At 37.8% G+C, this 72,089-nt stretch overlaps 1 protein-coding gene across 4 annotated transcripts; it reads left to right on the top strand.

Moving 5' to 3' along the window:
* Positions 1-22,754: 22,754 nt before the first annotated feature.
* Positions 22,755-53,852, top strand: LOC145994939 (uncharacterized). Of its 4 annotated transcripts, none has more exons than XR_014442404.1 (3): positions 22,755-22,942; positions 38,585-38,769; positions 51,807-52,307. XR_014442404.1 is itself a non-coding variant. In XM_083131448.1 (3 exons), exon 3 carries the CDS (start codon positions 52,091-52,093, stop codon positions 53,825-53,827), a length of 1,737 nt encoding a protein of 578 aa, XP_082987574.1. In that variant the 5' UTR covers positions 22,755-22,942; positions 38,585-38,769; positions 51,807-52,090; the 3' UTR covers positions 53,828-53,852. The 4 variants fall into 4 exon arrangements, 2 of the variants coding, with proteins under 2 accessions (XP_082987574.1, XP_082987576.1); XR_014442405.1 differs by lacking the exon at positions 51,807-52,307 and adding an exon at positions 40,977-41,105; XM_083131448.1 differs by having other exon boundaries at positions 51,807-53,852.
* Positions 53,853-72,089: the final 18,237 nt, after the last annotated feature.

The raw sequence follows: 72,089 nt of genomic DNA, 5'->3' as shown, positions 1-72,089 counted from the left end.
TTGATCTGACAATTCCTGATGATTTGCACAAGAAATTTTCTGATCTGCCCCCAATTTCCGAGGTTCAGTGCTCGCCTGGCTCTAAACAGAAGAAGCTCATGATGACTCTGGAGCCAAAACAGGGATATGTCATATATTACAAAAACCTCCAGTTCCTGATGAAACATGGTGTTCAAGTGACCAAAATTGGAAAAGTCTTAAGGTTCAGGCACTCAAGATGGTTGAAACCATACATTGATACAAACACGGAGCTTCGAACATCTGCAAAGAGCCAATTTGATAAGGGCTTGTTTAAATTGATGGTGAATTCAGTGTATGGCAAAACAATTGAAAATGTCAGAAAACATACCGATGTTAAAATAATTACTGACCCCAGCCGGAGCAAAAAATTGGTTGCAAAGCCCAACTTCAATTACAGAAGAATTTATGATGAGCACATGGCACTTTTCAACATGATGAAAACAAAGATCAAATTTGATAAACCTATTTATGTAGGGGCTGTGATATTGGAATTGTCCAAATTACATATGTTAACATTGTATTATGATGTGTTGAAACCTTTTTATGGTGATCGTGTAAAATTATTGTACATGGACACGGATAGTTTTATTCTTGATATTCAAACAGAAGATGTTTATCAAGATATTGCACAGCCTGAATTGTTTCCATACTTTGATACCAGTGAACATACAAGAATTCAACCCCACAACAAAAAGGTGCCTGGCAAGTTAAAAGATGAGACATGTGGTGATGCTATTGTGGAATTTGCTGGGTTAAGTGCCAAGGTGTACAGTTTTGAGACATGTAGTGGTGCTGTTGCCAAAAAGGCCAAGGGCGTTGGCAGAGTTACTGTGGAAAAAGATCTTGTGTTTGAAGATTATAAAAATTGCATCAAATCACAGAGTTCAATCAGAACATCGGAAAATAGAATCCAGAGTGAGGATCACTTGCTGACTTCAAATGTTGTAAGAAAAGTGGCCCTGGACCCACATGATGATAAGAGATGCATTTTATCATGTGACATACATACTTTACCTTGGGGGCATTGTGATTTGAAAAATGGCAAACAATGCCCAATTACAGAGCATGATTTGAAATAAATAAACATGCCTATGAACTTATTTGGGTTCAAAAAACAGGCTATTATGGACCTGCCAACACCACAACCCTCTTCTGATATGCTGTCTAAACTGAGTGGCTTGTTAATTATTCATCTGAACAGCATACTTACAGATAATGATGATGAAACAGGCAAAACATTGTACATATTTAACAATAATTTAAATCATTACCAATTACCTGTAGGTGGTCAATTGCAATTTATTACAACCCCCGAGGGTGATGTCAAGATTTCAGTAGGGAGAAATATTTATAGAATTAAGCACTCAAACATGATTTCTGGCACTGTATATACTGTTTCTGCTGGTGACTGCTTATATATTGAGGTCCCTGGATCCTATGACAAGCTTATACCCTTTTTTATAGAATTAAGAATCAGATACTCTATAATAAATAACCAATAAAACAAAAATGCCTAATGATATATTTGGCCATACAAGACATGAAGATCACAGTGATGAGATTCTGATGCTTGATGTCAGAGTCAAGAAATTAAGAAGTGATTTACAAGCTTTACAAACCACACTCAATGCCAGTCTTCAATTAGAAATTACAAATTTACAATCACAATGCATGGACCCTCTTCTTAAAATTGATTCTGAACTCAAAGTGCTGCTTCAGAAATATACTGACCTGGCAACATTAGATAATTTTCAAAGTTTAGAAGAAGCTGTAGCAGCTCTTCAAGCCAAATTTAAGACCCAGGCCACCAACTCCGAGCAATTGAAACAGCAATTGGAAGAGCAGATAAATAATGTCCAGACACAGCTCCAAACAATTGTCAAAAGCATAAAATCACAAGAAGATTTTGATCTAGTCATTTCCACTCTAAAAGAACAGATTCAATCACTCCAAATACCTAATCTGGATCCTCTGCACAATGCCATAGCTGAGGTTAAAGAAAAAATTGAGACGCTTGAAAATTTTATGAACAATTTGCCATCTTCTGATGCTTTGAATGCAATAACTCGGAGTGTTGCAAACATCAAGCTGCAACTTGAAACATATGAAGATTTTGGAAAAATTCAAAGTTCCATAACCCATCTTGAAGGTACAATAGCAGCAGTGCAAAGTGATTTGGCAAATGTACTAGAATCCAGATTGCCTGGGATTGTAGATACCCTTGTCAGTGTCCAGCAACAGATCACAAAGCTTGAAAACCTCAACACTGAATCTGAGCTATCTCATTTTCATCACTTGATCGATGATATCCAAACAAAGCTTGAAATTTTACAACAATCCACACCCTCTCAGGCAGATATAGCCCTGCTCCAAAATGCTATGCAAAATGTGGCTGATGCTACTGAATTAAACAATGTAAAATTGGCACTTGAATTTTTGCAAAATACAGTATCAAATCTTCCCACATCACAGGAACTTAAAAATATTAAGAGGGCAGTGAATAGGATATTGAAATCAGAAGATATCAAGAATATCCAGGCAGAGATCAAACAACTCACTCAGACAGTGGCCACTCTTCCAACCAATCAACATATTAATGAACTGCATGCCCTGTTTGAGGATATCAGAAGACAGGTCCATGATCTTACTGCTCAAAATTCAAAATTGGCAGTTGTTGAAAATTTGCAGCAAATTGTAGCTAATATCAAGCAACAGCTAGGGGCCATGGAATCCAATCAAGCAAATGCTCTGTCTGTTTTTGCCACCCAGCTACAAGAGATTGTGCAACAATACAAGAGACTTGCTGTGGACGTAAAAATCAAGCCAGGCCACGATGATGTTGTTAGGACCATCAATGAGCACCTTGAATCTGTAACAAGCAGATTGCTTACAGCAGAAAAGGAAATAACGGGCATAATCGAGAATCCAAAACATACAGTAATTCTTGAATTGTACAGCATCCCCAACAAAGAATATGATTCTCCATTTACACCAGGTGGTAAAATATATATGCTGTCCCCCGCACAATTTTATTATCAGTTTTTTGTTGGAGGCACACTGAGACCAATCAAGATCAAATATTGGCTACAACCACAGGCACACCACTACCCTACCTTATCAATAACAAATGCTGATAACAAACCAAAAATCACCAGTGTAGAGTTAGAGGATTTTACAGATCCCAACACATTAGAAACAGCCTATACTGAAGATGATGGCACTCTGGAATTTAAAATACAAATAGGGGACAAATTATATTTAGAAAATCCTGCAGTATCAGCTGCTGAACACCCTATAGTTGCAATATTCTTGTTTACATACTATGTCTAGACAAATTATTGTTGATGAATTACACAGACAGGCCAGACATAATTTTAAGAGACTGCCAGTAGTCACAAAGGGCATAGATGATTTATGGCAGAGCGACTTGATTGAGTTGGCAACTGGACAGTTGAAAAACTTGGACAAAATCAACAAGGGCTACAAGTATCTACTCACTGTGATAGACACATTTTCAAAATTTGCCTGGGCTGTGCCACTCAAATCCAAGACTGGAAAATGTGTTACAGAAGCCTTCAGGACAATCATCAATCATTCAGGAAGATCACCGCACTATTTGCAAACAGATAATGGCAAAGAATTTTATAATTCTGTGTTTCAACAATTTATTAAAAGCCAGGCAATAAAACATTACTCGAGTTACAGTGATCTCAAGGCCTCAATTGTAGAGAGATTCAACAGAACCTTAAAAAATCTTATGTATAAACAATTCACACTGCAAGGTAATTATAAATGGCTTAATATTCTTCCAGAACTTCTACATAAATATAACAACTCTGTCCATTCCACAATCAACATGAAACCCTCTGAAGTAACTCCATCTGATGAGCAAAAATTGATCAGCACTGTTTATTATCCTAGATACCAGCCAACAACAAGAAGGGCCAAATACAGGGTGGGCGACCAAGTAAGAATCAGCAAATATAAGCACTTATTCAAGAGAGGCTTTACGAGAAACTGGAGCACCGAATTATTTACAGTGGTTCAAGTTAAACCCGGGACCCTTAACACATATATAATAAAAGATCACCGAGGAGAAATTCTCAAAGGCAGGTTCTATGAACAAGAGCTCAGCAAAACTAAACAGCCCGACACATATCTCATAGAAAAAATCATCCGCAGAAAAGGCAACAAGTTATTTGTCAAATGGCTGGGTCATCCGGAAAACAGCTGGATCGATGCAGACAAAGTGATAATATGAGCACCTGGGATGTTATAAAAAGGCTGCCAGAACCTGAACAACAGAATAAGAGAAATGGCAACTTGCTGCCTGATAATATTAGGTGTCTTATTGTTGGGCCATCTGCTTGTGGTAAAACTACACTAATGGTTGATAATTTTTTATTGGCACCCAACTGGTTAGACTGGAAAAACAGGCACTTGTATGTTTTCTCTAAGAGCTTGGAACAATTAAAATATCAGCAGCTGATGAAGCTATATGATGGATTGGATATTGCCACTTTTGAACCAGATGTTAAGCCACTTCATGAATGTCTCGATAATTCTGTTGTTGTGTTTGATGACGTTATACTGGATAATCAAAACAAGGTTAGGAATTTCTTTACACAGGGCCGGCACAAAAACATTGACTGCTTCTACCTGGCACAGACTTTTTCTAAAATTCCGAAGCAACTGATCCGAGACAACAGCAATTTTATATGTGTGTTTCATCAAGACCATACCAACCTCAAACACATACATGATGAATATGTAGGTGGGGACTTGAGCTACAATGATTTTTCCAAATTTTGCAGCAGGTGCTGGAACCAGGACAGTTATGGGTTTGTCACTATTGATATGACAAGAACACCTAATACTGGCAAATACAGAAATAAAATCAACGATTTTCTAGACGTTGAGACGTATATAAATAACCATGAAAAGGCCAATCATTGATGATCTTAAGTTAAGAGATTATCTTGTAAAAAGATTTAAGGGATGGAAATCAGAGAACCGTGGAATTTATGAAAAACACAAACAAACAGAACAGCCTGTCATTGATGCTATTAATAATTTAGGTAAGAATATCAAAACTGTTACAGAGCAGAATCAAGATTTGATCACGGAGCTTGTGCCTGTAGCTGCAAGGAACATATTAGATTATCCATTCACCCCACTTTCCAGTATTCATACACCTAGTCCTGTTGCTCCTCGAAGAATTGAAGCTAGTCAAGATCCTATTGAATTGGGTCTTCTTGCTCAAAAATATTTAACCACACCTAAAGACAACAAAGATGAGGTCTTTGGCTTATATGCCGACACAGAGCTTGATGGCAGTATCATACATAGAATCGGTAATTTCAGAGTAACTTTTATGGGAGATGATATAATTGTTTATTCAGAATCTCGTCTCGGAGAAAAAGGTGCTTTTGTTAAGTACCCCGGCACACCTGGGTTGTGGGAACTGATGACTAGGAAGAGGCCTGGAAGCTATACAGATCAAGATTATGAACATTACAAAGAAATATTAATAAAATCAGATGCTCTATACCAGAACAATGATCCCACACAAAAAAGAGTCAAGTCTAGCAGTGGGGCAAAATACAATAATTTAATCAAACCCATATGGTCACAGATCAAGACTGGCAGTGGAATCAAACAATACAACACCCTGCCTAAAGAATTTGTGTGGGTTGATGATGTCAGGAAACTTGTAGATAGGTTATTGGTGATAGCTGGGGAGGAAAATGCTGGCAACCACAATTTTTACAATGAAAAGGTTGGAATTATGGACATGATCAGCACAAAATTGTCTAATTTTATAGTGAATGACCCTAAGGGGATTGGGTATCTCATAAAAATTATTAATACTCTACCACCTAAATTTTGGAATATTTCTGAGGGTCGGGGGTTGGTTAATGACATTATAAACAAGCTGCCATTTGAACTACATATTCCAGGCTATCAGTATTGTGGTCCCGGTACAAAATTGGAGCATAGATTAAGCAGAGGTGATCCTGGTGTAAATCCCCTAGATGCTGCTTGTAGAGACCATGACATAGCATACAACACACATTCCGATCTTGACAAGAGACATGTTGCAGACAAGAAATTAGAAGAGGCTGCATTTGGCAGATTTGTAAGCAAAGATGCTTCTTTGAGTGAAAAAATAGCAGCATTGGGAACCACCATAGCTATGAGCACCAAACAAAAACTGGGGTGGGGGTTGTGAATATGTATATAATAAACCTACAATGAAGGCCAAGGGTGTTATGTATCAAATACCTTATGCAGGTCTCAAATCTCTTAAAACTATTGACAGTCTCTTGACCAAAAAGCAGCGCAAGAAAAAAAATTCTTGTATTGCAAAGGGGCATGGTATGAAATTGTTGCTTAGCACCCCCCAATTAAAAAAATTACAGCAATCCAGGAAAAAATTGCATACAGGGGGTTTCATATTCACCATCCCGGCCATCTTAGCTGCTCTCGGGGCTGTTGGGAGCTTGGCCGGGGGATCAGCTGCCATAGCAAAAACAGTAATAGATGCCAAGAAGAATAGGGCAGAATTAGATGAGCAGAGGCGCCATAACCTGGCCATGGAGAAAAAAGGCAAAGGTGTTAAGAGAGCCATGAATAAGTTTAAAAAAAACAAGAGCCGCTTACAAACCAAGATATTGAAGCTTTAATCAAGCCATTGGGTATCAAAAATTTTAGGGGTGTGTACATGTCTGATTCTTTGCCAGAACAACCACTCAACAAAGAGTGTGGCATTGTTAATTTGGATGAGTTCAAAAATCAGGGCACTCACTGGATTTGCTATCTTAAATATTTAAAAGATGAGGCATTTGTGTTTGATTCATTTGGAGGTGTTCCACCTGAAAATTTAATAAAATATTTAAAATCAGCTAATCTTTATTACAATAATGCCCGTGTTCAAAACTTCAAAGATGTTAATTGCGGACATTTGTGTTTATCCGTTCTCAGATACATGTCTCAAATAAATAAACCATCAATTGAAGATTTTCAAAAGGCCTTGTGGTATCTGAAACATCATGGGGGTATTCCATCTCACCAGCCAAAATTCAATATTGAAACTCAAATTGCATGATGACATAGTGTATCCCAAAACAATAGCTCTCAGAGCATTTTACGGCATGTACTTGATACCTAATATTACACACCACAACAATACAATTGCAGTAGGGGATCAAAAAATTGTCATTACTCCAGGGCAATATAATCTGTCCACTCTAAATGCACAATTACCCAGAGGTGTAGTGTTAAGTCAAAATTCTGTCACTCACAGAGTAGAGATTGTATCTGCTACGGAGACAGTACATCTGGGTACTATAGGAGAGCTGTTGGGATTTGAGAACAACACAAAACTTGAACCGGCCATCAAACACACTGCTATGAATATACCCAAATTCTTAGCCATAGAGACTCTGAATATTCACTGTAATGTGGCCGAGGGTATGATCACCAAATCAAATGGCATAGGCACTCACAAACAAACTGGCATCATTGCGACATTCAAACCTAATTCCGAATTCATGGAGCCGATCATCTACAATCCATCCCCAACATTATATTTTCCCGTGTGTCACAACAGAATAGATTACATTGAATTGATGGTCACTAATGAAAAAGAAGAATTAGTTGATTTTGCTGGAGCCACAACAACTGCAATCATAGAGATTAATATTTAAATAAAAATACATACAATGGAAAATATTGAAAGTTATGAGCTACAATCATTCCCCCCAAACAGGAGGACATTTGCAAATTTAAATCAACCCAACACGGAGGTTGAGGTTGATCTTGATGTAGGGGACGGCTTTATACACCCCCACAGAGCAGATCTATACATCAAATTTGATGTTGTAAAGCTCGATGGAACAGATTACCCGGCAAATACAAATATAAGACTGGTGGACAATTTTGTACCGCATCTGTTCTCTGAAATTGAGATCAGAAAGCATGGCGTTGTTATAAACAGAATAGATTATCCCGGCATTACCTCCACAGCTTTGGCCACTCTAAAATTATCCAAAACCGAGGCTTCTTACTACAAAATAGGCGGATTTGAAGCTGGTGATAAAATATTATCTAAAAATCATACTGTTTTGTTCCCCATGCGCCTGTTGCCAGGATTCTTCTCGGATTACAAAGATATCATGTGGAAGGGTGGTTTAAGAATTACATTTAGAAGAGCTGCAAATGATAATAATGCATTGATGAGGTACAGTACATTAAACCCTACAGGGGAAGCTTTGCCTAATACCTTACCAGATGCAGGCAAATGCATTATTCAGACTATGGAGTTAAGAATCCCCGTTGTTGAATATGAGGCCGGCTATGCTCTTAAATACAAAGCTGATATCCTAAAAAATCCGCAAATTCCTCTGCAATTTTACACATATCAATGCGTACAGAAGGTTGCCACTGGTTCTTATTATGAATTTGATGCTACAAATTCATTCTCCAGTATTCAATTTGACATGCCCGATTTTGTAGTGGTACTGTTTCAGACTGGAAGACACAACAATCAGGAAAAAAATTCAAGTAGATTTGATAACTGCAACATCAAAAACATATATCTTAAAAATGGCAGAAATGAGGTATTCCCTAGGGAAAATTATAATTTAGACATGTCCAAGGATGATTTTCTTAAATTATATGAGGCTTTTTCTTCCTTCAAGCGCGTCACTACTGGCAATACTGACCTGTACTACGCACCAGATGAATTCAAGGAACGGAGACCCATGTTTGTAATTAACACTTCGAAAAGAAAACAGGTTGTGGTTAATGACAGAACAAACATTAAAATTATCTGTGAATTCCACGAGGCTTTACCAGATGACACCATATGTAGCGTTATTCTCATAGGTGAAAAATCATATATTTATGATGTGAGAAATGAGCGGGTCACAGAGCAATTCTAGAAGCACGATTCAGGGCTTCCCCCATGGCGCAGTGGTAGCGTCATTGCCTTGTAATCAAGAGGTCCCGGGTTCGATACCCGGTGGAGGCACAAGTAGTTCGGATCCCACTTTAAAACTGTAGGGCCAGTCCCGATTAGCCTTACTGTGCATAAAATAGACTTAAAACAGCAACTCGAACTAGAAACACGATTCAAACACCGAAACCCTTTGGATATAAAACAATACTTTACCGTCAGAAAATATATTACCTACCCATTTTATGCACCTATGCTTACGAGCAGAAAAGCTTTTACCTACTAACACAGCACATTTGCCATTGCAATTATTCTGTTGCGACAAGATCAACCCTTTGCATGACAATATCCGAAAAGGCAATTCCTCAATATGATGGATGGTCCCTGAAAGAGTGCATAGTGTAGATAAGAATTTCTCTTTGAGTTCCATGACAAATGACATGTAATTTCCCTCGGAAAAGGCACAGTGTAGGTAATATCAACAGATATAATCACTCATGCATTTACTAATGTCTCTTTGATGATGAATAACTCTCTGAAAAGACACAATAAAGATTATATCTATTGGCATACAACTCCCGGGCAAGCATGATTAATAGTTGGCAGAAACATGGGACTGATCAAAAGATTGGAAAGAACATGGAATGTTTACTTGACCTCCATTCTATTGTATTGATTATGCAGTTTTGCTCGTATTGTTGTTACCCAGATAACAAAACTCTGGTGATTCTTAATAGAGAATAATTTTGCTCTGTTATACAACATTTTTACTAAATTTAAGATCTGGGGGCTATCAACAAAACAAAATTATTCTCAAAATCTCACGTATGGAATGCCACATCTCTCAGGACTCGAACCCAAAGCCCCTTTGTTTACAAAACAACAATATTAACATTTTGCCATCAGATTTCATGAGGACTCAAACCCGAACCTTTTGATTACAAGACAATGCACCACACTTTACTTGGTCTTAGAACCTAATAGATATTAATTTAAGATTCTTGGGATTTTGAGAGTATAAGCTTAATTTCTGGTGTAGCCAAAAATTGACAAGCTTATGTACAAAAATCTGGCTGATGCAACTTTTGTAAGTATACACAAATCAATCTGAGGGGTTCGTACTTTCTGAAAAATTCCCGAGGGCATTTTTTACAAAAATCTTGAATTATAAGAGCTCCACGCTTGAACAAAAAGCTCATGTAACCATGTTGAGCAAGTTTTAAGTGTAGCAAAGCTGCTGGAGAGGGGTTCGTACTTTCTCGTCCTGTCCCCACCACAAACCCCACTACTACCTTGAAAGATATGTAACTCCTGCAGACTAGTTTCTAAAGAAAAGTCGCTCGTCACTATTCCGTGAACTTTAGCGCCCACTGGAATTTAAAATCCGCCAGGTTTAGCGACTTCACACTAAAGTTTGCAACTATGTAGTGCAGCCCGTCTCGAGTCCCCCTAGGCATGCCTTGTATATGCTGCACTCTGGTGCCGAATGCAAGAAGTATTGCCGCTTGAAAATCCGGGCTCCCAGCACCATATGTTCGCACAGACCAGTGAACACTTCAGCGGTATAGTGGCCAACAGCCCGTTAGCTGCCAGTTCACAACACACAACACAGCAATTGTGTTCATCGCAACCGTGCAACACAGGAGTCAGTGTTACCAACTATCTAAAAAAAGTTATCAGACGTGAAAGACGTCAACTCCGAGTAAATTGTGTGTGTATATTCGAACATCAAAAAAGTATTTTTTTCAATTAAATATATGTGTGTGTGTGTGCATTTAATATGTACGTAATTTAAAACATATACATGAGTGTTCACGTGCTCATGCGAACATTATCAAGCGACGCGCCTGGAGGCAACTGTAAAATCTCAAATGGGAACCCCCATTTTTTATTGCAGATTCGGATTCTCCAGACAAAAATACGTAGGTTTTGTCTGAAACTGTTTTTTTTTATTTGTGATAGCTGACGCTGTAATCGCAAAAAGTAAGATTAGGCGCAATTCTCGAGAAATACACTGTCCTCTTCGTCAGGCTTCGTGGCAGATTTTGCCGTGTCTGTTTGACCAGGAAACAAGGTGTAATGGTTCGTAAGATAAAACACGCGGTCCTGAAACGTGCTCGACAATCTGTTAAAAACGAGGTTAACCAATTAAAGACTGTAAAACGTTGAAGAAAGGGAATGTAGAGGAATGGTGGGTAAAGATGTTAAAAAAATGGAAGAAGATAAAAACAAATAGGCTTTAATGTAACGAAAGAAATGACACGAGCGTTCATGATGGTAGAGGGTTCCAAGGCGGAGGGATGACGTAATAATGCAGGAGTAGCGGGGAAAAGAAGGGTTACGGAGGAATCAAGTGGGAGGGGACAGTACCAGCCATCGGCAGCACATCAGCAACGCATCAGCAGCACAACATTAGCTGTGAAGACGACTAACTCGACGATCCATTCCGCGGAGTGAGAGAGACTGTTTATTTTCACATGGTCAAAGGTTTTTATGGAGCTTTGAAATCTTCAACGTTTTACAGTTTTATAAGTGGTTAACAACGTATTGAACAGATTGCCGAGCATGTTTCAAGACCACATGTTTTCTCCTAAAGATTATTTGACCTTGTTTCCTAGTCAAACAGACACGGCATGATCTGCCACGAAGCCTGAAGAAGAGGACGGAAGTAGTGTTTTTTTTTCCTTGACTCCATTAGTGGTTATAATGCAGGCTATAACGGTACAAGAGAAAATTTAAATGGTGTACATTTATGGAAAAAGTGGCAGGAATATCAATGATGCTCTGATTCTTTATGCTTAACGTTTTCCAGACCAGTTGCGATCGCACGCAGAGTTGTTCAACAGTTCTCCACCGAGGGAACTGTACAACCAAAAAAAAAAAGGAATCGCCGAAGAACAATTGCTGGAGAAAATAATGAAATTGCAGTGGCTCATAACCCCCACGTTAGTACTCGACAAATAAGTCGTGAATCGGGAATTTCGCAGACTACTGTGTGCCAAATACTGAAGCGTAGAAAATATCATCCGTTTCATGTTTCGTTGCATCAAGAACTTCATGGCGATGATTTTCAGAACCGAGTGACATTCTGTCAATGGGCGCTTCAGCAAATACAAGGAGACCCCAATTTGTTTACTCGAGTTTTCTTCTCTGAGGAGTCGACTTTTACAAACCACGGTACGATTAATCGACACAACATGCATTATTAGAGAGTCGAACATCAGCGCCCTTGGAATGTAAATGTTTGGTGTGGAATAATTGGCGATGAACTTATTGCTCCATATTTTATCGATGGGAACTTAAATGGTGAGAAATATTGAAACTTCTTGCAGAATGAACTTCCAGTATTGCTTGCAGACCTTCCCTTAGACGTGCGACAAACAATGTGGTTTCAACATGACGGTTGTCCAGCACATTATTCCGTTGCAGCACGGGAAGTATTAATTCGCATGAACAACCGTCGGTGGATCGGAAGAGGTGGTCCAGTGCCTTGGCCTGCAAGATCGCCAAATCCTACTTCGCCTGACTTTTGTTTGTGGGGCTACGTGAAGGGTGAAGTTTATAATGAACTGCCAACAACGCGTGAGAACATGATTGAGCGAATCACCAATGTATGTCGAAAGATTACACCGGGCACGCTTCTCAGTTGTGTCCAATCATTCCAAGTGCGGATAAATCAGTGTATCGAAATGGGTGGTGACATTTTCGAGCACTTATTGTAAAATGATTATTAAAAACAAGCACCCCGATGGTGAGAGGTGAGGGGACTCACCGTAAAAAAGCACCCCGATGGGAACAAAATACTGCTACGTCCACGTCGTTGTTCCTGGGTTATCCTAAAAGCTGTTTATTATAAAAATTCAACATGCCTCACGTCATTTTGCGATTAAAAGTGCATTTTTTACCATTTCCGCAATATTTCATTTTCCAGATTACACAAATCACAAATCCACAAACAAGTTTAAGACAAAACCTACGTATTTTTGTCTGGAGAATCCGAATCTGCAATACAAAATGGGGATTCCATTTGAGATTTTAAAGTTGCCCCTCGCCCCACCCCTCAGGAGGTGGGGTGGGGGTGGAGTTTGTCATCATTGGATGAGCCCCTTCGTGATTTCATTAAGAACTTTGTTTTGATCAGATGCGTAATTTTCGAGATATTTCGTTGTGTCAAGCTAAAAAATTAACCCGGTATATTGTTTCATTTAAAGATGGTGCTGCCTTACTACTTTAGTTCATAAAATTCTTGCTCTGCTTTTAAGCCAGCATTCATGCGACATGCTGTGTTTTTGTCGATATATTGTGCTAACCATTTGCTTTGCCTGGTTCTAATCCTTTCTTTAGTTCTGTAGGGTGTCAATTCGATACATTATGGATTAGAATACTTGGCTTAAAATATTTTTATTCTTGTTATCTTTACTCCTTGGTATTCTTGGATATGACATTAGTGAAAGATTCTGTAATATCTTGTTCGATTTTTTTTTCTTTGGAATATAACGATATCGTCACCTTTTATAATATTTTGTCATCTCTTTTGGGCGACTCGTGCCCCTCTAAATAGTACAATGTTTAGCCAAATATAACATCCACAAAATTATAAAATTAAAAAAATACCAAATTTGTCTATTTACCGTCACTCAATTTACACATACATGTAAGGAATGTTTATTATCATAATTATCACTAACGTGATGTTTTCGTAACTTTTATGTAACTTTTATATGAGCACACTAATATTAAGAAGTTTATTTTACACGCACATACAATGTATTAAAACATTAGAAATTATTCAAGTAATTAATAACCATTGATTACAGAAACGGAATTACATTGCAGCTATATGAAAGCAATTAAACTTAAGACCACTCAATGTTATTAAGTGGTCTCAGAATATATGCATGTGTTACTAGCGAACTCTATGGTTAGAGATTAGAAATAGATATGACGTCAGGTGTGTTCCGATTGGTGCTACCGGATACGAACACGAGTGTTCAAAAGCGACCAAAAAGGCTCGTCCACTCGAGTCCTGGGTAGCACGCCTAACACATACACTGCAAGTTCACTCACACTAGTAAATTAAAGGTAGAGTTCGTTAGATATAATTTGTAAAAACAGTTGATGTTTGTTTCGTGTATTTAAGTTAACTTATGTAAGTATTTAATGGATTTATAGAGAATTGTTCAAAAGGATATTAGTTACATTTAATATATTTTGAAATTTGTTCTCACCAGACAAGGAATAAACATCAGGTTAATGTATTTATCTGTTCAATTGAGGCAAGGCTGGTATTAATTTTAAGACCTTAATTTACAATAAACAAACCATCCTGCAATTTACTCCATTGCTAATCGAACCCATGATTTGTCTACTCAATTCTCCTTATTTGTTTGGAGTTACTCATTTCGAAACACGTATTCAGTAAGTTCACCCTCTGGTTACGCCCCTGCCAACGCTGGTCACAATATTATTTTAGATTCTTGTTTATGCATTAAGCCTAATCAGGACTAAATCTACATTTTATGCACGGACAGACTAATCGGGATAGGATATACGCCTTAAATTAGAACTTCTAGCACTGTGAAATTTGCCTCCAAAGGGAATCGACCCTTGAAATTCTTGAAAGACAATTTAAACTTTCAAAACTTTCTTCCTTTCTTAATTTCTTAATTTTTATGATATTCAAGCAATGTGAATGAATCTGGGTTCAAAAGTCTGAAAATAAAACATGAATGTTCCTTTTTGGCATTTCTCTGTTGTTTTTTTTAAAAAAAATCATCTTCTATTTCCACCATAGTGATCAAACTTGGAAGAGGATGGGAGATAACGGGGGTGGGGAAGTTTTCGAGATTTTTCACCTATCAGACAAAAGTATCCATGGCATCATCCCTCATGGGATCATTTTATCACCCTCATATATGATAAACACATTTGTAACAAAAAGATTTCCATTACACTTCAAATCTATACATGTTCAAAAAGCAAGTATCGTTCCGTGTTTCACGAAACAATTTAAAATAATAAAAATAATTTTAAATATTAAAAATTATGGGAAGATGAGGTAAGATCGGGTAGTGGGGTTAAACCGGGTACCTTGGTTCTGGCGTCATTAGTTATCCTCTCTAGCGGACAGATTGTAAATTACACTCCACCAGTCAAGAAGAAGCAACGGCCATATTGGCGTGTTGTTACTGTTGAATTCACGGCGTCTGTGTAGGTGAGTTTGTTTTACGATGCCATCTCGGGTCAATCCATATGAAATCATACCAGCTGGTTGCTTGACCATTTTTAAAAAAGTTTATTTTTTGAGTGGTGTGAACCTCATATATTGACAGTTCAGAACCACTCTTATTTTATTTTTACTATTATTTTTACTATCACCGATTTGAAGATGGCGGGCATTTTTTTATCATGGCGCGCGTAATTTTCTCCATTCGTAAGCATCAGCGGCAACTATTTTTTCTCAGCTCTGGTAAGTCCTACGACAATGAGACAAAATCTGTGATGTTAAGCACATTATAGGCTACAATTATATTTCTGTGTGATTTTCTAAATATTATTCCTTCATAATAAATTTTAAGGTTGAAATTGTGTATTTTAATCGCTCAAAATGACATTTTAAGACATTTTTTTGAGGGGGAAGGCAGTTTACTTGACACTTGAATTTTTTTGCGCAAGTACGTGTCTACCAATAGAGTACGTCAAAATTATTTGAAGCTTGAGACTTTAATATTTGTTTTTCTACAGGGTCATAAACATGTACTTTTTGTTAAAAAAGTCCAAGTTCAGGGTTAAATATCTCTGGTGGGCAGTTGTTTAAAAATCTGAAATTTGTACACAATACAGTGCTTTAGGATAGGTAACTTCAGTATAAATTTTGAGTTTGAGATTTAATTGGTTTAGGAGATACAAAACTCGTGAAAAATTCAACATTTTGCATTAAATATGGCATGTCTAATTTCATTTCTTATTAACATTTTGTGTTTAAATTCTGCAAACTGTAATTTGGAATGTCAATGAACAACATTACAATCCTGAAATGGATCTACAATAAAGTATATATACGAGGGCGTGCTGAAAAGTAACGCTTCCTATGTTTTTATTTTCTTTGTTACCTTGTAAACGCATTTTGGATTTTGAGCAACCATACATTGCACTTATAAGACTTTCCCGCTTCTCAATTGAAGGTTTCAAACTTCTATCGCCAGGGGGTGCTGAACTATTGCGAGGAAAATGGCAACATATAACCATGCAATGTCGGTGAAGTACCTGAAGTAGCGTGCAGTGATAAGAGTTTCTAAAAGCAGAAAATGTGCTACAAGTAGAAAAACAAATATTAAAGTCTCAAGCTTCAAATAATTTTGACGTACTCTATTGGTACACACGTACTTGCGCAAAAAAATTCAAGTGTCAAGTAAACTGCCTTCCCCCTCAAAAAAATGTCTTAAAATGTCATTTTGAGCGATTAAAATACACAATTTCAACCTTAAAATTTATTATGAAGGAATAATATTTAGAAAATCACACAGAAATATAATTGTAGCCTATAATGTGCTTAACATCACAGATTTTGTCTCATTGTCGTAGGACTTACCAGAGCTAAGAAAAAAAAGTTGCCGCTGATGCTTACGAATGGAGAAAATTACGCGCGCCATGATAAAAAAATGCCCGCCATCTTCAAATCGGTGATAGTAAAAATAAAATAAGAGTGGTACTGAACTGTCAATATATGAGGCTCACACCACTCAAAAAATAAACTTTTTTAAAAATGGTCAAGCAACCAGCTGGTATGATTTCATATGGATTGACCCGAGATGGCATCGTAAAACAAACTCACCTACACAGACGCCGTGAATTCAACAGTAACAACACGCCAATATGGCCGTTGCTTCTTCTTGACTGGTGGAGTGTAATTCACAATCTGTCCGCTAGAGAGGATAACTAATGACGCCAGAACCAAGGTACCCGGTTTAACCCCACTACCCGATCTTACCTCATCTTCCCATAATTTTTAATATTTAAAATTATTTTTATTATTTTAAATTGTTTCGTGAAACACGGAACGATACTTGCTTTTTGAACATGTATAGATTTGAAGTGTAATGGAAATCTTTTTGTTACAAATGTGTTTATCATATATGAGGGTGATAAAATGATCCCATGAGGGATGATGCCATGGATACTTATGTCTGATAGGTGAAAAATCTCGAAAACTTCCCCACCCCCGTTATCTCCCATCCTCTTCCAAGTTTGATCACTATGGTGGAAATAGAAGATGATTTTTTTAAAAAAAAACAACAGAGAAATGCCAAAAAGGAACATTCATGTTTTATTTTCAGACTTTTGAACCCAGATTCATTCACATTGCTTGAATATCATAAAAATTAAGAAATTAAGAAAGGAAGAAAGTTTTGAAAGTTTTGAAAGTTTAAATTTTCTTTCAAGAATTTCAAGGGTCGATTCCCTTTGGAGGCAAATTTCACAGTGCTAGAAGTTCTAATTTAAGGCGTATATCCTATCCCGATTAGTCTGTCCGTGCATAAAATGTAGATTTAGTCCTGATTAGGCTTAATGCATAAACAAGAATTTAAAATAGTATTGTGACCAGCGTTGGCAGGGGCGTAACCAGAGGGTGAACTTACTGAATACGTGTTTCGAAATGAGTAACTCCAAACAAATAAGGAGAATTGAGTAGACAAATCATGGGTTCGATTAGCAATGGAGTAAATTGCAGGATGGTTTGTTTCCAATACGAAGTGTATAATCAATCTCGATTAGCCCAAATGCATAAAGAGGAATTGAAATAATAAAAGAATATTGCCACCATCCTTCCATTCTTTGTGTAGGCCCTGTATCAATAAGCCTTAATGGATAAAGATGAAGTAAAATAAGGCAAGCAAGATTGATAATAGTCTTGCTTTTAATCAGCTTCTTGGCCAAATTCTTTGTGGAGGCTAATTGCACAGTGCTTCGGGTCCCAATTTTAACTGTATATATATTCCTGATTATGCTATCTGATGGCCACCATCGTATCCGTGGCGTACCCAGAAAAGGAATTTAAGGTGTGTGTACTTGCAATGACTAAACCTCAAAATAAAAGATGAAAGTGGATTATATTATACTCTTCAGAGTTTGATAGATTTAATTCGTTTATGATGTTCGCTTTTGTTTCACTAGTTATTTCTCAATGCAAGTTAATCTACGACCTAGGCTGTTGCATAGAAAATTCATGAGGATTTCCTGATACAATAATGTAATGCACATAAAGAAATAAATATGTAGTTGAGATTCTCATAAAAAATACGTGGCATAATAATTCATGCCAACTATCTTTTTCGGGAGAATGAAGGACCAATACGCAAATTCGAAATATACATAAATATTAATATATATTATTGGAAGCGGGCAGTGCATGGTACTGTGGAATATATGAACAGTGCAGATGATGTACCAAGTTGTAGGATAGAGAAGCGAGCAAAACACCCTTAAAGATACCATTGTGCCACACGTGTTTATAAGTTTGAAAGTATATATGAGCATTACAAGAACAAAAGTGGCGCATACTACAGTAGGACAATTTCCCCATAAGTTTCCACCAGCTCCCTGTGGCATTCTCTGGCATTTCTCTCACGAAGAACGGCTATGTTGATACAAGAACGTGACACGGCCGTTGATTCAACAATGAATTACCACTGACTTTGTACAGTCATGGGCACTTCTTGGTTGTAACGATTCCATTGAAAATTAATGGAATTGTTATAACCCAGAAATGTACGTGACTGTATAATGACCGTTCGCAATAAACTGATACCTATACTCTGTCCCGAGAATCTCTGGAGCGAACGAACGAAAACAAGTCTCTACGCAAGTAATGACTCGAGAGGGCTCGACCAATTAACATGTGAGATGCAACGAGATTGCGAAGAGGGGAAAAGGGACTGCAGTTACCAGATTTTCCAGCAGCGTGTACTACTTCGCTTTCTTCCCTTTATGCGCGGCCTTGCTCCAGAGATTCCCTGGAGAGAGTATAGTGACGTGTCCACATACTACGGATGCCATGTTCTTCGGGGCATACGATTGTATTGTAGTACTACCGTTTCACTATGATAAAAAATGTAGTTGACATGATTTATGCTCCAGCCCTCGTTATTTATTTATTGATTTGGTTTATTTACATCGCCTTTCTGCCATTTTTGCTAATCGCGAAGATGACGATGAGAGATGATATGATGCCCTCGTATTAAGCGCAAGTTATGAGGATCAGATCCTATCGAGATATCAGTCAGAACAGTTCCGGATATAGTTCCGAGATTTCAGGAGCTCATCTCGATACTCAATACGGCCCGCAAAGCTGTTCATCGTATTGTGTGGGAGCCAATTAAGTTAAACCGGCGCTGTAATACAATAGCAACCTCCCTTGGCTCGGATCATCGTGAAGCCAATGCATTGAGGCTCCAGAAAGCCCTTCTAGGGTGTAGCTTGCTTCGGGCGGTTAGTGTTTGTCGACAGCTCGTGTGTGTTAATTCTAGCGGTGTCTGCCTCCCGGTGCTTGTCCAGAATATCAATGAAGACGGAAAGGAAGAAGGAAGAAGAAGATTTCAACAGGGTGTAGTAGCAAAATAAATTATACTGGGGCGTTTTAGAAACTGCATCACCGTGACTTCAAATACATTAAGCAACTAAATATGGTGTCATAGTTGTTAAAATTATATCATTTTTATCATACATAACTGCGAGTGTTTCCACCCCAGATTGTTTCGCCTGTAACATGAAAACCGTAAAAGATATTGACACAGGGTTTTCTTCATTACAAAGCCTCATTTATTTAGATATTTTTCTGTGCTTAACATTATCAGTTTACTCAATACATACACGTATAACTGTCGGAAGTCAGCATTTTCTTTGAATGAGAAAAGTATATAAAAAAATTATCGCATGTCACAATTGTTACAGGTAGTATCATCCATGTTATTATTCTTCTCTACTGGGTGGCCTCCCCGATGGTGCAGTGGGAGCGTCGTCGCCTTGTAATCAAGGGATCCCGGGTTCGATACCCGGTGGAGGCACGTAGTGGTTCGGATCCCACATTAGGTCCGGTCCAGATTAGCCTTACTGTGCATAAAGTGGACTTAAAAACTCCAACTCAATGAACAACAATGAATCTTAACTACTGGGTGGATCACGAATAAGTAGCCGGACTCCACAGTACCTATTGTCAGTTAGGTTTTCGTTATCTTTCGTTTGAAGCAAGTCAGAATCAAGAATGTGTAATTCCGGGAGAAATTGATCAGAGGGTGAGATGGCCCAATTCGTTATTTCTGAAACTAACCGCTAGAATGCGCCGTTGGAAGTATCGTCTGGTTATGGCGGAGATTAGTGACATGTTGTGTTGTTTTCGTGTTCATTTAGCCAAGATAGTACCGTCTAAATTGAATCAGGTGGGTGAAAGTTTTTTCGCTATTTACATGGAATGGTATGGCACACGTTATCTGATAATATTTCTGAAATAGCGTGTCCTACAAAGTGAAAATTATAGTATTGAATCGTTGTTCCGTGGCGAAGAGGTGCTGGCACCAATAGAACTATCAATGCTACCTGATTCAGTTCTTCCTGATTCGGAAGAGTTGGACCACGTGACCATGGGAAAAATGGATGATTGGGTGTATGTGCAAGAAGTCAGTTTTCGGTAAAATATTGGTAATTGTACATTTTAAGAATGGAAGGAATAAATATGTCTCCAAAAAGCAAAGAAGAGAAAAAAGTATAGGCGTAGTGGAAATTCTAATACGTCTAAAACTAACATACCTAGAACTGGACAGCGAGAGAGGAAAACCTACCTTGAAATGTATCGGTTGGAATTCATTGATACCAGCCGATATTTTTCCTGCTTATTGTTTAGGCAATATTCAAACTCTGTTTTTCTCTTGCACCAATTTTCCACGAAAAACTATATTTTTCTAAGGCAAATTTCTTCGTATTTTGAACAAATTTCAATTATTGCAATTTTCAAGTATCGGTATCGGTGGGAATCGGCAAGAGTATCGGCATTGGTATCGGTTGAAAGTGGTATCGGCTCAGTCCTATTAACAACCTGATTGACTTTCAATGGGATCATTACAACCCTGAAGTGTTCATGACTTTAGAATGATAGCGATAATAAGCTTCATGATTGGATTGAAAACAAATGTGCTGGTTGTGGCAAGGATTACAATAAAACTACTAGAACAAGTGCTCTCGGGTAACCAGCCTGGGTAAATCGGTGTTAACGTCCAACGTTTCCAATTCCTATTTTTAATACAACCACTAGCACTGCAGACTGGATTCGTTACTTCAGTTGGCTACGGCACCAGGCATCAAAATAAATGTAAAGAAGAGAAGAAAGCTAAAACCTTAAACTAAAATAGCCTAAGTGTGATCTTGTTGACTACATGAGAACTGAAAAAAAGAAACGAACGTAAATGTGACTTGTGCGGACAGAAGGCATCTATAAATCTTACAAACTAAAATAATTAAAATTTACAAAAAATTATGATCATCATATTATATTTTGTCACAAAAGTTTTTGGTATACCAATAATAAAGTGTTAAATATTAATGTATTATTCTATTCCTACTCCCACTTTTCGGAGGTCCAACTAACCTGGCGTAATATGGGATAGGGACCGTTGCAATACTTTTTCTTTATATTTTTTTTAAAATTGTGTCTGTTACATTCACATGAATAACATTATTTATTGTTATCATATGTCGCCAAATTACTATAGTTCACTTTACTCACCATATTGACACAAATAAGAAAATTATATCAATTCTTAAAAGAGGGGGTCCTTCTCTCCCGGACTAAAACTATATATAATGATTTAAGTGATGGTACCGACACGAGATATGCCACAGTCTCATTTTCAGAAAGCCTGTATCTGCAGCCTTATCGTGATTTGGAAGTGCACATCTCTCGTACTCCGATTCGTCTCCAGTGGCAAATAGCAATGTCTTATTGATCTTCAGTATCATTATCGTCTCCGTCTCGTCTCGGGTATCAGATTAAATTATACAAGTGGTCCAAGAAAGGTAACCGAAATACCGACTGCTTTGTACTTTATGTTACCATTTTTGGGCCACCCAAAAGTTATTTTGTAAAGTTTACTAATGGGAACTGATCTTAGCCTATTGTTTGAAGTGGGATTCGAGCCACTTTTCAATGTGCCTTCACCACGAATCGAACCCAGGACCCTTTGAATAAGGCTCTGTGTATTTCTTTATCTCAACAATATCAGTAACAAGTTATTGGAATAGAACGTAATTTTGATCTACTTCAGGGCAGAAGGGGACAGGAATAAAAACTTACAAACAAAACCAAACCCTTTAGGGCAGAAAACCAGTTAAGGGCCTAGGCGTTGGTGACGCGGTATCAGCGTATCGTGTCCCATCGCCGATACTTTCTGGCTCTCGAGACCGCTGCTCCCAAGTAGCTCCTCGATTAACCTCACGATTAAAAACCGATATTTTGGAGCTCGGATCAGGAATCGAACCCGGGACCATTCTCACGATTAGGCTACACGGAAGCTCGGGCGGTTACAAATTTCTCAGTGTTTAAAAATACACTCTATGTTCCATCGAAGTAAACATGCTGGAAGTGGATCTCGATAGCGTATGTCGCAGGACGTCTGAGGTTATAAGACCTTGAAGAGCTCCTCCCATACCACATGACACTGTCAGCAGACAAGAGCACTCAACGTCGTTTTAAGAAAGCAACCTTCTGGCTAGCTGGATACGAAAATATTCCAAGTCTGCTCACTTGTTAAAAAACAACTTAATGGTTATTAAGTGCATGAAGAGCGAGCTGTGAACTGACAGTATCAACTGAGGAGGAAGGAGAAGAAGAATGTCTGCAGCAACAAGTCAAGAGGAACAGCTAGAAATTGTTCTTGAGTGTATTGTGCAGACAAGACGGCTAACACTGCAAGTGTAAGTATGATGAACATTCATTAATGTCAAGTTTTTGAATAACATTGGGCGGATTTAACTCACAAAGACTTAGTTTTCAATTGAATTTGATTGATTGATTTGGTTTGTTTTACTTCGCATTTCTGCTACTTTTGGCTAATAGCGAAGATGAGGATGAGTGATAAAATTGATGAAGGGACACAAAGAACAATCATGCCCAGGCCAGGATTCGAACACGGGACCACAATGCAATTTCTTTTAAGTGTACTTTATAGATAGGCTAACCAGAAGTGGAGCTACAGTTTCAAAGTGGGTTGGATTGGATTGATTTAGTGTTTTAAGTCCACTTTATGCAAAATAAGGCTAATCCGGACTGGACCTCCAGTATAAAGTGGGATCCGAAGCACTATATGCCTCCACCGGGAATCAAACACGGAACCCTTAACTATCACAAAGACTTGTTCTATAATTTTATTAAAATGACGTATGAAGCGGCGTACAGTTCGCTGGGTCCAAACTTCCTACGAAATGTTAATTGAATTAATTACACACACAAACATTGATTTTGATTGATTGATATGGTGTTTTAAGTCCACTTTATGCACAGTAAGGCTAACCGGGACTGGACCTAAAGTTTAAAGTGGGATCCGAACCACTTGTGCCTCCACCAGGTATCGAACCTGGGACCCCTTGATTACAAGCCGACGACGTTACCACTGCCCCATCGGGGAGGCCCACACACACAAACACACACACACACACACACGCTAAAATATTAATTTGTGAGTAGTGTAATTGGTGCTACTACCATTTCGAGAAAGTATGACCCCCCTCAGATTGATTTGCCTACACTTAAAACAAGCTCAACATGCCCATATGAGCTTTTTGCTCAAGTGTGGAACCCTGTCTAATCCAAGATTTTTGTAAAAATGCCCTCGGGAAGTTCCTGAGAAAGTATGACCCCCCTCAGATTGATTTGTCTACACTTACAAAAGGCACTTCTGTGAGATTGTTGTCCATAAACCTGTCAAAAATATGCCCCTCTTGATATTTTTTTTGCCCACACCTAAAACTAAGCCCCCCACCCACACCCACCCACATACACACCCACACCCACCCACACCAACCCACATACACACCCACACCCACCCACACCCACCCACATCCATACATATTTACTTCCCGGTACACTTCTATTGAATCATGTTGTGTAATATTATGCAATAAATTATTAGGCATGTGTTGTTTTCTGATTAATTGGTTATGACATAATGTGATGATGTGGTGTTTTCTGATTGGTTTAAATAAGCAAGGTTTCTATTGGCTCTATAAATCTATATAAGCCAGAGCACAGTGCAGATTCCTCACCATTGCTGGATCGGCAGTGGAACCCACATCGCGGGGGATAGAACCTGAACAGGCTCCACCAAAGTATAGGAGACTTAGAAGCATATAATTTGGCGGAAAACCCAAGTAAGGTCATAGAAACAATATACACTGATGCAATAAAAGCCAATTTTTGGCAGGGGGGCCAAAGTGGTTCCTAAATACAAAATAATTAATATCTCAAGAACTAATTGACATAGAGCTATGCAGTTTTTTTTGTCTGCACTGAACCCAACTGATATTTTTTATTAAGCATAGAATTTTGATTTGAACCCCAAGAAATTTTATACAAATACCAAAGCCAAAAAATATTAACACACATACACACACACACACACTAAATATACAAAACACACTGCTGAACCCAACTGATATTTTTTTATTAAGCATAGAATTTTGATTTGAACCCCAAGAAATTTTATATAATAAACAACAACAAAAATGCCAAATCAAAAATATTGTAATCAATGCAAAAAAAATATATCCAGCCCCAATTGGGCTAAGCATCAAAGGAATTGTAATCCAGACAAAAGCAGAACTCCCACAAAAATTTGCCCTAAATGCCATAGAAAATATAGCATGGAATATTTCACATATAAACATAAAGGTACTTGTTCTGCACAGTCATCAACATTGCCCCCACAACCATCTACATCTGGTCTGAAAAGGAAGCATGAAACACCTGTTAATGCTGGACCAGCAAAGCAGCCACGCTATGAACCCATCCATAGCAGTTTTAACGGCCAATTAAGGGTTCACCGGTTTGTATCAGAGCCAAGATGTGGTATTAAGAATTTTTTGAACAGTATAAATCCTGATGTGCAGGCAATTCTAAATGCACAAAATGGCTCTTATAAGCTGTCCCTCAAATTGTTTACACAATATAAGAAGCCAAATGGCACAAAATTTACACAGCCCCACATAACAGAAACTGTACCGGTATATTCAAATGCAAATTCAGACAAAATAATAAGCAGTTTGATAGATCAATTGAATATTAAACACTCTGAATTTGCAGCAAAAGAGTCTGGATGGAGCCTATGCGGATCTCCACACAATCTCTATGTTAATATTTCTGAATTCAGCCCATTACAAGGATCTACATATTTGCCATTACCTGCCAATATCAAAAACAAAACAGCCGTGATTAATATAAAAAATAATGATGAGAAATGCTTTTTGTGGTGTATTTTAGCTGCTTTGTATCCAGTTTCAAGGAATCCTGAGAGAATAACTTATTATAAACAGCATGAAAATGATTTTGATGAAGCAATGGAGGGTTTAGAATATCCAACGTCTGTTCAGAATATTGATAAATTTGAAAAAAAGGCCAGGCATATCAATGGCAAACAATTATCTATTAATGTATTTACTTGTTCTACTGGCCGGGGCAATTGCTTGATAGATCCTCTCAGAATCAGTACATTTGATGATGATTCTGCTGTTCCGATTGATCTGCTCTTAATTGAAGGGGATGGCACATATCATTACACTCTGATACATAATCTTGAAGCTTTAGTCAGAACACAACTAAACAAAACTCATAGAATATTCAAGTTGTGCAGAAGATGTTTAACTGTATTTGATAGTAGAAAAATGGTGAATGGGGTTCGTGAAGTGAATGCAGAAATTGCTAAAAACAAGTTAATTGAGCATCTGAAATACTGTGGCAATTATAAACCTGTTCATATGGTAATGCCTAATCCAAGTGAAAAAGTCAAATTCAAAAAATTTGAAGCCTTGTTGGAACACCCAGCATATATAGTGTGTGATTTTGAATCAAATCTCAAACCCCTTGCATTCTGTAGCCCAGATCCTGATGAATCTTCAATTACATCATACCAGCTACATGAACCTTCCAGTTTTTATTATGTGGTTGTACAGGATGGTGTTGTTAGTAAAGAAGATTTATACATGGGAGCAGATGCCATCAAAGAATTTGCAGATAGAATAGAAAATGAGTGCCATGACATAGCATCTAATGTCTTATTAAAATCAAAACCCATGTTGCCTTTAACAGAGAAACAGATTGAAGATTTCAACAATGCAGAAAAATGCCCAGTATGTGATTCTGAATTTTCAGATACAAATATCAAGGTGAAACACCATTCTCATACAGATGGTAAATTCTTAATGACCCTGTGTAATAGCTGTAATATTAAGATCCAGAGACCAAAATTTGTCCCTATATTTTGCCATGGTGCATCCAATTATGATTTTCATCATTTGATCAGGTACGAGGGGTTTGACAAGCAGAATTTAAATATTTTAGCTGAAAATAATGAGAAATATATTGCCATTTGCAAAATAATTAAAGTTAATGGTGTTCCTATTCACTTAAGATTTCTTGATTCATACAGAATTTTATCGGCTACCCTGGCTACACTGGCCACTCAATTATCTGATGATCAATTCAAAATCACATGTGCTTTGTTTCCAAATCAGGACCTGAAATTAATTAGGCGGAAGGGTGTATATCCATATGACTATGTTACAGATTTTTCTAAATTCGATGAGTGTTCTCTGCCACCACAACAAGAGTTTTACAGCAAAATCAGAGGATCTGGAATCACTGATGATGATTATCACCATGCCCAGTTGATGTGGAACAATTTAAAATGCCAGACATTTGGTGATTATCACAAGGCTTATTTAAAACTTGATGTGACCCTCTTAGCTGATATACTGCAGGCATTCAGAAAATCTTCCATGCAAAATTGTAAGCTGGATCCAATGTATTTTTACAGTGCTCCGGGCCTAGCATGGTCTGCAATGTTTTTAAACACTAAAATGCAATTGGATCTGATCCAGGATCAAGATATGTATCTGTTTATGGAACAATGTATAAGAGGAGGCATGGTGCAATGTTCTCAGAGATATGCCAGAGCAAATAACAAATATATTCCCGATTATGATCCAGCACTGCCATCAAATTATATACTGTATGTAGATGCCAACAGCCTCTATGGTTATGCCATGATGAAAAAACTGCCATATGCAGGGCTTGAGTTGGTTGAAGATTTCAACATCGAGGATCTTAAGGATTTTGATGACAGTAACTATGGCCTGTTCTTAGAGGTTGATCTGACAATTCCAGATAATTTACACAACACATTTTCTGATCTGCCCCCAATTCCTGAGGTTAAGTGTTCACCTGGCTCTAAACAGAAGAAATTGATGATGACTCTAGAGCCGAAACAGGATTATGTCATATATTACAAAAACCTCCAGTTCCTGATGAAACATGGTGACCAAGTGACCAAAGTTGGAAAAGTTTTGAGGTTCAGGCACTCAAGATGGTTGAAACAATATATTGATACAAACACAGAGCTTCGAACATCTGCATTGAGCCAATTTGATAAAACTTTGTTTAAATTGATGGTCAATTCAGTGTATGGCAAAACAATTGAAAATGTCAGAAAACATATTGATGTTAAAATAATTACTGACCCCAAACGGAGCAAAAAATTGATTGCAAAGCCCAACTTCAATTACAGAAGAATTTATGATGAAAATATGGCACTTTCAACATGAAAAAAACAACGATTAAGTTTGATAAGCCTATTTATGTAGGGGCTGTGATATTGGAATTGGCCAAATTACACATGTTAAAATTGTATTATAATGTGTTGAAGCCTTTTTATAAGGATCGTGTAAAACTGATGTACATGCACACAGATGGTTTTGTTCTTGATATTCAAACAGAATATGTTTATCAAGATATGGCACAGCCTGAATTGTTTAAATATTTTGATACCAGTGAACATACAGAGATTCAACACCACAACAAAAAGGTGCCTGGCAAGTTAAAAGATGAGACACTTGGTGATGTTATTGTGGCATTTGCTGGGTTAAGGGCCAAGATGTACAGTTTTGAAACATGTAATGGCGCTGTTGCCAAAAAGGCCAAGGGCATTGGCAGAGTGACTGTGGACAAAGAGCTTGAATTTGAAGATTACAAAAATTGCCTTAAATCATGTAGCACAATCAGAACATCAGAATCCAGAGTTCAGAGTGTGGATCACTTGTTGACTAGCAATATTGTAAGAAAAGTGGCTCTGGACCCACATGATGATAAGAGATGCATTTTGTCATGTGGCATACATACTCTACCATGGGGTCATTGTGATTTGAAAAATGGCAATCAATGCCCAATTACAGAGCATGATTTGAAATAAATAAACATGCCTATGAACTTATTTGGGTTCAAAAAACAGGCTATTATGGACCTGCCAACACCACAACCCTCTTCTGATATAATATCTAAACTGAGTGTTTTGTTAATTATTCATCTGAACAGCATACTTACAGATGTTGATGATGAAACAGGTAAAACATTGTACATATTTAACAATAATTTAAATCATTACCAATTACATGTAGGTGGTCAATTGCAATTTATTACAACCCCTGAGGGTAATGTCAAGATTTCAGTAGGGAGAAATATTTATAGAATTAAGCACTCAAACATGATTTCTGGCACTGTTTATACTGTTTCTGCTGGTGACTGCTTATATATTGAGGTCCCTGGGTCATATGACAAGTTTATACCCTTTTTTATAGAATTAAGAATTAGATATTCAATAATAAATAACCACTAAAACAAAAATGCCTAATGATATATTTGGCCATACAAGACATGAAGATCACAGTGATGAGATTCTGATGCTTGATGTCAGAGTCAAGAAATTAAGAAGTGATTTACAAGCTTTACAAACCACACTCAATGCCAGTCTTCAATTAGAAATTACAAATTTACAATCACAATGCATGGACCCTCTTCTTAAAATTGACTCAGAACTTAAATTATTGCTTCAAAAATATACTGACTTGGCCACATTGGATAATTTTCAAAGTTTAGAAGAAGCTGTAGCAGCTCTTCAAGCCAAATTTAAGACCCAGGCCACCAACTCTGAGCAATTGAAACAACAATTGGAAGAGCAGATAAATAATGTCCAGACACAGCTCCAAACAATTGTCAAAAGCATAAAATCACAAGAAGATTTTGATCTAGTGATTTCCACTCTAAAAGAACAGATTCAATCACTCCAAATACCTAATCTGGACCCTCTGAACAATGCCATAGCCGAGGTTAAAGAAAAAATTGAGACACTTGAAAATTTTATGAACAACTTGCCATCTTCTGATGCTTTGAGTGCAATAACTCGGAGTGTTGCCAACATCAAGCTGCAACTTGAAACATATGAAGATTTTGGAAAAATTCAAAGTACCATAACCCATCTTGAGGGTACAATAGCAGCAGTGCAAAGTGATTTGACAAATATACAATAATCTCTAGAATCCCGCCTGCCCGGTATTGTAGATACCCTTGTTAGTGTCCAGCAACAGATCACAAAACTTGAAAACCTCAACACTGAATCTGAGCTATCTCATTTTCATCACTTGATTGATGATATCCAAACAAAGCTTGAAATTTTACAACAATCAACACCCTCTCAGGCAGATATAGCCCTGCTCCAAAATGCTATGCAAAATGTGGCTGATGCTTCTGAATTAAACAATGTGAAATTGGCACTTGAATCTTTGCAAAATACTGTATCAAATCTGCCTACATCACAGGAACTTAAAAATATTAAGAGAGCTGTGAATAGGATATTGAAATCAGAAGATATCAAGAATATCCAGACAGAGATCAAACAACTTACTCAGACAGTGGCCACTCTACCAACTAATCAACATATTAATGAACTGCATGCCTTGTTTGAGGATATCAGACGACAGGTCCATGATCTTACTGCTCAAAATTCAAAATTGGCAGTTATTGAAAATTTGCAACAAATTGTAGCTAATATCAAGCAACAGCTAGGGACCATGGAATCCAATCAAGCAAATGCCTTGTCTGTGTTTGCCACCCAGCTACAAGAGATTGTGCAACAATACAAGAAACTTGTTGTGGACATAAAAATCAAGCCCTGCCATGATGATGTTGTTAGGACCATCAATGAGCACCTTGAATCTGTAACAAGCAGATTGCTTACAGCAGAAAAAGAAATAACCGGCATAATCGAGAATCCAAAACATACAGTAATTCTTGAATTGTACAGCATCCCCAACAAGAATATGATTCACCATTTACACCAGGTGGCAAAATATATATGCTGTCCCATGCACAATTTTATTACCAGTTTTTTGTTGGGGGCACACTGAGACCAATCAAGATCAAATATTGGCTTCAACCACAGGCACACCACTACCCTACCTTATCAATAACAAATGCTGATAACAAAGCAAAAATCACCAGTGTAGAGTTAGAGGATTTTACAGACCCCAATACATTAGAAACAGCCTATGCTGAAGATGATGGCTCTCTGGAATTTAATATACAAATAGGGGACAAATTATATTTAGAAAATCCTGTAGTATCAGCTGCTGAACACCCCATAGTTGCAATATTCTTGTTTACATATTATGTCTAGACAAATTATTGTTGATGAATTACACAGACAAGCCAGACATAATTATAAGAGACTGCCAGTAGTCACAAAAGGCATAGATGATTTATGGCAGAGCGACTTGATTGAGATGGCAAGTGGACAGGTGAAAAAATTAGACAAAATCAACTAGGGCTACAAGTATCTACTCACTGTAATAGACACATTTTCAAAATTTGCCTGGGCTGTGCCACTCAAATCCAAGACTGGAAAATGTGTTACAGAAGCCATCAGGACAATCATCAATCAGAGTGGAAGATCACCGCGCTATTTGCAAACAGATAATGGCAAAGAATTTTATAATTCTCTGTTCCAACAATTTATTAAAAGCCAGTCAATACAACATTATTCGAGTTACAGTGATCTCAAAGCCTCAATTGTAGAGAGATTCAACAGAACCCTAAAAAATCTTATGTATAAACAATTTACACTTCAAGGTAATTATAAATGGATTAATATTCTTCCAGAACTTCTACATAAATATAACAACTCGGTCCATTCCACAATCAACATGAAACCCTCTGAAGTAACTCCATCTGATGAGCAAAAATTGATCAGGACTGTTTATTATCCTAGATACCAGCCAACAACAAGAAAGGCCAAATACAAGGTGGGTGATCAAGTAAGAATCAGCAAATATAAGCACTTATTCAAAAGAGGATTTACAAGAAACTGGAGCACTGAATTATTTAGAGTGGTTCAAATTAAACCTGGGACCCTTAACACATATATAATAAAAGACCACCGAGGAGAAATTCTCAAAGGCAGATTCTATGAAGAAGAACTCAGCAAAACTAAACAGCCTGACACATATCTCATAGAAAAAATCATCCGCAGAAAAGGCAACAAGTTATTTGTCAAATGGCTAGGACTTCCAGAACACAGCTGGATCGATGCAGACAAAGTGATAATATGAGCACCTGGGATGTTATAAAAAGGCTGCCAGAACCTGAACAGCAGATTAAGAGAAATGGCAAGTTGCTGCCTGAAAATATTAGATGTCTTATTGTTGGGCCATCGGCTTGTGGTAAAACTACACTAATGATTGATAATTTTTTATTGGCACCCAACTGGTTAGACTGGAAAAACAGGCACTTGTATGTTTTCTCTAAGAGCTTGGAACAATTAAAATATCAGCAGCTGATGAAGCTATATGATGGATTGGATATTGCCACTTTTGAATCAGATGTTAAGCCACTTCATGAATGTCTCGATAATTCTGTTGTTGTGTTTGATGACATTATACTGGATAATCAAAACAAGGTTAGAAATTTCTTTACACAGGGCCGACACAAAAACATTGATTGCTTATACCTGGCACAGACTTTTTCAAAAATACCGAAGGAGCTGATCCGAGACAACAGCAATTTTATATGTGTGTTTCATCAACATCATACCAACCTCAAACACATACATGATGAATATGTAGGTGGGGAGCTACAATGATTTTTCCAAGTTTTGCAGTAGGTGCTGGAACCAAAGCAGTTATGGGTTTGTCACAATTGATATGACAAGAAAACCCAATAGTGGTAAATACAGAAATAAAATCAACAATTTTCTAGACATTGAAACATATATAAATAACCATGAAAAGGCCAATCATTGATGATCTTAAATTAAGAGATTATCTTGTAAAAAGATTTAAGGGATGGAAATCACAGAACCGAGGAATTTATGAACAACACAAACAAACAGAACAGCCTATTATTGATGCTATTAGTGAATTAGGTAAAAATATCAAAACTGTTACAGAGCAAAATCAAAATTTGATCACAGAGCTTGTACCTGTAGCTGCAAGGAACATATTAGATTATCCAATTACCCCACTTTCCAGTATTCATACACCTAGTCCTATTGCTCCTCGAAGAATTGAAGCTACTCTGGATCCTATTGAATTGGGTCTTCTTGCTCAAAAATATTTAAGCACACCTAAAGACAACAAAGATGAGGTCTTTGGCTTATATGCTGACACAGAGCGTGATGGTAGCATCATACATAGAATTGGCTATTTCAGAGTAACATTTATGGGAGATGATATAATTGTATATTCAGAATCCCATCTTGGAGAAAAAGGTGCTTTTGTTAAGTATCTTGGCACACCTGGATTGTGGGAACTGATGACTAGGAAAAGGCCTGGCAGCTATACAGATCAAGATTATGAACATTACAAAGAAATATTAATAAAATCAGATGCTCTATACCAGAACAATGATCCCACACAAAAAAGAGTCAAGTCTAGCAGTGGAGCAAAATACAACAACTTAATCAAGCCCATATGGTCACAGATCAAGACAGGTAGTGGAATCAAACAATACAACACCCTGTCCAAAGAATTTGTGTGGGTTGATGATGTCAGGAAATTTGTAGATAGGTTGCTGGTGATAGCTGGGGAGGAAAATGCTGGCAACCACAATTTTTACAATGAAAAGGTTGGAATTATGGACATGATAAGCACAAAATTGTCTAATTTTATAGTGAATGACACTAAGGGGATTGGATATCTTATAAAAATTATTAATACTCTACCACCTAAATTTTGGAATATCTCTTCGGGTCGGGGGCTGGTTAATGACATTATAAACAAGCTGCCATTTGAACTACATATTCCAGGCTATCAGTATTGTGGTCCCGGTACAAAATTGGACCATAGATTAAACAGAGGTGATCCTGGTGTCAATCCCCTAGATGCTGCTTGTAGAGACCATGACATAGCATACAACAAACATTTTGATCTTGACAAGAGACATGTTGCAGACAAGAAATTAGAAGAGGCTGCATTTGGTAGATTTGTAAGCAAAAATGCTTCTTTAAGTGAAAAAATAGCAGCATTGGGAACCACCATAGCTATGAACACCAAACAAAAACTGGGGTGGGGGCTGTGAATATGTATATAATAAACCTAGAATGAAGGCCAAGGGTGTTATGTATCAAATACCTTATGCAGGTCTTAAATCTCTTAAAACTATCGATAGTCTTTTAACCAAAAAGCAGCGCAAGAAAAAAATTCTTGTCTTGCAAAGGGCCATGGTATGAAATTGTTGCTTAGTACCCCCCAATTAAAAAAATTACAACAATCCAGGAAAAAATCACATGTGGGGGGTTTCATATTTACTATCCCGGCCATCTTAGCAGCACTTGGGGCTGTGGGGAGCTTGGCTGGGGGATCAGCTGCCATAGCAAAAACAGTAATAGATGCCAAGAAAAATAGGGCAGAATTAGATGAATTGAAGCGCCACAACCTGGCCATGGAGAAACAAGGCAAAGGTGTTAAGAGAGCCATGAATAAGTTTTAAAAAAACAAGAGCCGCCTACAAACCAAGATATTGAAGCTTTAATCAAGCCACTGGGCATCAAACATTTTAGAGGTGTGTACATGTCTGATTCTTTACCAGAACAACCACTCAACAAAGAGTGTGGCATTGTTAATTTGGATAAGTACAAAAATCAGGGCACTCACTGGATCTGTTATCTTAAATATTTAAACAATGAGGCATTTGTGTTTGATTCATTTGGAGGTGTTCCACCTGAAAATTTAATAAAATATCTAAAATCAGCTAATCTTTATTACAATAATGCCCGTGTTCAAAACTTCAAAGATGTTAATTGTGGACATTTGTGTTTATCTGTTCTTAGATATATGTCTCAACTAAATAAACCATCAATTGAAAATTTTCAAAAAACCTTGTGGTATCTGAAACATCATGGGGGTATTCCATCTCACCAGCCAAAATTCAATATTGAAGCTCAGATTACATGATGATATAGTGTATCCCAAAACAATAGCTCTCAGAGCATTTTATGGCATGTACTTGATCCCTAATATTACACACCATAACAACAAAATTGCAGTAGGTAATCAAAAAATTGTCATCACTCCAGGGCAGTATAATCTGTCCACTCTAAATGCTCAATTACCCAGAGGTATAGTATTAACTCAAAATTCTGTCACTCACAGAGTAGAGATTGTATCTGCTACAGAAACAGTGGATCTGGGTACTATAGGAGAGCTGTTAGGCTTTGAGAACAACACAAAACTTGAAGCGGCCATCAAACACACTGCTATTAATATACCTAAATTCTTAGCCATAGAGACTCTGAATATTCACTGTAATGTGGCCGAGGGTATGATCACCAAATCAAATGGCATAGGCACTCACAAACAAACTGGCATCATTGCAACATTCAAACCTAATTCTGAATTTATGGAGCCAATCATCTACACTCCATCCCCAACATTATATTTTCCTGTGTGCCATAATAGAATAGATTATATTGAGTTGATGGTCACTAATGAAAAAGAAGAATTAGTTGATTTTGCTGGAGCTACAACAACTGCAATCATAGAGATTAATATTTAAATAAAAATACATACCAAAAAAAAATGGAAAATATTGAGAGTTATGAGCTACAATCATTCCCCCCAAACAGGAGGACATTTTCAAATTTAAATCAACCCAACACAGAGATTGAGGTTGATCTTGATGTAGGGGATGGCTTTATACACCCCCACAGAGCAGATCTATACATCAAATTTGATGTTGTAAAGCTCGATGGAACAGATTATCCGGCCAATTCAAATATAAGATTGGTAGACAATTTTGTGCCGCATCTGTTCTCTGAAATTGAGATCAGAAAGCATGGTGTTGTTATAAACAGAATAGATTATCCCGGCATTACCTCCACAGCTTTGGCTACACTAAAATTATCCAAAACCGAGGCTTCTTACTACAATATAGGTGGATTTGAGGCTGGTGATAAAATTATATCTAAGAGCCACACAGTGCTGTTCCCTATGCGCCTGTTGCCAGGATTCTTCTCAGATTACAAAGATATTATGTGGAAGGGTGGTTTAAGAATCACATTTAGAAGAGCTGCCAATGATAATAATGCTTTGATGAGGTACAGTGCAATAAACTCCACAGGGGAAGCTCTGCCTAGTACCCTACCTGATGAAGGCAAATGCATTATTCAGACTATGGAGCTAAGAATGCCAGTTGTTGAATATGAAGCCAGTTATGCTCTTAAATACAAAGCAGATATAATAAAAAATCCACAAGTACCTTTACAATTTTATACATATCAATGTGTACAGAAGCCTGCCGCTGGTACTTATTATGAGTTTGATGCTACAAATTCATTCTCCAGTATACAATATGACATGCCGGATTTTGTGGTGGTATTGTTTCAGACTGGAAGACACAATAATCAGGAAAAAAATTCAAGTAAATTTGATAACTGCAACATCAAGAACATATATCTTAAAAATGGCAGAAATGAGGTCTTTCCTATAGAAAATTATAATTTAGACATGTCCAAGGATGATTTCCTTAAATTATATGAAGCATTTACAGCATACAAAAGGGTCACTACTGGCAATACTGACATGTATTACACACCAGATGAATTCAAAACACAGAGACCCATGTTTGTCATCAACACTTCAAAAAGGAAACAAGTTGTGGTTAATGACAGGACAAACATTAAAATTATCTGTGAATTCCACGATACACTCCCCGATGACACCATATGTAGTGTTATTCTCATAGGTGAAAAATCATATGTTTATGATGTAAGAAATGAGAGTGTCACGGAGCAATTCTAGAAGAATTACATTGTTTTAATATTAGATAAACAAGTTGAGCCTGGTGCCCAATTGAACTTAAACCAGAAGTAAATATGTGTGTGTGTGTGTGGGGGGGGGGGGGTGTATGTGGGTGGGTGGGTGAGGGTGGCTTAGTTTTAGGTGTGGGCAAAAAAAATATCAAAAGGGGCATATTTTTGACAGGTTTATGGACAACAATCTCACAGAAGTGCCTTTTGTAAGTGTAGACAAATCAATCTGAGGGGGGTCATACTTTCTCAGGAACTTCCCGAGGGCATTTTTACAAAAATCTTGGATTAGAGAGGGTGCCACACTTGAGCAAAAAGCTCATATGGGCATGTTGAGCTTGCTTTAAGTGTAGGCAAATCAATCTGAGGGGGGTCATACTTTCTCGAAATGGTAGTAGCACCAATTACACTACTTTTGTGCTCGCAAATTAGGCTATACCACCTTTTCCAATGGAATATATTGGAATCAAGGTTAAGCCCTTCCAAAATAACAATTATTTCGTACACTACTACCATCAGCTAAATGTTTAGTTTCCAAAATGAATTATTATTTTATACTAATGTATGTCTCAATTCATGTGTACTGTTACTTGAATTATGTACTTCTGTTTTTTCTGTGTGTCCTCCTCCGTAGCAGTGTGCGGTATAAGGCACCTTCCTTTGGACGGCGACTGCGGGAAGGCATAGGTTCGATCCCGGGTACAGCCTCGAGAAATTTCGACCTGTGTATAGGGCCGGTGGCAACCCACCACCGTGAGGAAATTGGGGAGCTTCGAATGAGTAAGAGACCTACTATAACGGCTGGGATACGTCGGGCTGACCCACCGACTATTCCAATCCTGGTTGAAGATCTCCACGCTTAGAGGTGACGAAGGAAAGCGTGGGAGGGAGACCGGCAGTCTGTAGGTAAGCCAAGGCCCTTCATGGGCTTTAGCGCAAAGGATTATTATTATTATTATTATTATTATTATTGTTTTTCTGTAGCTCATTTTCAATGATGGGGATGAATGATGAAGTTAGGTCCAGCTGAAGGCTGCGCGAACGCTGCCCAAGTACTCTTAATTTTGACAATTTATTGACTTTTCATAACTAAATATTTTTTTTCATTGTCATTGAATTATGAATGAAATATATATTATTGTTCATTATTTTATATAAAGCGATACACAAACTGATGTGTTGTTCCAGAAAGTTTCTGCTGTAGAGAGGGTCTCAGACACATGTGCGTGGCACCTTAGAAAAAGCTCTTTTGGGAATTTTTGTACGCGTATGTATATTTAAATTTGAATTTGAATTATATATGCATATTTTGGCAACTTAATTTGCTTATTGTGAAAATTTTAGAGCAGATGAATTAACCTGCTAGTAGTGAATACGCACAATCATATTATGTTTAGAACATTCTTCCAAGGAGATGATTATAAACAAACAGAAAACACCAAACGAAATACGTAGTTTCAGTTAGAAGTGAACAAGTTGATAACATTTCATAACTTTCGAATATTTAAGAATATTAAACATTTAGGAAGAAATAGGCCTATAAGCATGATTTATACTGTACCTCACATTTCTGCGTTAGCTTTATCAAAATATAATATATAGCTGTATGTGATTATTATCATTGGATACACGCAGTTCAAAAAATATTACAAATAAAGTGCATTTTTCTTCATTTTAGAGTAGCCTGCCTATTTCTATGACCCTGAATATCTAGAAGAATATATGTATACTGAGAGAGAGAGAGAGAGAGAGAGAGAGAGAGAGAGAGTATACTGTAAATATACTAACCAAGTGTTCCATTTGGGCAACTGAACAATTATTTACCTACATAACTTAAAGAATCTTAACATTACTCACACCTCCTTCTTGCTATACAATATTATCTTAATTATGCAATTTTACTTTTGTTTTGGGCTGGTTCGAGACGATTTTTGTGTTAAAATTTCTCAGTTTAATGATATCATCATGTGGAATCATGGGTGTAACAAGTACACGCTATTTTTCTAAATTGGCTTCCTTTGAATGGCAAGAACTCCAAAAGTAATTAACAAAAAATATATCTCTTAACTACTGAACAAATAACATATAAGCTTAAAAAAGACATTCTTAAAGTGTCAATATTGCTCCTTCTATAAGTTCTAAATTTGATTTGATGATTATTTTAATTAATATTTAAAAAATAACAATAGTGCTTATTACTAATCATATGTTTCAGGTCAAGTGAAATTTTTACCAAGACAAATCAGGACAGGAAGGAAAGTCTCTATATTTTACTCCAGCTAACAGTGCAAGAACCATCATCTTGAGTCTTCAGTGGAGAGTGTTTGAAAGCAGTCTTGTGTGCTAGCCCTATTATGTCTACATTCAGATATACCGATGCAGCCTATATTGTTGTATATGGTAATATTATTTCGACATTTTGCTCATTTATATTTCTAAATCTTATTGCGAAACCTAAAAATACTGATGAATTCTTAAAATTTTAATTGTAGCACTTGAATAACCGCTGAAGATACATTTGTTCCAAAAATTGCAATGCATATTACGAGACACATCATTTTTGGTATACTGAGCTTAATTTTAAGTCAAAAGCCGTTAGCTCTACATACGTATACTAACAACTGTTCCATTATTGAAAGGGTCCACGAGTGTAAAATTCACTGTCCAAACAAATTTACAATCAATGTGATAGAAACTGATGGAAACTTCTATGCTATGAAAATTCAGTATTACCGGAACTCCTCATTTCCCATTCCTCATTTTGTCCAGAAAATAGTTAAAAAATATTACGTTCCAATTGCCAGAGTTATAGATTGCCAACAAATCAAACATTGCCTATCAGAGCTGTTGCCTACAGCAGAAGAAAATGCCACGGTAGAGGCGTTGAGCATTTACAACCAAAAAAACACTCTATTATCCTTGGAAGATGAGGCATTTATTGACTTACGAAACTTACAAATTCTTGAAATATCTTCCACATACATTGACAATATATCATACAGACTACTTCCGCATTCTTTAAGACGTTTAACGTTGAAAAATTCTAACCTTACAATTCTTCCTAATGAATTATTTTATAATAACTCAGAATTAACTTACCTCAACCTTGAATACAATCTATTAGAATATTTGCCATCTTCTGTGTTACAACCATTGCATAATCTCAAAGAGCTTCACTTACATCGTAACAAATTGAGGAAACTACCTCCTGATATATTCTATGGTCTTAAAGGTCTTCAGTATTTATCTCTTAATGGAAATGAAATTCGAAATTTTACAGATGATACTTTCAATTCTTTAATAAATCTGCAAGCGTTAGATATTTCCGAAAATTATATTGTTAGCTTAAGTAAAAACTTATTTCAGAAAGTGAGAAATCTGCTAAAATTAAACGTGGGTTTTAACAAGTTATTGAATTTAGAGTCCGGATTTTTTGAAGGTTTTAATAATTTACAGACTATCGACATATCAAGTAACTTATTAAGATCAATAGAAGATTTATCTATTCCTGCCACTGTAGAGGCTCTTCGTATCTCGAACAATGTAATGACAAATACACTGGAAAATAATATATTTAGAAATATTTCTAATATTCGTAACTTAAGAATGAAACGTTGTAAACTTAAATATATTACTTCAAATTTTCTGACAGGAGCTTTCAATTTATTTTTTCTCGACTTAAGCTGTAATGAAATAGAGGAACTTCCTGACAATTTCTTGGAAGATTCACATCACATGACAGAACTCAATTTGGGATACAACAAACTTTCGAGTTTACCTGAAAATATATTTAGAAACAACAAGTATGAAACTTTGTTATTAAATCATAACAGGTTAACTGAAATTATTCCTGGCACATTCCAAAACCTACAACTTTTGCACACGCTTGACTTGAGTCACAACCATATCATGTATATAGAAGATTATACATTTCTTGGACTACGAAGCCTGAAGTTTCTTAATATGAGTCATAATAATCTTCAACAGGTCTTAAGTTTATTCAAGCATAATACTTTCCTTGATTATCATTACGAAAATTTAGACACCGCATACCCTCATGCAAATAACTTGAAAATGTTAGACCTATCTTTCAACGAAATATTGGAGTTAAATTTACATGAGGCTACATCATTTGTGTCATTAACACATCTATATTTGAATAATAATCAGCTTTACGAACTTGCATTCCCTGGTAGTGTTTTCTCTAATCTAATTTCTCTGAATCTTGCCAATAATTTTCTTTCATTTGAAGTAGAATATGTTTTGAATATGATGCAAGCAGATCAGATTCCTTATGAAGGATTGGGAAATCTTACACATTTACAGCACTTAGACGTATCTAACAAACTGATATTCTCAAGATGGAGAGAGTTTTTCAAAAGTCTGTCCTTCGTTAACCTGTCCCACAACAGTATTTCTAAAATTACATCAAACGATCTATTTTATGAATCGTTTGATCTAACTGTTGATCTTGGATACAACAATATAAGGACTGTAATACTGAAAGATAGTGAACTACTGAAGCCTAAGGAACTAAAATCCAAAATTATTCTTAACGTAAATAATAACCCTATCAATTGCAACTGCGCCATTTTCAACTTCCTCAGGTTCCAAGGACGTGAAGTTGATCTGATACCGATGACTCTAAATATGGCTCTCATGAAAGGCGAAGAGTTAACTTGTTTCAGTCCTTCTGCTTTGATGGGTGAATATGTGGAGGACGTTGAAAGTTGGACACCGAAGTTAATAGCCCTGTTGGGGTTTTGTTTGTTGTAAGATTTTCATCTAAATTTTTTGTAAATACATTTACATGTTGTTGTTATTCATAATACTCTTAATTACATGTATTTATTTTGTATATGCCATAAACAGATATTTCCAAGGCGAAGAAAGTTTTTGAAAAGTCTGACGTCCATTTGTTTACAAACTTGTTCGATACTTTAACACACATTTTCGAACATCTGAGATATATGTATACAGTTGTACATTAAAATTGTTTGTATTTTAACTTATACCTCAATATGTTTCTTGAAGACTAGAATTGGTAAACGCTGCAAGTGCCACAAGAATTCAAACACCGGTTTCCACGTTAACCCTCCGTCGGGCGCAATATTTAAATGTGTCATAAGTGGCGCAATGTATCAATTTGATACTTTAGATTTTAAACTTTTCTATTTGTGTTTGTATGAATATTATTTAAATAATAAAACTATTAATTTAGGATGTAAGGACAAGTTCCTAAGAGTTTTTCGTTCAATTACTTACTTCCGAAATATTGAGAAAAAAGAGAAAATGTTTACATAATTAACAGTAATTAATATTACACTATCAATTTGACACTTTTCGAGTGTTTTGATCCTTTTTTTTCATAATGTTTCATTATTTTTTTGTTGGGGGGGAGAATTTGTATGGGGGGAGATGGGTAAAGATTTTTTATTTTAAAAATTTGTTATTAGAACAAAACAGAAAATTCAAAATATTTTCTACAACTTATAAATAGAAGGAAGTATACAAATTGTGAAAGTATCGGCCCCCCTATCCCTCGTTTCTATCCGGCCCTATGGATTACTTCCTACTTAAACCCTCAATCTCTCCTTTCACCTCACCCTGGGTGCCAAGCGAGCAGATTATATTTGCGCCGGAATTACAAAAGGGGGTTTTTCACATAACAATTTATATTTTTATGTCCCTGGTTCGTTTACACATATACAGCAAGTGAATATACAACTGGTTAAATGGACAGTACCGTAGTTCTTGAAATCATAACATTCTCGTAGGATATATTGGTTTATTATACGTAGTTATATATTTACATATTTTACAGAGCTTTTCCAGGAGTGTCTTGCATAGACCAAAATTACCAAATCTCTAAATCAATATAATTGCGCACCTATGGCACAACCATCGGCACTTCCCTTACCACCGAGTTAGCATAACTATCTCGGTGGGCCTATCCTCAGTTTAAATGATATTCCGTTCATTACTAATGCGTTTTCTTACGCCTTCACTCCTTCTTTTGGGCATCCATTATTCAATACGGAAATATCCACATATTCAAAGCTTTTTCTAAAAGGGGACTTGGAACAGCAACAGGGGCTGGCATAACTAGATGCTACAGTATTATATCCAGTCTAGCCACCATAAGTGGACTAAACTTGAGGAGACGTTCCTCTTTCGTCGATCAATGGGGAAACACTGTTTTTTTGCTAGAGCCCACTGGCTCTTTTTATAATCGGGGTAAACGTCCGTGGACGTGAACCCCGTAGCGTTGGAAAATTCCACTGCCAACGGTCTTTTGAAAGACACCTAGCTCCCCCAACCGGGGAGGTAAAAAACAGGGGAATCTAACATCCAGAAAGCACAATCCAATAATCATATACACTTACATGCAATAATAACATAAAAGTACACTCATGGAAACATATTTACTTAACCCTACACCTTGTAGCTGGCCAGCAATTAATTATTACAATATACCAAAACCAGTAATGGTCAATCCGACCGTTACAAAATACAGTTATAATAAAATACAGTGAACTACTACATAATCCTTAGTTTCATTACTACAAAATATACAAACTCTTCTTATATAAATTAGCATGAGAAAAACATAATGTACAAGCTTGGACTAAAAAAAAATATTGTAAAATGTTGTTACATGTACATCTAATCGTTATACATCAGTCGTCTTCATCACTATATCTGTCATTAGGTAGCTGCATCTTTGGATAACACTTAACACATACAGTAACTATGTGTTGTGCGAACACTGGAGACTTACAAGCTTTGCAAGTTTTATTGTCAGTTTGCTTCTTCTTGCGTCCTTGCAAACGGCCCATCTAACTCGCTTATCCAGCGTCTCATCTCCTAAAACTACATTAGCATCCACTATATTTTGAGGGTGGTACCTTTTTAAAGCATTTTGCAGGGATGAAGGCATTCCCACAGTGATAATGCTCCTACGCTGTAGGTGTGGAAGTACTAGTTCGTGGCTTAGATTTCGAAGAAACAGTCGTATTTTCTATATTTCATTGCCATTCCCCAAGTATGCGACCTGAGCATTGATGCCAGCTATATTGAGCATTGCAAAGAAAATGACCATTGGCCAACGACGAATATTTCTCGCTACATTGTAAGACGCGCAGAGTTTGTCAGTGACATCCACGCCAGACTTTGTTTTGTTGTAATAAGTTACCATCATAGGCTAACTTGCTTCTCCACTTTCTTCATCAATTTCATCATCAAAATGCTGACTTGAGATTATGAGTACATTTTTCTTTTTACTTTGGGGGGGGGGGGGGGCATATGATACAAGTGTTGATGATTCCCCGAACACAAAATAGCTGCTTGAACGCTGTCGATCTTTGATATTCAGCAGTTCTATTGGAATAGCTTTTTTTATTATTATTATTGTTTCAACATACGATAATCTATGACGTTTCAACTACTCTATCAACCCAACATCTGTAAACAATTTATCGGCAGTTATGTTCCGCCCTGTTTTGAATATTGGTGTAGCCAATCTCAAAACAACATCTTTGGGTTTATTTCTCACAGAATAGTTGTGCTTGCAGTTCCCAACAAAACTAGAAAACAAATCACGAACAGCAGCCAGGTTATCTGTTGTCTTCCTTTCGTCCCTCGTTGCTCTGTCATCAAATATTGAACATTTCAATAAAAACTTAAAACGCTTGATACTCATGACTAACCGGAACTTAACTTTTCAATTCCATTACCTTCTGTACCCCAGAGGTCTTCTAAGTTCTGGCGATTTCCGTGGTGTATGCCAGCTAGATACAAGAGGCCTACAAAAGCACACATTTCTGGGATATCTGTTTCAAGTGCATCACGCTGACGGCAAAACAAGTGCTGTATGACACGTACGCGTATATATTCATTTGTGTGATTGGTAATCCTTTCAAGCATATCTTGTTTGAAAAACATTTCCCAACACTCTTGCTCAGTCTTACATTGCCTAGCGGCTCCAATTACACCTGGAAAGCGTGTCAGAACGTTTTGAGCAGGAACACGCTGATTACCTACACGAGGAACCTTGTAACTCCGTCTTTTCCAAGAATGTACAAATTAGAATGAGGGTCTAATACTTCCTGAACTACTCCTTCTTCATCACTTTGTTCCGTATCGGAATTTTCATAGCATTCTTCTACATCCTGGTCATCTACATCAGATTCACCACCCAAATCTTCAAATTCAAAGTGATTTTCTTGTTAATTATCGTCTAACAGTAATTCACGCACTGTGTTCAAATCACTGGGGTTATTAAAGTCAAAAAGTCTACTGGAGCTTGTTATTCAGACAAAACATACAATAAAAAAAACAAGCAGAACAAACAGTTCAACAAACACAGACAAAATTTGACACTAATAACTTAAAAAAGACAAGCAATAACACAATCGGGGGCACTGTATCATTTTGATACAAAGAGCTACGGACATTGACTAACGCCTTGTACAAAGTTTTCCACTCGACACTCTCGCTTTAGGCACTTACAACGTTTACCACTTTTAGTCCTCAATTTACCAACTTGTCTGTAAATATAAAATTCTTATGTGTCAGTAGACGGCAGTCTACTATGTGAATAGTTTGCACCAATATATCCTCATCGGAATTTATGTAAGGAAAATAAACAAAGATTACAGGGTTACCAACAACTTTGTGTTTACATTATTTACAGAATTATGCTGAATATAATTTTTCAATCGATAGAGCAGGGAAATGTAATGCATGTACACTTCGCAACATCTTATTTTACCGCCCTGAAAAATTTCAGAAGTCCGGAATTCGTAAATTTGGCAGCTAAGCGATTTAGAGCCAACTAAGAGTAGCCAACTTTGCAACATTTCTTCTTCCTGAATGAAAACGCTCATGATTATTTTTTCATGCTTTCACATTCCATAAAGTAAAAATACCCTAGAGCAGTAATAAAATATATGAGTAGACAAAAAAATGTTAAGTAGAAATACGAATGTTGAAAATATTTCAAGATTCTTCGTTCTGAATTTGAAAATAGGAAAATGTATATGCATTGTGAAACACTGAACAGGTTCTCATCCACCTGGAAAGAATTGCGGTCACATTTGAATGCAAGAAGGCAAATTTATGATGATTTTATGCGAAATGTTTAGTAAAGATACCTTGCACAACACCAAACGATTCTGCAAAGTGTGTCTTTTCCTTGGTTCTTGGCGAAAAATAGTTCGAAACTCCGGCACAATGTTGCTTCAGCTGAGATTAACGTGTTTTACTGAGCTTTCTGTTAGCAATCTCCTGGAGTATTTGGTTAGATGACAGCACTTCCGTTTATTTACTGTTTTCGTCAAGATAGAAACATCGTAGGTTCAAATCCCACGCTTTCCATATTATTTTTTTCCTTATTATTTACCGAGTACGAAGTGTTCTAATAACGTAATATAATATTATATGATATTACTGTAAATATTTATGACATGCATGCTCAGTGGCGGCGATTGGGTTTCAAAACTGATGGGGCAAGGTGGAGGGAGGGGGAAGGGCAAGGACAGTTTCTTTCCCTGGGTAGATAATGTTTAGCATAGTGCTTGGTCATCTGCCCATCCACACTCCATAATCGTCGCCACTGTGCATGCCTCAAGTAATGCTTCTACTAATGTTTTTAATCTTTCAGTGATTGGCAGGATTTTAGGAAATACTTTTCCTTTCATTCAGCTGCTATAAGTTAACACATATTAAGAACTTACATGTCAACTTTCTGCATCCGGAAATGCTGGACATAAATCGCATAAATATCAACGCAAATATCCAAGAAACGTAGATAAGCATTCTCGTCCAAAACCGTTTACTTCCCGAAAAAGATTTTGCAAAGAAGTAGGTTTGAACCCATGACCTTCCATGCCATAAGCAAACGATCCCCCTACACCACACGGTTCACGTTATTTTATGCACTCGGTTCGGATCCCACTTTAAACTGTAGGTCCAGTCCCGATGAGCCTTACTATGCATAAAGTTGACTTAAAACACGAAATCAACCAATTCATCTCCTTTCAGAGTGGGCCTTCTATGATACTGTAGTCGGCCAGCATCCGAAAATACAGTTCTGCTTCGCGTATACCAGAGTGTAATTGCATTTAATATTGTGACTAATTTTACTTTAAAACTACAGATTAAAGAGATAATAGTGTCCAGAAAAAGAACCTCAAAGTAGATCTTCACACAAAGTATTTTAATCCATTGCCAAACATTTCAGTTAAGAATAATATTATGCTTTTCCATTGACCGTATTTTCGATTCATGGTGAATTTGATAAAAGGACCATGTCAAGAAATCTAAATATGTAAGTTTTACTAGTAAATGCATTTAAAATGCACGAAACAACAGGGGAGGAGAAAAATAAACTTCAAAAATAAGTAAAAATGCAACAAAAACTGTCAAAAATACTGACAAATAAACTAAAAGCCAAAAAAGGCCGAAAATGCAAAAAAGAAAAAAAATGTAAAATAGAAAGTGTTTTCCGGCTCTAACTGAAGGGAAACGGACATGATATCAGGTTTAGCATTGTTTTTAAGGGTAAAAAAAAAGTTGATTTTTCATCAACTTCCGGACCCTAATTAGTAATTATGACCATTGAAAAAGTTGGAGGTAGCTTACTTAAAATTTTCTTACTGAGGGATCGTATCGTCCCATATCTCCACTTCATAATAAAGAAAAACATCAAGTTCATATTTCGAAAATGACTTGGAGTTTTCCACCACGAAAATCTGTTTTTCATAGTGTGAAGTTCGTTAGTATTATCTTTCAAGGTTTCCATTGTTTTAATTTCACACATATTTTATATTTCATACGTTCCTCTCTCTTTTCATACAGTCTTTGGAAAAGAGCTGAAGTTTCTTGTCAAACGGGGTCTGGTTCAAATTACTCCTTTTCGCTCTCCTGTTCCTACTTTAAACAAACAACAAAATACTTCGTAACTAAAAGATTGCTTTTTCAAAACACGGAATTTTTACACAATTTACAAAATATGACAAAACGCCAATAGACATGTTCATCATTTTTCCCTTTCAGTGTTTCTCGATTTTATCTGAATTGTTTCCTCATGAAAATTGCCATGAGGAAATTATAGATATGACATTATGTGTGAATTGGTTTCTTCAAACTGGTAGTAAATTTTAACATGAGCTACCTGGAGAAGAGGTAACATGCTTGATTCTTACGAAGGAGGTCGTAGGTTCGATTCTCCACCTAGGCAGGTTTTTTTTCAGGAGTATATTGTTGGATGTAAAGTTTATTCACCGTGCTAAGAAGTTAGCATTGGTCTCTGTATTTCAGGAGAGGAAAGGAAATAGTAAGAGAAAGTTATTTCGATGATAGGAGGAAGTCACATGCCACGTGGAATGCGCAGAATCAAGTTACATAGAGCTAAGTCTGTAATAGTGGTTTCGAATATTGCAAAGTTAGTGCGGAAAATTTGTTATTTCTGATACTCGTACTTTCTGTTCAAAGAAGATAAACATTTTAGATACAAAGCAGTGAGGAATTAACGATCATTAACCCCATAGCTCTACAGCACCTTGGCGGGCCTTGGCTTACCTACCGACTGCTGGTCTCCCTCCCACACTGTTCCGCCGTCACCTATTATAGCGTGGAGGTCTCAGACCAGTGTTGGGATGACGGGTGATCAGCCCGACGAACCCCTAGCCGTTCTTGTAGGTCATCTCGACCGGGTTACGCTCACTCACTCGGAGCTTCCCAATTTCCTCACGATGGTGGGATGCCACCGGCCCTATACGTAGGCCGAATAAATTCCGACCAGAGCCGGATTCGAACCTACGCCGTCCCGCAGCGAACGATCTCAAGACGAGTGAACGCCTTAACCCATTAACGATCATTATGAGGTTTTGAATTTTCTGTTTGTCACTCACTATATAAATACTTATTAGTAGTTTCTTATCGAATCGGCCTTCGTCGCAATAACAATTTATTTATGTTAATTAGCGATTTACTATTAGTTTTAGACGTATGGTAAGATAGTGGTGAGGGGATTGACAACAGTCATTACGAAGGAACGGACATAAAATTACCAATCTTAGCAATCTGAACTCATTAAACGCTCTCCTTCGTTACAGTACTGCACTACATCACTACTTAACATAGCTGTATATCTTTTTTTAGAATATCGAAATCAAATAATCAATATTTTAGGTGGCAGTGAAGAACAAACAATACATAACTTAAATAACATTACATTTTGCATCCTGAATACATATATGTGATTTGTGAATTAATCATGATGTGTGTGAACTATAACTAAAAAGAAAAGTTTTAACTTTAAATCCTGGAAATCTCCAACTCCTAAGGGGAAATATGCGCAGAAGGGACGTCCCTCAAGTGTGCATCGGATTCATTTTTTAAATATTCTAATATCAACGGTATCTGTTCAGCAAACAAAAAAAAGAAAGAGGAGAGGGTGGGATTTGAACCTGCGACCTTTCACGCTTGATGAAAAATAAGAATAGGAGCGCCTAACCAACTGGTCTACGTTAACTTAATGGCGTTATATACTTAAAAACATGTTGACGTTTATGAAGACTCCCACTTTCCTGTGTTTCAAGCACATTTTCTCGACAAGTCGTGTAAAATATATGTTTTTGAGAACTGTTCGATATTATGCAAGGTATTGTAAATAAAATGTCGCATAAACTCCTCACAAATTTACTTCTTTCTGCACAAACTTGATGGCAGTTTCCTCCAGGTGGAGAGAAACTCTATTCAGTGTTTCAAACCCCCCAAATTTCAAGTCGAGCAAGCAGAATCGTAAATATCCTTCAAGGTTCTTTTTCCAATTTATTATTTCTGTTTGATTGTGTATTATAATAGCTGTTTATAGTTTCTAAGTTCATGGAAAGTGTTAAATTGAAAACCTATCACCACAGCGTTTCTCGTCTAGTGGAAGGACCTACTCAAAGTTATCTACTCTCACCTGGAGCTGAAGTGCAATGTTGCTAAGTTTACGATTTCGGGACTTAGAATTCTTTCGGGTTGGTCAAATAAGATGTTGCGAAGTGTACTATTATCTTGAAAATGAACAAAGAGATGACTAAATTGTCCTGATTGACCTCTGTCCTGCCAGGTGACTTAATTATGGTCAAACCAGTCCACTGACAAAACTTCATGTTTTATGTGTGTGTACAAATCAAAGGAAAAGTAAGTTATATTTGTATGAGAAGTCGTACTTAAACTGAGGACTACTTTCTTCATAGTTTTCCTCAAATATTTCATTCAAACAAGAAAATCACTATGGTTCCACCAATAACAAAAATTACTCATGCACCATGGTTGAAGGAGAAAATTCCGAAACAAAATAATCACGTTCCGAATTCAGGCAGCAATAGTGTGTGTAGAACTGTAATGTTGTTATAGATCAATGTAATTTTGGTATTGTCATTTTTGTTATGTTACGTCGCTAATTGCGACGATGAGGATGAATGATGATCAGATGATGTTAATACAAGCAAATCAAAATTCGAACCTGGAAACTTCGATGGCTGCAGTCGCTCGCCATGGAGCGAAATGAAATATTAAAATGCTATTGAAATTTTGAAACCATGTTAAAAACATAATCATTCGCGTAAATGATTTGACCAGCAAAACCTTGGATTTCCACTTCTACTCTTAGTTCTAAAAGTATATAGCTCTGGTTTTGAATCAGCAGAATTTATAGGCTGAAGGAAAAGTCATGCTTTACTCATGTTGCAGTCAACGGACATTATATTACAACTTTTTTCAGGTGTGGATAAAGAATCTAATCAAAGATTCGAGTCTTTTGCTCACATTCAAATGCGTATAAGTACTGAAAAGTTTTTATCAGTGCTCGATTTTAATTGGGATGCACAAAAATATGGAAAATATTTTTTTTCCTCTGACAGCTTGAAACAAAATGACCGATTTCATACAAATGCAATGTGAAATTCGTCTTCCAAAGTATCTAGCAACCGACAAAATCTTTGCTCAATATTTCTAAACTAATGGCTGGTAACTTTGGTAGAGAGCTACGAGTTCCCAAATAAGTCATTGTAAGTCATTTCGTCCTAGACCTAGAAAATTGGATTCTTGCCCAATTCACAGACTGTCTGAATTCCTTCCCGATTCACCAATCTAGACCCCCGGCGGAGAGTGACACGTGCAGTCTTCTCTTCACTTAGTACGCAGAACCTCTTCCCAATTCATAGATTTCACCCCTCCCCTCCCCACTTTCTTGTAAGAGGTCGCACCGATATGTCATCTATTCTCGTTGTAACTTACACGTCGTCTGGTCCTACAAGCCAACCTACCCAAACTTCAATATTTAAAATTTTGCCAGGGGTGAAATCTATTACTTGGGAAGAGGTTCTGCACGTGTCACACTCCGCCGGCGGGTCATGATCGGTGAATCGGGAAGGAATTCAGGCAGTCTGTGAATTAGGAATCTATGAACTCGGAAGACACCGAAAATTGACCTAACAGAATTGCAATACGATTTATACCACGGCATTAGATTTAAAATACAAAATTTATTTATTTATGCTGATATAATCCTGCTGAAAAACAGCTGGTGATCCTTAATACAGCAGTACGTATACATGTAAAGATATATAAGTTACAAATTTAAAATACAAAATTTGATGATAAAAATGTAAGTGCAAAAGATAAATACTAAATACATTAAAAATACATTTAAAAATACATGAAAATCCTGTCTCTCTGCTCACAGGTAGTGATATTGTAGAAGAAGGCAATCGCTGAACTTCCAAGCGAATGAATCTGCATTTTAAATTCTAAAAGTCTCCATTTTTTTTAATAATAACAATGACTTATTTTTGGTATGTCACAAGGTTCATTTTTGCTGCTTCCTCTACTAACATCATGCTAATAAAACACAGTTCAATGCAACTTAATGGGTCCTCTTTTATCTGAGTGACCCTGAGTGCATGCATCACTTAAATGAATTTTAATATTTCTATCAAATACGTTGGTAAAGTAAAGATCTCTTCATACTTTCACAGGATACTGGAGATATGGAGAGGTCATAAATAGTTTCCTTTGAACGTTACTTGGGGATCACTACACTTCCGTTTTGCAGTGTCTCTTTTTATGGATACTGTTAGCTGGTGATAGTCGATCACGGTCTATTGCATAATGCTCCCCAGTCATTTGGAAACTATTAAATATTTTATCGGAATAGAATTATTGGCGTTATGTTTACCCTCTTCTTTATGTATTGAATGTACTTAGTGATGGCAGCAAGTATTTAACCAATTAATTAGAACACAGCAATTTTAAAACCCACATTTTCATTACTCATTAGCAGCATGTAAATTAAACTTTTGTTTTGGGGAGGAGGTGGTAGGAATATCTTTACTTGTTTGATATAGGTTTTCGAAGTAATAATTATAATATCTTTTCAGGTGGAAAATTATAATTCCCAGCGAAATTTTAACAAAGAAGGAAACAACAGAAAGAAATACTTAGGCATCTTGGTAGTGCAAGAGATGACCACTTCATGTGACTTCTACATTGTGTTTAAATGAAACTTTGAAATATATTGTCTCATACTTCTTCTTTCACTTATAGCAAACTAACTTGTTTTGTCTGGAACTTTATTAATTACAAAGTCTTAGTAAGCCTCCAAAATAGTTCATAATTGGTTTCTGAGATTGAGAACACAAATATCTACAAAGATTCTTTCCTGATGATTGCAATGGTAGCGATCAGAGTCATCCAATTTGGAATATTGAGCCTAATTATTACACTAATTCCTCAAGCTCCAGGGATGTATTCTGAAAAATGTACCATTTTTGATAGCTCTTACGAATTCAAAATTCACTGTCGCAATGAATTTACAATAAACATACGTTATATTGATTCAGCGTTTTACAGCGCGAACATTCAGTATTACCACACTTCCTCTTTGCGCACACCTTATGAGTTACAGAAAATAATTAAAGTACACTCCATTCAACATCTTGAACTAATTGATTGTCAACATATTAAAACTTGCATATCAGATCTTGTACCTACTCCAGACGGTATCATCAATTTGTACGAACTGGACATAATCAACAGAGGGAAGTTGGTATTGGCATTGGACAATGGAACATTTAAGGGCTTCAACGACTTACAGGGACTTAGCATATCTTACCCATATATTCACTATACTTCCACCGTGACCTTTCCACAATCTCTTGTACAATTGTCTGTGAAAAATTCGAACATCACGACACTTCCTGAACGACTATTTCAGAATAATTCAGATTTACTGTTCCTCTACCTAGGATACAATCAACTAACGTACTTGCCTGATGCTATATTTCAACCGTTGAACAAACTGCTGGAGCTCGAATTAGACCACAATAAACTAACATACCTACAAGCTGATATATTTTATGGCTTGGAGAGTCTTGTATCTTTGTATCTTAACGGCAATAAAATTCAAAATCTTCCCGAAAAAATATTTCGCTCTTTAGTAAATCTCAAAGACATTGATCTTAGCAAAAATTACATTGGTAACATAACTCGAAACTTGCTATTACCAGTAAGAAATCTAATTAAATTGAATGTAAGTTCTAACAATATATCGCACTTAGAATCCAATGTCTTTGAAAGTTGTTATAGCTTACTAAATATCGATATGTCCAGTAACTTATTCGAATCGCTGGGGTATTTTGTATTTCCTTCCAGTGTAGACACTCTTGACATTTCTTATAATTCAAAGTTAGGTACGGTTGAAAATAATATATTCAGTAATGACTCTAAAATTCGTATATTAAGAATGAAATGTTGTGTATTAAGATCTATTTCGTCAAATTTTTTGGCAGGAACCAGCAAATTATCTGAACTCGACTTAAGCTTTAATAAAATTCAGAAACTTCCTGACAGATTCTTGGAAGATTCACATTCCGTTCAGGAACTCAATATCGAACACAACGAACTTACGAACTTGCCTTTAAATATTTACACCCAACAGTTTTGCAGAAATTTGTTATTAAATAATAACCATCTAAAAGAATTTATTCCCATAAAATCCCAGAAATTAAGCCTTTTACATACTCTTGACTTGAGCCACAATGATATAAAGTATATAGATGTGGCATTTCTCAAAGAAAGTTCAGTTTGCATTTTCAACATGAGCCATAACAAGCTTCAAAACATTTCACAAATATTCTTTTATTCTAATAAACTTCGTCATGCTAACGTGAGTTTTAACGAAATTCAAATGGTAGATATTTTTACTACTAGCTCAAATTACTTGGAAACATTAGACTTGTCATTCAACAAATTGTCGAAGTTCAGATTATTTGGTTCAGAACCATTAATATCACTAACACATTTGTTTTTGAACAATAATCAACTTATTGAAGTTAGTTTTCCTGGTAATGTATTCCTTACTGATCTCTTTAATGTGGGCCTTACCAATAATTTACTTTAATTTAATTCAGAATTTCCCATGAATATAGGAGAGCCCGAGCTGATTTTTCATGAAAGAATGGGAAATGTCCAACTTTCACAGCAATTAAATATATCTAACATTTCGATTAATCATATTTTTCGTACATGGAGGCAGTTTTTCAAAAATCTCTGTTTCCTTGACATGTCTCACAATAACATATCCACAGTTTCATCCAATGACCTTTTTTACGAATCGTCCAATTTAACTATTGATCTCAGAAATAACAAAGTGACATCCGTAATATTGCAAGACAATGAATTACACACAGTTAAGGAACTAAGATCTAATGTTGTTCTTGACTTGAACGACAACCCTATCAACTGCAACTGCGCCATTTTCAACTTCCTGAGGTTCCAAGGACGTGAAGTTGATTTACTACGGAAGGAGCTTAACATGGCTCTCATCAAAGGTGAGGGGTTAACTTGTTTCAGTCCTTCTGCTCTGTGGGGGGCAAATGTAGAATATATTGAAAGTTGGACGCCGATGTTAATAGCACTTCTAGGGTTGTGTTTGCTATAAGATATTGAATTAAATTAATTTGCTATTTTGTTATTTTTTTGTAAGAATGTGTACTTTTCTCTTTTTATTGTTCATTGAAAAGTTTAATACATGTACAAGGCATGTACAATTGAATAAGAATGACATGTATATTGTATTATTTTGTCTTATAATTTTCCTAATTTTTATTTTACTTCCCATTTCTGCCACTCTTGGCTAATCGTGAAGATGGGAATGAGTGATGATATCAAGAAGGGACACTCAAAAAGAAAACCTACGCCCAGGCCTGGATTCGAGCCCGGGACTCCTGGCACCGTAGCTCAATGTTCTAGCCACTCCACCCCGAAGCCCGGTCTAGTTAAGCTGGTGTTAACATTAATTGCATAAAACATTTAAATGCTGACCAAGGCAAACTTTTATAGTATAAAAATATACATAACAACGTAACGTTGCCACCCTCTAACAGGATCTTCTTCAGACGAAACTTCACAACAAATTAATGAAAGTTACAAAACATCATCTTATGTATACGCTACCAGACAGGATCCTTACACAAACCAACACGAAGGCACCAGTAATTATCTTAGAACATTTCATTTCAGGAATTACTGAGTGTGGAATCTCCTGACAGATAACAATTGGCACTAACTGACAGGTGATTTACAGGTACCTGGTAAGAGTCTGGCCTTATCAATACCTCCACTAATGGACCTAGACATATTGCAATATATGTAACATAATGAAGAATTTGTGAGTTCCACTAGTCTCATAATACTTTATCTGCCTTTTCACACTCACTATGTTAAACAAAATGATCAGTACCAACTGACCACCCACCTCTTGACAGATATAACTGGCACTACCCCTGGTTATGTGGAGTGCTCGCCCCTGTAGATGAGTGATAGGGTCCCGGATTGGAAGGGGGGTTTAGTGAGTTGAATCTTTCCAGTTACTTTGGACCATAATACTGCATCTCTTTAATTATATGTTTAGCTCTAGCTGTAATATTTCCATATCGTTGGTGGTCATATCTAATTCTTAAATAGCATTTCGCCGGCCATCGTGGCTGAGTGGTTAACACATTATGACGCCAGGGGTCTCGGTTTTTAATTTCGACATGGGCATTGTTGTTCTTTGTGTTCCTTCATCAATTTCATCACATCATCACCCATTCTCTTCATCGTGATTAGGCAAACTTGACAGTAAAGTAACATAAAATAACCCAATCGAATCAACCTCACAGCATTTCGGATGTTCTCTTTGTTCCACATTTTCGGATCTGGCAAGTTCCTCAAAACAAGCCTGGGTATGAGCCTGCACTGTGTTCTGGAGCAGAGTACCGTGTAGTGTATGATTACGTGGTGCGTGCTAACTAATGAAATGAACGTTAAAAGCAGCAGACAGGCATTAGTTGAATATTCTGAACTTGAACATCGCTACTTGACAGGGGCGTGACAGATCTCTTAGAAATGGAGGAAAATAAAGACAGAAAGGAGTACAAATAGTGGAAAGAAGCAATGGTAGCAAGTTATACTCTATCTCGGGAATCTCTGGATCAAGGTCGCGCATAACGATAGAGAAGGGGAGAAAGCGAGTGGGCGGAGCGAAGCAGTAAACGCTGATGCAAGCAGCTGGTTGCTACAGTTGTTGCCCCCCACGCAATCCCGTTCCCTCTCACGTTTTCATTGGTCGCGATCTCTAGAGTCGCTACTTGCGCAGAGACTTGATTTCGTTCGCTCGTTTCAGACATTTCCTGGACAGAGTATAGTAGGCATGTAGGGAGCAAAGTGGCAAAAGAGGGAGGGCAAAGGCAGTATAATTCCCTTTGTACAACCTTAGTGACAATGAAGTTCGACCAGTCACAAATATAGGAGTGCGTTGTGAAAGAAGGAGAACACATGCATATGCTGAACATATTTTATTCAGCAGGCTACATGGAACAAAGGAAAACATAAATTTCCGCTGCAACGCAGCAATGTATGGTGTCCACACAAAATAAAACATTTTCATCCATCTACACGTGACATTGAAGTTCGACTACTGTTAGAGGGGATCCTGTTTACCATGGTGTGACGCCGCCCCGTCGGCGAATAACTGTGGCAATGCGTCGGGGCATGCTGCGGACGAGTCGTTCAAGGTATTCCACATCGATGCGGTGCCATTCCTCCTGCAGGCAAGCGATAAGAGCAGCCACTGTCGTGGGTCCCCTCTGTTGCACACGTCGCTTAAGAACACGCCACACATTCTCAATGGGCGAGAGGTAGGGACTCGATGGTGGCCATGGCAGAGTTCGCACGTGATGGCGAGTCAACCGTTCTCTTGTCAGCCGCGCTGTATGAGGCCCGGCATTGTCGTGTTGAAAGATGAGACGCCGCCTGTGGAACAGGTGCCTTCGCACTGTGGGAAGATGCCGCTCCAGTCTGCGTGTATAGGCATGTGCATTCACAATGCCCTCACAGACGTCTAGTGGGCCAACCCCAGATGCCGTCATGCATCCCCATACCATCACTGACGCAGGTTTCTGTACCCGACGTGCATAACATTTTGCTTCATTCTGTTCCTCCTTCCGACAAATGACTGTTTTCCGTATTTTCCCGTACACAACATTGAAAATGGATTCGACCGTCCACAAAACCCTGTTCCACTGACGAAATGTCCATCCCCGGTACATTCGTGCCTACCGTAGTCGATTGCCTTTGTTCAACATGGAAAGGAAGGGTTTACGTTTCGCCTTGTACACTCGGTAACCGCATCGCTGTAGGTAACGGCGAATGGTTCTGGTTGACACTTCAATGTGAAAGTGTTCTCGAGTCCACAGTCGTAATTCGGCCACAGAAACATGATTGTTGGTCTGGATATAGCGCCTAAATATCCGTAGGTCAAGCACGCTCAGCAGGCGTTTTCGACCGGGGGCCTTACCTGGCTCTGTAGTACCCGTATTTTGGTGGTGTTTGATGATGCAGTGGACGGTTGACTTGGGTAAGTTCAGTTGGCGCCCTATTTCCCGTTCACTGAGTCAATCCCGTTGCAACTCCACCCAGGCACGTATCCAGAGGGGGGGCTTAGGGGGCTCGAGCCCCCCCCGAAAGTTTTAGGTTTACACTAGATAAAATGAGTTTTTTTTGTTTCTTGTGGTGTGAAAAAAAATAATGTGACAATAATTTAAGGAAAGAAATAATTATCGAGGTAAGACTGAGAATGTTCCGTAACCCTGTTATTGATAATAGCACGTATCCAAGATGGGTCACAGGGGCTCGACCCTCTCCCAAGAAAATTTTTCACTTTACGTTAGATAAAATTAGGTTTTTCGCTTCTTAAATAATGTGAAAATAATGTAAGGAGAGAGATAATTATCGAGGCAAGACGGAGCATGTTTTATACCCCTGTTATTATTAATAGCTCGAGCCCATCCCCTCAGGAAATTTTTAAATTTACACTAGATAAAATTAGATTTTTGGCGTCTTTAATAATGTGAAGATAATAAATTTATAAATCTGAGAGAAATAATTATCGAGACAAGACGGAGAGTGTTCTATAACCCTATTATTGTCAATAGCACGTATCCAAGGTGGGAATCAGGAGGCTTGAGCCCCCCTTCAGGATTTTTTTTCTGTTTACACTAGATAAAATTAGGATTTTGGCTTCTTGAATAATGTCATGATAATTTGGGAGAAATAATTATCGAGACAAGATGGAGAATGTGCTATAACCCTGTTATTGTTAATAGCACGTATCCAAGGTGGGGTTGATGTGGCTCGACCCCCCCCCCAGGATTTTTTTTATTTTACACTAGATAAAATTAGGTTTTTGGCTTTTTGAATAATGTGACGATGATTTAAGGAGATAGACAAGTATCGAGGCAAGACGGAGAAGGTTCTATAACCCTGTTGTTGGTAATATTGCACGTACACTTTCCTTGCGCTTTCGGTGTTGTTTCAGCGCACTTGAGGACTATGTAGAGACTTGTCAGCATTTGGAAGCTGCACAACAAAGGTAGAGCCACACGTAGGGCGATTCGTTGTAATTTCTAATCTCTCGAAGGCGGGAGAGGGTTCGTTCTTGAATGAGAGAAGGAGTCAATTACTGGCGATATTAACGAATCGTTTTATCTGCGGAACGTTCTACAAGATAATGAGGATATAAATACGCCGATTCAATTTTTCGATTGATCTGTACAAAGAATCGGTTAATGAGATTTCAGAGGTAAGTGTGACAATTCATACAGTCGATTGGTGATCAGATCAGTCAGCGTCCTCTGGTTGCTTTATAAGATATAGTGATTCGAAAATGAAGACATTGACGACAGCAGAACTTCCGGGGCCTCAGAGTAGTGCTAGCTCGGTTCGAGGGCCGAAGAGATCAAGGCCTCTCTCTCTTTCTCTCTCTCTAAAGTGAATATTTCATCAGTACCGGATATTAAAACAGAAATAAACTGCATAGATCAACTGAAAATCAAAGTTTTGAGTGATGATTTAGTTTTGCTAGAACTAAATTTCGTATATGCAGTCTGAGAATTTCATGATTTAAAAAAATACTTTTGTTTAAGCCTACTGGGTTCGAAACACATTCAAACACTTAACTACCATAAAGAGACAGCCGAAAATTTTATGAATGTCGAGAAGAGAAAGCAAGAAGATGTTGCATATGTAGACATTTTAGGCGGAAATTGCAGGCTCTACCAGGACCCAAATCAGGGCTCTGCCAACTGAGCCACCTAGTCATCCCTGACTTCAACCGATTTTTCGTTAAAATGTCTACATAGTACATGTCCTGTGTATATCAAATCGTAAGGTGTTGCCTGTATAGTGAACAAGCACAGAAAATATAGGAGAGAGAAGAAAACTGAGGAGCATTATCACCGGTTGAGGATAATTTTTTCTGTGGTCAACAAGAGCTACTACTTCAAGGTGACAATGACAGTGGCCTAATAAGGGAGATTTCACACCGTGTCGCCTGAAGATTAGGTTTGTGCGGCCTTTTGTGTCGCTACGGTGTGAAACGTTGCTGTTGATTGGCCCATTCCAATCGACATGTATCGCGTGTCCCTTCGGTCTGAAACCTTCCTAAGTCTTGAAAATCCAAGTCACAAGGATGAAAAATTAGGGCCTTGTTAAGGTTAGGTGTGAAGGCAGGCAGACGACAGCACCCTAAAGGATCATATTCAAACCTGTAGGGTCAAATGGGGTTATTACCTCACCAACCCTCCCTTGGGCACGTCACTGGAGATAAATGAGTAAGCATTTGATCATACTGGGAGACGAAACATTAGATGTGTTGGGAACGGAAGGGTTTTCATTGTGCATTAATTGTTTCGTGATCCAGCTATATTCGACAAGACTTCCTTTGTTTCGGCCGATATATAACAAGACAGCGGAAGCTGTGACAGGCATTTTTGAACATTTGTGAGTGCTAAGGCCTGAATCTGAACAATTTGGTGGGTTTTATAAGAGCTGAAAAAATGGGAGGACAAGACACGTTAGTGGTGTTCAGGCTCGAATCAGAGAGAAATATTCGAGAGCTGTCTGCGTCCAGTTCGCAACCCACAATTTGAATCTCGCATTGTCGAGTGGATTGTCCATCCCGTGCATGTGTAACAGCTTCGTAAAAACACTCAAAGATACCATAGATGTTTTTATACCTGATGAGAAGAAATGGACAAACACACATACTGAGATGGTTCCGGCACACATTATCAATGCATGGAAACAGAGGAGTCGAGTGGTAAAAAATGTTCCGATTTCACGTTCTGATTAAAATGATAGCCTTACAGTGGCAACGATTTAAGGGATAGTTGCTCCCCATTTTTTATTTTTCTGCTTCAAAATTATGGCCTCTTAATGTTAAGCCTTGGCTACCAAGAGAAAGTAAACTTTCCTTGCAACGCCTTCCGCACCCCCCCCCCCCCCGTTTTGGAACCCAATTGCCACCACTGGTCTTAAACATACAATTGTGAGGTTCTTACTATACCCCTTAAAAATGGTGTTGAGCCCCCCCCGAAAGGAATTCCTGGATACGTGCCTGACTCCACCACTCTTCTCCTCACGGTGTTGTCAATAGGTTTGCCCCTGGCCATGGTGATGATGCACTGCGGTTCCTCAGTGCACAGCACGCGCTTATATACGGCGGACTCCCTTATCGTGTTCGTGACGTCATGCTTCCGTCGAATGCGAAACCATCTGGAATTTTCCGTATGGGTCTGGTGCCTGGTCGAAGTTCAATGTCACGCGTATATTTCCCCATTTTCGTTCTTTACGTGACCTTGGGTGCAACATGCTGGGATCACGATTCTTGCCTGCTCACACGCCTTCTCTTACACACATGCATCACTTCTACGGGTCACCCATTCCATCGCCTATGCCTCTGTGCATTTAATCACGTATTCCTTTCTGGTCGAACTTCATTGTCACCAAGGTTGTAGATAAGATTTAGCATAGTGCGGGGGCAAAAGTGGTGAAAATTGATGGCAAATGCCCCCCCCCCTGCCCTCCCTTGTCCCCCTAATCGTCCTCCACTGGTGGTAGCGTTGTCGCCTGGTAATCACTGGGTCCCTGGTTCGATACCCAGTGAAGGCACATAGTTGTTCGAATCCCACTTTAAACTGTAGGTCCAGTCCAGATTAGCTTTACCGTGCATAAAGTAGACTAAAAGGACCAAGTCAATCAATGAATCATTATACTATTGTGTTCGAGACGTGGATTGTCCATATTTGTGAAGGAGCGCTCTTCTATGAACCAGCGGACTGCAGAGTGGCCAGCCGTACTGTAGCATTGACAGAACAGTGGAAAGAATCAGTCAAGATACTAAATGTTCCATTACATAAAAAAAAAAAACTGTTGTATTTTGTGAGTAATTAACGGGGATCAAATGTTGACTCGAACAGACAACTTAACAACCCAATCGAGAATATCATGATGTTATTACATCTACAAATATGGTTAATTGATTGAGTTGGCGTTTTGAGTCTACTTTTTGCACGATAAGGCTAATCGGGACTGGGCTTACAGTTTAAAATGTGATCCAAACCATTATGTGCATCCATCGGGAATCGAACCCGAGACCCCTTGATTACAAGGCAACGACTCTACCACAGCGCCATTGGGGAAGCCCTCAAAGGAGTGAGTAGCAACAAATAATTATGGATATCAAACTGGAACCTGATAGAATCTGAACTAATATTAAGTCCGATTTCAAAGTTCACTTAAACTTCAGTAGGTTTCATGAAATGTCCCTTTTCTAAAATATGATCCGAGGCTAAAGAAAAACTTTGCTCATGTAGAAACACTGGTTCAGGGTACAACAGCACCACGTAAGCGGAACTCGAGAAACTCACACAAATTTTTCTCGGCTAACTCAGACACGGTGGAACCAAAATTACCATACAACAATATCCTTCCTCGTATTCTGCTTTCTATATATACAATATTCATGTCGATTTGATTTCCAAGTTACTTTCAGATTCACGTCATTACAAGTATTCTGCCTGCCAATACTACAGACAAGATAGTGTCTGACGAACAGCTGTATAATGATCCCAGGTATTGCTCCTCATGTTGACGGCTGCCTACAAACACATCCTGTGTTCGGGAACGACCCACAAAACACGGTACACTACCTTGAATACAGAGACAGAACGAGTATATAAAAACTAAGTACAGTCAGGGCCGAATCTATAAACCGCAACACCCCGCAGTTCGGACGTGGGGGGAGGGGAGCAGGGGTGAGCAAGCTCCTTGCCAGGTCCTTTACATACTGAAATATGTGTATTAAAACAATAAACATATAGAACTTAATTGCCCAGCCCAGAGAAAAAAATCACCTGAGTATTGGAAGGTGAAAGAATGTGTCATTAATTTTAAATTGGCTAAGATGTAGTTTTCGGTAATAACGTCAGTTGAATGTTCCATATCCCAAACCATGCATTAATTTTCTTTCTAGTTCTTTCTTCCCTAGCTCTGTGGTGTGGGACTACTAGTTAGTTGAGATTGCACTGTATGCGTACATAAGAGGTGAAACCGGTCTTTCTAATATGCCAACACAGCGGAGCGAGGAAAATCCCGTGGATATGACGAAATTACTATTCACTTGTTGGCCATCAAACTTAACCCAACCCAACGCATGAAAAACTGATAGCAAAAGCAGAGCAATTACAGAAATATTATGAAACATGTATTAGTCCATCATTGTCAGCTGCATGGTCTCTTTACAAAAGTGACTTATCAATATTTTCATTTATACATGTACATGAGAAGCATAATGCAATTCTGCCAAGCTCTCCAGAGGTATACCTACCTCCGTGGCGGAGTGGTTATCACAGTGCGCACAGGGGTCTAGTATTGGAATCTCCTCTTGGGCATGGTTGTTCTTTGTGAGTGTGCCTTCATCAAATTCATCCTATCATCACCCATCGTACGCTTCGTGATTAGCCAAAGGTAGCAAAAAAGCGACGCTAAATAATAAAAATAAAATCTTCGCAAGTAAGTGTACTTTATATAGAGGGATCTGTTCAGACGAATTGCCATTCATATGAGTCTTGTTGCCATGCAGTGTGCGCATGCGCAGTGTGAGTCCGAGTTGAGTCGTGAGACGACGCACAGGAGTTGTACATCTCGTCATTTACCTGGGCATTTATGTGGAATATTTCAGTATATTTAGTGTTATTTACATTCTTCGTGTTACTAAAGTATAAGTAAGTCTCCATATATGTTTCATTTTTACCAGAGTGAAACTGAAATACATGGAACCATCCACCCAGGAATTTGGAGCGGCAAGGAGAATTCGCGCTGGGTACTCCGACAAGCTGCACCCCAACTCAAGAGCCTTTAGTAATATATCCTGCACTGAGTACAGTGGTTAAAGTCCATGTAATCGGGCCTGAAGTTTCAGTACCTGAAACTAAATTTTATTATATTTTTTCCACGGTTTTGCACGTTAACTAGTACCACAATGCAAGATAAGAGATTTAAATGGTTAAAAATGTCTTGACTAGGAAGATACTATAAAGAAAATACAATCTTGTAAAATAAGATTATTTCTTCACTGCAGCCTCTTGTCTCTGTTAAATTATATGAGGAATGCGTACCGTCACGGACACTACTGGCTTGACCCATGACTGTGCGAGGAGTATAATTAAGATCAACGGCTTTATGGGAGTGCTATACTCTCTTATCACGTTCCTGCTATATTGGTTATTGATTGAGCTGTTGCATTAATTAGGGAAACCAGTTCTGTAGGTAATTAATTGCAATTATTTATCCTCGCGTAATCCGAGATGCATTAGAATAAATGAATATGTGATCCAAGTTGTAATTGCTAGTTATTCTGTACGTCCTTCAAGAATAGTTGCATTAACTTGAGAGGTACTTTTGATATTTTAACCGCCTTCCATGGTGAAGTGGTTACCGTAACTATTCACAAACTGCTGAAAATGGTTTATATCCAGTGTAAAGCAAGAACGAAGTATTATGATTGTCCTACATCATTTAACCTGTCCGTCAATTATCCTCACCAGTGACGTATAGGTATTAAAAAATTGCGTAGATTATAACCAGAAAGGAAATATAGATTTTTTTGGTGTTTTTAATGTTAGGAATATCGATTGACGATATCGGAAATTGCATGTTACGATACATAGTAATCAAGATGTTGTAATTTAGTTGTAAAATGTTTTTTTCTCAAGAGCTAGAGGTGGGGGTTGAACCCACACTGACAGTAAGGAAAACACAGTTCAATTTATATTAGTGGGAAAACCTGTAAAAGTATTAGCTAGAAACATAAATAACTAATTGTGTTTTCATCATATCTTTGTACCTGTTATAGGTCTTTTCTGCTCTTACGACGGGCGCCCCTACATGTTGACAAGGGAAGTGGGAAAGCGACCAATCCAGTGCGATAAGAAACGCAGAGGAGGCGATTTGTTTTCGAAATTTTCCTCTCCTTTCAAAAAAACCGCTGTGATATTCCAAAATCTAAAAAATTATATCAGCTTAGAATTTCTTCTAGAGCATTGAAGTGAATTTTCATGTAGTTTTCTTTCACTGTTTCCTAGATATTATCAATAGTTTCGCGATTACGTAAGTCTATTAAACTATTGATAATATCTAGATAGACTTAGTATAAGACCAGCGGACTCATCTCATTCAGACTGAGCTGAGGATGTTGTGTTGACTATCACCTCATGGGAGTAGGAAGTATCTCAGGTTTGTCCTTTCAGTCATCTTCTGAGTGGCTTTACTCATCCTTCATCTTGTGTGATTGAATGTGGTCAGGAACGGAGGGCAGGGCTGTCACGTTCCCCAAGGAAGTCGCACACTGGCTGAGTGTCCTCGGTACGTGGGGATAACGAGAGAGAAGGAAGCTTCGAGTCAAAATTATCTTGAGGAGAATCCACAACTTCCTCTCGTTGCGTCCTTGCGACGCCAAAAGGGTCCAAAGCACGCGTAGACGTTGATTCCCTGGCGTGAAAAAATATTTAATTTGCATACTTTCTGGAACAAATCATAACCAGAGTATGTCAAATGTTGTTAGTAAATAATTTGCAGTATTAAATTCGCATCGTTACATTTTGTATCGTGCAGGGGAGCATCAAGAAGGGGCTTCGCGTCCCATGTACCTTGCTATAACCCATGGGTTGTGTCCTAATTTCGAACACATGAAAGTGAAAATATGTGTTTGTCCAAAAGAAACTGGCAAGGCAACAGGCTACAGCATTGCCACATTACCGTACTCAGCTGATCTGCGATATCTTTTTCTTGTCCCGCCTGAAAACAAAAAAAAATGGATGTGGATTTCAATCGGTCGCGGAGATCGTTACTGCCACAAGGGAAGCCGTACGGGATCTTCCTGCCAATATCTTCCAGAAGTGTTTCCTGTACACAGTGATTCAGAATGCCAAAAAAATCGGTAAAAATCAGGAACTCGCTATTTGACCTCTAAATCAATACAAATATGTAAGCTTAGCATTTTTAAGAAAACATTGAAACTTTGGGTCTGCGGAATTGACATGAGATTTATTATTTAGGTTCTTATACAAAAAGTAAAATTTTGACCTTCTTCAATACACACTTGGGACCACCGTAGTACTAACAACACACTTGGAAGACAGAAATACATTCCAATTAATAGAGTAAATAATAATAAAAATAATGATAATAACGAAAATAATAATAATAATAATAATAATAATTGTGAAAAGTATCGTTAAAATGAATTTATGCACAATAAATGTTTAACTCCAGGAAAACAGACTTCCTATCAAATCACTTTCAAGATAAATTAATATTTGTTAAACATTTATTCACTAGTTCCGATGCCTTTCCTTAACCTTCCTCCTTTAAATGCACTTTGGTTACGAATGTGGGTTTCTTGGACGTATTTTTCCGGCCAATTTCTTCAATTTATGGCTTTTTACTTCTGTCGTTGCTTTCTTCAAAACTGACAATCTGCTTTTGAGAGTGCATAGGGTAGAAGAAAAAGCAACTACAAACACCGCATTTTTTGTAAATCCAACTAAAATTATTTTTAAGAGATGTAGGAAGAGTAACTGTAGCTGTAGCGAAGCTACTTTTGAAATGTAGCTTTCTGATCATTGGATGTACCAATGTTCTAATGTTGGTAGACGTGCGTAGAGGCAAACGGCGAGTATTTTGAGAGAGGATATTGATAGGTGTAGGTGTAAGTGAAGAGTAAGTAAAAATGAATATCATGTTGAGTTGAGTTGGTGTTTTAAGTCCACTTTATGCACAGTAAGGCTAATCGGGACTGGACCTACAGTTTAAAGTGGGATCCGAACCACTTGTGCCTCCACCGGGTATTGAACCCGGGACCCCTTGAAAATGAATATCATGTGAGAGCATGTGGATATATGTGAATATCTCGTAATGTGGTGCGACAAAACCATATGTCGCAAAATTATTGGCAGTCATGCTGATTACAATAAGCAGCTTGAGCTTAAGAAAAAACTCTATTGTTGTAAGTGGTAAATAATGGCATTCTCTTTTATTTATTTAATAATAATAACCCATAGCTCGACAGCCCGTGAGGGCCTTGGCTTACCTACCAACTGCTGGTCTCCCTCCCACACTGTTCCTCCGTCACCTGTTATAGCGTGGAGGTCTTAGACCAGTATTGGGGTGACGGGTGGTCAGCCCGTCGAACCCCCAGCCGTTGTAGGTCTTCTCGACCGGGTTACCGCTCACTCATTCGGAGCTTCCCAAATTCCTCACGATGGTGGGTTGCCATCGGCCCTATACGTAGACCGAATAAATTCCGACCAGAGCCGGATTCGAACCTACGCCGTCCCACAGCGAACGATCTCAAGACTAGTGAACGCCTTAACCCGCTCGGCTACGGAGGAGGACGTTTTATTTATTTATTAATGCTAAAAGAGAAAGAACAACTTTGAATAACTTTGCGTGAACACTTAAAGATGTTCTAAATCTGGAGTATTTTTCTTGAAGTAGAAGTCGTGTTTTTATCCAATAGTTCGACATAACAAGGTCCGTCCATACGTAAATAGTTCTATAATCTTCTTTGTCATTCAGTCTTAAGGGGGTTCTAAAGCCATGCTAAAGCATAGACCCAAATTACTAAGGATGGCCATACAACTAATATAGATTAGGTAAGGAAGAAATTTTGCGATATAAAGATTGTTTTATTGGTAAAATTTTCGTATCCCCAAAACGTATTTCTTTAATTTTACAGGAGAAAGTACTTACCGAAATGGGTTTATTTATACTTTAGGAAGGTCTTGGAAGTTTGTTTTCACCTCGATGAATTTTTTTTGCCGATAAATCATGTAATTTTCGACATTAATGTCACTCCGATGCACGAAAGCTGTTCCCTTGATGTCCGTCTACTACGTGAACCAAATATTTGCGAGCGTTTCATGACGTCACAACCGGTCAGTGTTTCCAAATGCGCGGTTTTGTAACTGTGTAACAGTTCTAGAACGTAAACAAACGTGAGTTACTGTCCATCATTTCTGATTACGAACTTGCGACAACATGACGTGCACAGGATCAGTGGCGTGCTCAATGTGAGGTTGATGGGGGTTATAACCCCCCCCCCCCTTCGCCCAGTATCTCTAAGGCTATTTATGAATGGTTCGTGGGGCTATTTATGAATGGTTCGTGGGGCTATCCGTCAATGGTTCGTGGGGCTATCCGTCAATGGTTCGTGGAGCTATTTATGAATGGTTTGTGGGGCTATCCGTGAATGGTTCGTGGGGCTATTTATGAATGGTTCGTGGGGCTATCCGTCAATGGTTCGTGGGGCTATCCGTGAATGGTTTGTGGGGCTATCCGTGAATGGTTTGTGGGGCTATCCGTGAATGGTTCGTGGGGCTATTTATGAATGGTTTATGGGGCTATTTATGAATGGTTCGTGGGGCTATCCGTGAATGGTTTGTGGGGCTATTTATGAATGGTTCGTGGGGTTTTCGAACCCGAAAAAAAATTAATTTAAAAAAAAAAAATTAACTATGTTTCCTAACCTAACAGAACCTAACCTAACCTTGCCGTGCATGGTTCGTGGGGCTAATATTTATGAATGGTTCGTGGGTCTATCCGTGCATGGTTCGTGGAGTTTTCGAACCTGGAATAAAATACAAAATCAGTAACACGAAAGTAGGTATTTTTCTATGAAGAAGGTTGCAACACTGCATAACCACTGATCATGGGCTACGCTAGTCAAGATTTCTCCGCCATATCGCGTGTAACGCAAGCGAAAGCGAACAAAATAAAAATACTCGATATTTCGAAAATTGAGATTATTTGCGTGCAAAAAACGAAACGCGAAATAGAAGAATCGTTACGAATGCAGAATATGTAAGTATCAATGTGAAAAATACGAAAATAAGGGAATTAGAGACGTTTGGTGGTTACCGAAATTTTAATGTTTTGTTCACTAGAACATGTAAACTTCATAATTTTGTTACGATTGAAGGGATTTGAGTAAATAACAGAAAATATAAGGTCTCCGTCATGTTCAAACTGCTGCGTATAGATGGCGCTGAAGTGGTAGTTTTGTTAATACCGGTGCATTTTCTTTTTTTATGACTAGTATGGAAGATTTCGTGGTGAAACAAAGATCACATGTTCTTCCCGCAAGCATCTGAAATACTATGTGAAAAAATGAAAACATTACTGTCCATCATTTCTGATTACGAACTTGCGACAACATGACGTGCACAGGATCAGTGGCGTGCTCAATGTGAGGTTGATGGGGGTTATAACCCCCCCTTTCGCCCAGTATCTCTAAGGCTACTTATGAATGGTTCGTGGGGCTATTTATGAATGGTTCGTGGGGCTATCCGTCAATGGTTCGTGGGGCTATCCGTCAATGGTTCGTGGGGCTATTTATGAATGGTTTGTGGGGCTATCCGTGAATGGTTCGTGGGGCTATTTATGAATGGTTCGTGGGGCTATCCGTCAATGGTTCGTGGGGCTATCCGTCAATGGTTTGTGGGGCTATCCGTGAATGGTTTGTGGGGCTATCCGTAAATGGTTCGTGGGGCTATTTATGAATGGTTTGTGGGGCTATTTATGAATGGTTCGTGGGGCTATCCGTGAATGGTTTGTGGGGCTATTTATGAATGGTTCGTGGGGTTTTCGAACCCGAAAAAAAATTAATTTCTTTAAAAAAATTTAACTATGTTTCCTAACCTAACAGAACCTAACCTAACCTTGCCGTGCATGGTTCGTGGGGCTATCCGTCAATGGTTCGTGGGGCTATTTATGAATGGTTTGTGGGGCTATCCGTGAATGGTTCGTGGGGCTATTTATGAATGGTTCGTGGGGCTATCCGTCAATGGTTCGTGGGGCTATCCGTGAATGGTTTGTGGGGCTATCCGTGAATGGTTTGTGGGGCTATCCGTGAATGGTTCGTGGGGCTATTTATGAATGGTTCGTGGGGCTATTTATGAATGGTTCGTGGGGCTATTTATGAATGGTTCGTGGGGCTATCCGTCAATGGTTCGTGGGGCTATCCGTTAATGGTTTGTGGGGCTATCCGTGAATGGTTTGTGGGGCTATCCGTAAATGGTTCGTGGGGCTATTTATGAATGGTTTGTGGGGCTATTTATGAATGGTTCGTGGGGCTATCCGTGAATGGTTTGTGGGGCTATTTATGAATGGTTCGTGGGGTTTTCGAACCCGAAAAAAAATTAATTTTTTTAAAAAAATTTAACTATGTTTCCTAACCTAACAGAACCTAACCTAACCTTGCCGTGCATGGTTCGTGGGGCTATCCGTCAATGGTTCGTGGGGCTATCCGTCAATGGTTCGTGGGGCTATTTATGAATGGTTTGTGGGGCTATCCGCGAATGGTTCGTGGGGCTATTTATGAATGGTTCGTGGGGCTATCCGTCAATGGTTCGTGGGGCTATCCGTGAATGGTTTGTGGGGCTATCTGTGAATGGTTTGTGGGGCTATCCGTGAATGGTTCGTGGGGCTATTTATGAATGGTTCGTGGGGCTATTTATGAATGGTTCGTGGGGCTATCCGTCAATGGTTCGTGGGGCTATCCGTCAATGGTTCGTGGGGCTATCCGTCAATGGTTCGTGGGGCTATCCGTGAATGGTTCGTGGGGCTATTTATTAATGGTTTGTGGGGCTATTTATGAATGGTTCGTGGGGCTATCCGTGAATGGTTCGTGGGGCTATCCGTGAATGGTTTGTGGGGCTATTTATGAATGGTTCGTGGGGTTTTCGAACCCGAAAAAAAATTAATTTTAAAAAACAAATTTAACTATGTTTCCTAACCTAACAGAACCTAACCTAACCTTGCCGTGCATGGTTCGTGGGGCTAATATTTATGAATGGTTCGTGGGTCTATCCGTGCGTGGTTCGTGGAGTTTTCGAACCTGGAATAAAATACAAAATCAGTAACACGAAAGTAGGTATTTTTCTATGAAGAAGGTTGCAACACTGCATAACCACTGATCATGGACTACGCTAGTCAAGATTTCTCCGCCATATCGCGTGTAACGCAAGCGAAAGCGAACAAAATAAAAATACTCGATATTTCGAAAATTGAGATTATTTGCGTGCAAAAAACGAAACGCGAAATAGAAGAATCGTTACGAATGCAGAATATGTAAGTATCAATGTGAAAAATACGAAAATAAGGGAATTAGAGACGTTTGGTGGTTACCGAAATTTTAATGTTTTGTTCACTAGAACATGTAAACTTCATAATTTTGTTACGATTGAAGGGATTTGAGTAAATAACAGAAAATATAAGGTCTCCGTCATGTTCAAACTGCTGCGTATAGATGGCGCTGAAGTGGTAGTTTTGTTAATACCGGTGCATTTTCTTTTTTTATGACTAGTATGGAAGATTTCGTGGTGAAACAAAGATCACATGTTCTTCCCGCAAGCATCTGAAAAACTATATGAAAAAATGAAAACATTTCGTACCTTCAGAGAGTAATGTTTATCATTAAAACTTTTGAAGTGGCGTTTCGTCGCAATATACTCCGTGGTGCAGATATTAGCCAACACTGTTGCCGAGATTTCACTACGTGCTTTCTAACGATATGATCAATTCAAGTTCTTGAAAGACTGAAAATGAAACCAAGCTACATGATATCGAATCCCGTACAGATACGAGAACAAGGGAACAAATATTCCACGGAAGATGTTAAAAAGCTGAACAAGCTCGAAGGTAAGTCTTAATATTTAATTGCTTGTTGCTTAATATTATCCATCAAAAGCAAAATGTTTGAAATATAGGCAAAATGTATAATTTATTTACATGTTGAAGAAATATCTTCTGATGTAATTTCTGTGAGAATATCGCTTGAACCTATCAATTTCTTAAATACTGCATGACTTTTTTTACTTCCAAACGAAGTTGATAATTCTTTGTAAATGTAAAATCAGAATAGAATGTTATATTTTACGTTAAGCATAATCCTAATAACTACCGTTTTGAGATCATTACTATAGCATAAAATATACGTAGCTTAATATAGATTATATCTGATATCATTAAATCAATATTGCATAAAATGCTCTATTTTCATTCCTGTAAGTTAATTTCCAAACCTAGGAAACTCGTGCTATTCACATGTACACTTTGCAACATCTTATTTGACCGCCCTGAAAAATTTCAAAGTCCGGAATTCGTAAATTTGGCAGCATAGCGCTTCAGAGCCAACTAAGAGTAGCCAACTTCGCAACAGTTTTTCTTCCTGAATGAAAACTCTCGTGATATTTTTTTCATTCTTTCACATTCCATAAAGTAAAGATACCCTAAAGCAGTAATAAAATATATGAGTAGACAAAAAATGTTAAGTAGAAATACGAATGTTGAAAATATTTCAAGATTCTTAGTTCTGAATTTGAAAATAGGAAAATGTATGTGTATTGTGAAACACTGAACAGGTTCTCATCCACCTGGAAAGAATTGCGGTCACATTTGAGTGCAAGAAGACAAATTTATGATGATTTTATGCGAAATAATTAGCAAAGATACCTTGCACAACACCACACGATTCTGCAAAGTGTGTCTTTTCCTAGGTTCTTGGCGAAAAATGGTTCGAAACTCCGGCACAATGTTGCTTCAACAGAGATTAACGTGTTTTACTGAGCTTTCTGTTAGCAATCTCCTAAAGTAGTAGGTTACACGGCAGCACTTTCGTTTTTTTACTGTTTTCGTCAAGATCGAAACATCGTAGGTTCAAATCCCACCCTTTCCTTATTATCTTTTCCTTTCAATTTACCAAGTACGAAGTGTTCTAATAA

This window comes from Lepisma saccharinum, chromosome 11 (assembly GCF_977018435.1).
Source record: "Lepisma saccharinum chromosome 11, izLepSacc3.1, whole genome shotgun sequence".
NCBI lineage: Eukaryota > Metazoa > Arthropoda > Insecta > Zygentoma > Lepismatidae > Lepisma > Lepisma saccharinum.
Note: the sequence above shows the minus strand (reverse complement) of the source record. Positions and strands in the feature narration are given on the sequence as shown.

Excerpts from the sequence above, each read along its gene's own strand:
- LOC145994939 (XM_083131448.1), top strand. The coding sequence starts at position 52,091 with ATGATTGCAATGGTAGCGATCAGAGTCATCCAATTTGGAATATTGAGC.